The 72,089-nt window shown below is 46.4% G+C and overlaps 5 protein-coding genes and 1 pseudogene across 5 annotated transcripts; all 6 read left to right on the forward strand.

The window, feature by feature from the left end:
* Positions 1-8,554: 8,554 nt before the first annotated feature.
* On the forward strand, positions 8,555-17,636 carry LOC120943151 (annotated as a pseudogene).
* A 7,035-nt stretch (positions 17,637-24,671) lies between these two features.
* Positions 24,672-26,370, forward strand: LOC120943153 (E3 ubiquitin-protein ligase TRIM39-like). Its single transcript, XM_040356288.1, has one exon. It carries the CDS (start codon positions 24,779-24,781, stop codon positions 26,324-26,326), a length of 1,548 nt encoding a protein of 515 aa, XP_040212222.1. The 5' UTR covers positions 24,672-24,778; the 3' UTR covers positions 26,327-26,370.
* Positions 26,371-31,495: 5,125 nt separating this feature from the next.
* LOC120943152 (E3 ubiquitin-protein ligase TRIM39-like) lies at positions 31,496-34,254 on the forward strand. The gene has a single exon (XM_040356287.1). The coding sequence runs from the start codon at positions 32,261-32,263 to the stop codon at positions 33,809-33,811; it is 1,551 nt and encodes a 516-aa protein (XP_040212221.1). The 5' UTR covers positions 31,496-32,260; the 3' UTR covers positions 33,812-34,254.
* Positions 34,255-40,007: 5,753 nt separating this feature from the next.
* Positions 40,008-41,801, forward strand: LOC120942600 (E3 ubiquitin-protein ligase TRIM11-like). The gene has a single exon (XM_040355574.1). The coding sequence runs from the start codon at positions 40,200-40,202 to the stop codon at positions 41,787-41,789; it is 1,590 nt and encodes a 529-aa protein (XP_040211508.1). The 5' UTR covers positions 40,008-40,199; the 3' UTR covers positions 41,790-41,801.
* Positions 41,802-50,044: 8,243 nt separating this feature from the next.
* On the forward strand, positions 50,045-51,833 carry LOC120943154 (E3 ubiquitin-protein ligase TRIM39-like). The gene has a single exon (XM_040356290.1). It carries the CDS (start codon positions 50,179-50,181, stop codon positions 51,739-51,741), a length of 1,563 nt encoding a protein of 520 aa, XP_040212224.1. The 5' UTR covers positions 50,045-50,178; the 3' UTR covers positions 51,742-51,833.
* Positions 51,834-67,107: 15,274 nt separating this feature from the next.
* Positions 67,108-68,664, forward strand: LOC120944357 (E3 ubiquitin-protein ligase TRIM39-like). The gene has a single exon (XM_040358409.1). The coding sequence runs from the start codon at positions 67,108-67,110 to the stop codon at positions 68,662-68,664; it is 1,557 nt and encodes a 518-aa protein (XP_040214343.1).
* The last annotated feature ends 3,425 nt before the right edge of the window (positions 68,665-72,089 follow it).

Raw genomic sequence — 72,089 nt, forward strand, 5'->3', positions numbered from 1 at the left:
AATGCACTGTATTACAGTGTTGTGTGGTCTAGACTGTGTACGTTTCTGTGGTCTGTTTGTGGTGAATACCTTTGTTGTGGCGCTCAGCTGATCCCCCGCGCTCTCCTCCTCTTCTGCCAGCTGTCAGCGGAGAAACACGGGGCCAAATCCACAAAGAAATTGCGGATCTTAGTTTTAGGCAGAAAAGTTACACTGGCGCAATTTTAGTATTTTAGGTAGCGATCCACAGAGCACTTACCTCTAAAATTGCGCCAGTGTAGCTGATCTCCTTGCATCTTAAGCGATCCCTAATTAAAATGGGCGATTCCCATTTAAATTAGGGCGCGCTCCCGCGCCGGACGGACTGCGCATGCGTGTGACGTCATTTTTCCCGACGTGCATCGCGCATACGTAGTTTACGTCGGGCTTTGTGGATAGCGACGGGTTCGTAAAGTTGCGACGGGAAAAAAAAAAGTTACGCGACGGGAAAAAAAAATCAAATTTAAAAAAAAAACGCGGCGATCGAAAAAAAGGTATGGTTTTGCATGGTCTACTAAAGTTAGTCCATATAAAACCAACCTTAGTTTTGCGCAAGCAAATTCGTAACTTACGCAAATCACACAATGCCTAAAGCTTTGTGGATCTCCGTAAGTACTAATTTGCATACGCAAGGAGGGATTTCGACTCGAAATGCCCCCAGCGGCGGATGCGGTACTGCATCCTAAGATTCAACAGCGTAACTAAATTATGGATGTCTGATCTTCTGCCTAACTTGGGAAAAATCCTTTTGAGGATCGCTCCCAAAGTTAGGCACAGAGATACGCAGCGGAACAGCAGTTCCGCCTGCGTATCTCTTTTGTGGATTTGGCCCACGGTACCTTTGAACTACAGGCTCAGATTCCATTTCTGAACGAAAGGGGCCTAAGATGAAATCTGCCTATAGTTTTGAGTGGGCATATGATAGTTAAATCTTTAGCCTTTCAATCAACTATGTATTTCTTATAGGCAACCTCAATTTTGTAGCTAATTTACTATGCTTACCTACATGTATTAAAACCTGAAACAACTCACTGTAACAAGTTCAGCAATTTCATTTTTAAATGTTCTCACATATGTGTTAAAATAAAGCTTTGATATCTCATAACAAGAAGTCTCTGTTCCTGGTGATTGGGAAGGTCCAGATGTCAAGTCAGTACAATATACACTATGGGGTAGATTCAGGTAGGGGCGCGCACTGCTACGGCGGCGCAGCGTACCGTTTTTACGCTACGCCTCCATAAATTACTTGAGCTACGCTTCATTCACAAAGCATTTGCTCCGTAATTTGCGGCGGCGTTTCGTAAAAGGGGCCGGCATAAGCGCGCATAATTTAAATGATCCCGTAGGGGGCGTGGGTCATTTAAATTAGGCGCGTTCCCGCGCCGAACGTACTGCGCATGCTCCGTCGGGAAAATTTTCCGACGTGCATTGCGGTAAATGACGTCGCAAGGACGTCATTTGCTTCGACGTGGACGTAAATGGCGTCCAGCGCTATTCACGATCCACTTACGCAAACGACGTAAATTTCGAAAATCGCGACGCGGGAACGACGTCTATACTTACCATTGGCTGCGCCTCCTAATAGCAGGAGCAGCCTTACGACGAAAGCGACGAACGCAAACGACGTAAAACACGACCTGCCGGGCGCGCGTACGTTTGTGAATCGGCGTAAGTATGCAATTTGCATACTCTACGCTGACAACTACGGGAACGCTACCTAGCGGCCAGCGGCAGAATGCAGCCTAAGATACGACGGCATAAGAGCCTTATGCCAGTCGTATCTTAGGCTACAGTCGGCGTATCAAGCTTTCTGAATACAGAAATTTGATACGCCGGCGCTACTTAGCAATTACGCTGCGTATCTATGGATACGCAGGCGTAATTACTACCTGAATCTACCCCTATATTACCAAAAGTATTGGGACGCCTGCCTTTACACACACATGAACTTTAATGGCATACCAGTCTTAAAGCGGAGTCTTAAAGAAAATAATAATATTAAAAGCCAGCAGCTACAAATACTGCTGCTGCTGCTGCAGGGTCCCTGCGATGTCGGCAGCCGAAGCCGGGCGTGACTCCTGCGGTAGTTTATGCCTGGAAGTGCGTGCAAATACTTTACCTGTATTAATGTGAAACGTGGGCAATCTGCGCTTCCCCCACAGGTGAAAAAGGAAATAGTCGGTGCAAACCGTGCTAATTTATATGAAAAAAACACACATAAAAGTATATATATATATATATATATATATATGTTACCCAAAAATTACATATAACCCACCAAACAATAACTATGTACTATGTGAGGTGAGCATCTAGTACCACAAGAGGTGTGCGCACCAAAGTTTGCCTACTTTTACACTGGACTGTCTTTTGGGACGTCACTACTTTAAATATACTTTTTTTCACGCATTTTTGTTATACATTGTTTTTGTACACAGTTATTTTGGTTCACATCCGTGCACCTTCACTATTGTGTCTCTGGTTTATCCAGCCTGGTACATTCGTGCCACACCGGACTGTCTTCTGTAATGTCACTTTTTTAACCACTTGAGATCCGCGCTATAGACGAAATACGTCCGCAGCGCGGCTCTCAAGTGCCAAGTGGCCGTTTAAACACGGCCTTGTATGTGCATTACCCGCGCGCGCCACTGGGTGGCGCGCGGCGGGTAAAAACTGTCCCGGCGCATCGCCGAAGACCCGATGCGTGTACCTGGCGGCCGCGATGTCCGCCGGGTACACGCGATCGTCGGTGACACGGCAGGTGACAGCAGGGACGTGGAGCTCTGTGTGTAAACACAGAGCTCCACGTGCTGTCAGAGGAGAGGAGACCGATCTGTGTCTCTTGTACATAGAGACACAGCATCGGTCCCCTCCCCCAGTCACCCCCCTCCCCCCACACAGTTATAACACACCCAGGCTACACAGTTAACCCCTTCCTCACCCCCTAGTGTTAACCCCTTCACTGCCAGTCACATTTATACAGTAATTCGTGCATTTTTATAGCACTGATCGCTGTATAAATGTGAATGGCGCCAAATTTGTGTCAAAAGTGTCCGATACGTCCACCGCAATATCCCAGTCCCAATAAAAATCGCAGATCGCCGCCATTACTAGTAAAAAAAAAAATTATAAAAAAAATCATAATTCTGTTCCCCATTTTGTAGGCGCTATAACTTTTGCGCAAACCAGTCGCTTATTGCGATTTTTTTTTTTTTTTTACAAAAATACGTCGAAAAATACGTATCGGCCTTAACTGAGAAAAAAAATAGTTTTTTTAAAAAAAAATTGGGATATTTATTATAGCAACAAGTAAAAAAAATATATATTTTTTTTAAATTGTTGCTCTATTTTTGTTTATAGCGCAAAAAATAAAAACCGCAGAGGTGATCAAATACCACCAAAAGAAAGCTCTATTTGTGGGGAAAAAAGGACGCCAATTTTGTTTGGGAGCCACGTCGCACGACCGCGCAATTGTCAGTTAAAGCGACGCAGTGCCGGACGCTGAGATTTCGCCTGGGAACGAAGGGGGTTTATGTGCCCAGTAAGCAAGTGGTTAAACAGACCATTTTTCACGTATTTCTGTTATACACTGTTTCTGTACACAGTTGTTTTAGTTTGTGTAAGCTACTATTTGGTACACATCCGTGCACCTTTACCACTGTGTTTCTGGTTCATCCAGCCTGGTACATTCGTGTCACTTTATGTTCACATTATATGTTGTTTATTCACCTTTATTTCCCTGTAATAGTCACCTAGTATCTATTTATTTATTTATTTATTTATTTATGTATTTCACTTTAGGATTACCTACTTGTTAGGTATTGAGATCCCCTTCTATTATTAGTTCACAGCGCTTCACCATCACTTTCCATACTGATACAATGTATATTTCCCTGCACAGCGGAAGGAAAAAAAAAAAGGAAATAAATAAAAAAAGTGACTGGTGCTGCAAAAATACAAAATAGCTGGAATAGACAGCTATAAATACATGTCAAAAATAGGTACCAAAATGCGCAACCAAAAAGAGCAAACAAACAAAGTGTACTAGTGTAAAAATATAAAAATATTGACCCAGTTAATGAATAAATAAATAAATAAAACTGGTGTCAAAAACAACAACAAATTGGTGTCCAAATCGAAAAGCAACTGAATCACGGAGAAAAAGGCAAAACTTCATCCAATATTTCAGCCGTTGGAACACATTTAAACAGAGGGGCCGCTTACCAGATCAGATGGACCTCTATTACGGAGATCTTAGAAGCTCAGCAAACCAGGGGTCACTCGAGGGAATCCACGGTAGCCACACACTCATCCAGTAGTGTATCCGTTTTTTTCTCCAGACTTCCAAGGGCTGCAGCTAATCCTATTGCAGGCAGCATCCACTCCCAATGGGATAGCGTGATGTGCAGAGATATTAAAGGAAGAGCAAAAAAGGCTTCATGGTGAAGTGAGATTTAAACAATCAAAGCCCCTTTATTGACAAAGCGGGTTACTGACATCAGATAAAAACTTTTTCGGCAGAATAGTTTAACCACTTCCATACCGGGCACTTACGCACCTTCCTACCCAGGCCAATTTTCAGCTTTCAGCGCTGTCGCACTTTGAATGACAATTGCGCGGTCATGCTACATGCTACACTGTACCCAAATGAAATTTGTATCATTTTGTTCCCACAAATAGAGCTTTCTTTTGGTGGTATTTGATCACCTGATGGGGACTCATGGGCGGCACTTATAAGTGGCACTTATGGGTGGCACAGATGGGCACTGATAGGTGGGCACTGGGCATAGATGGGCACTAAGAGGTGGCACTGATTAACACTGGGTGGCACTGATGGACACTGAGGGGTGGCACTGATGGCATTGCTAGGCATCATTTCAGTCAGTGCCCATGTTGCCAGTCAGTGCTCATTCAGTGCCCATTGTGTTCAATTTTTATTTTTTTGCCAATTTTTTTTTGTTTGGCTACCGGGGGGCACTCCCTGGTGGTCCAGTGTTGGCATCCGAGGGGGGGCTGCGCTGATAAACAATCAGCGCGAACCCCCCCCCCTGTCAGGAGAGCCGCCGATCGGCTCTCCTTTACTCAAGTCTGTCAGACGCGAGTGAGGAAGAGCCGATCAACGGCTCTTCCTGTTTACATTGTGATCAGCCGTGATTGGACACGGCTGATCACGTGGTAAAGAGGTAAAGAGCCTCCGCCGGAGGTTCTTTACCGAGATCGGAGATGCAGGGTGCCGGACTGACACCCTGCATCACCGATCGCCGCGCTGCGCGCTCCCCACGGGCGCGCGCCGGCATTTAATCCTGCAGGACGTCGATAGATATCCAGTCAGGATTACAGAACCACTTCCCGGACGTCAATTGACTATTGACCGGGCGGGAAGTGGTTAAAAAGCAGGTAAACTATCCAGCAGCGGCTCGGGCCGATCAGCTGGGGCGTGGTGACGTCAGGTATTATTGCTCCGAGCTCGACTAAAAAATTGGTCTGGGCAGGAAGGGGGTGAAGTTTTGTTGCGTAGTTTTGTATAGAACCCCTGACATGTTTTTATTGCTGTCTGTATCCCCACTGTCCCTGAAAGGGGTTGTAAAGCTTCACATTATCGGCCCCAGCCGCTGCTGGATGTTTTACCCGCTTTTTAAACCATTCTGCCGAAAGAGTTTTCATCTGATGTCAGTAAACCGCTTTGTCAATAAAGCGGCTTTGATTGTTTAAATCTCACTGCACCAGTGAGATTTACGTTTCACGTTTTTTCACCTTAACGCATCCTATGCATTAAGGTGAAAAAACATCTGATGCTTACAAGCCCCCCAGCCCCCCGTCTTACTTACCTGAGCCCTCGAAAGCCCCTGCGTCGTGAACACGCTGGCTTCTCGCCCCGGTCTTCTCGGCTGTTCTCGGCTCTTCATTGGAGATTGATAGCAGCCATTGGCTCCCGCTGCTGTCAATCTAATTAATGACGCGGTGTGCCAGGGGGCGGGGCCGAGTGATACACTTAGCGGCTATGGTCGCCACTGTATCACACGGGAGCGCGCCCGCAAGCTAACCCCAGAACAGGGGTAAGCTCTTGCAGGGAGGAGCCGAGAGAGCCGCCGAGGGAACCCCAGAAGACGAGGATCGGGGCTGCACAGTGGACGCAAGTATGACATGTTTGTTATATAACCACTTCAATACCGGGCATTTTCACCCCCTTCCTGCCCAGACCAATTTTTAGTTTTCAGCGCCGTCGCACTTTTTGAATGACAATTGCGCGGTCGTGCGTCGTGGCTCCCAAATAAAATTGGCCTTCTTTTTTTTAACCACAAATAGAGATTTCTTTTGGTGGTATTTGATCACCTCTGCGGTTTTGAATTCTTGCGCTATAAACAAAAGAAGAGCTACAATTTTGAAAAAAAAAAAAAACACAATATTCTTTACTTTTTGATTTAATAAATATCGCATTTTTTTTTTATTTTCTCAGTTTAGGCCGATACGTATTTTGCTACATATTTTTGGCAAAAAAAAAATCGCAATAAGCGTATATTGATTGATTTGCGCAAATGTTATAGCGTCTACAAAATAGGGGATAGATTTATTGCATTTTTTTTCCTACTAGCAATCGAGGCGATCTGCGATTTTTATTATCACCGACATTGCGACGAACATATCAGACACTTTTGACACATTTTTGGGACCATTCACATACAGGCTATAGCCGCAGGCTGTAGTATCACAAGAGCGCGCCTGCAAGCTAACCCCCTTGGGATAGAGCTTCCTATGAAGGTGATGCGGGGAGGATGTTCGGGGCCGCTCTGTGCAAAACGAGCTACACAGTGGAGGTAAGTATAACATGTTTGTTATTTAACCACTTCCCGCCCGGTCAATAGTCAATTGACATCCGGGAAGTGGTTGTGAAATCCTGACTGGATGTCTATTGACGTCCTGCAGGATTACATTCCGGCTCTTTACCACGTGATCAGCCGTGTCCAATCACGGCTGATCACAATGTAAACAGGAAGAGCCGTTGATCGGCTCTTCCTCCCTCGCGTCTGACAGACGCGAGTAGAGGAGAGCCGATCGGCGGCTCTCCTGACAGGGGGGGGTTCGCGCTGATTGTTTATTAGCGCAGCCTCCCCTCGGATGCCAACACTGGACCACCAGGGAGTGCCCCCCAGTGATCAATAGAGCAAAAATAGGCACAGAAAAACAAAACAAAAAAAAAATTGAACACAATCGATGCCAATCAGTGCCCACAAATGGGCACTGACTGGCAACATGAGCACTGACTGAAATGATGCCCAGCAATGCCATCAGTGCCACCCATCAGTGTCCATCATTGCCACCATTAGTGTCCATCTATGCCCAGTGCCCAGGCCCGGATTTACTCCCTTTGCCACCCCAAGGCCGGGTCCGTCAATGCCGCCCCTGCAGTACAGGGGGGACATTATCCTCCGGGGGACATTTTTGGCAGGACACTGAGAAGTGGGGGGGGGGGTGCTGACATTGAGAGGCTGGGGGGGAGGGCTTGCTGCTGCTGAAAATTGCATTGAGAAGCGGGGGGTGTTCACCTCCTCTTCCCTCAGTTTTCTCTCCTCTCACCATCCGTGACTTGACAGGGGGGAGCTCCCGAAATGAAAGTGAAAGTGGTGAAAGTGTCCTCTCCTCTCAGCCACAGTGCCGCCCCTGCACCCACTGCCGCCCCGAGGCCTGGCCTTGTCTGGAATCCGGCCCTGCCAGTGCCCACCTATCAGTGCCCACCTGTGCCACCCATAAGTACCCATCAGTGCCACCCATAAGTGCCGTCAATGAGTGCCCATCAGTGCCGCCTCATCGGTGCCCATCAGTGCCACCATATCAGTGCCCATAATTGAAGAAGAAAACTTACTTTTTTTAAAAAAAACATTAACAGAAAAAAATTTAGTTGTTGCGCAAAAAAATAAAAATCGCAGAGGTGATCAAATACCACCAAAAGAAAGCTCTATTTGTGGGAACAAAATGATAAACATTTAATTTGGGTACAGTAGCACGACCGCGCAATTGTCATTCAAAGTGCGACAGCGATGAAAGCTGAAAATTGGCTTGGGCAGGAAGGTGTGGAAGTGGTTAAAAAAAAAAAAAAAAGAACCTTTATAACCCTTTGAAGCTAAAAGTGAGGAGAAACACTAAATTGTGATTTGTCACCAGAAAAAGAATAGAGGGGATACCTTGAATGGTGACAACTGCCTGAGAGGGGATTTCCCTCACATTGGCAGGGGCGGCCATCAGGTGGGTGCTTGGGTGTGCTGAAGGCTGAAGCTCCCCCAAAAAGCCTTCAAGCACCCTCATAGCACCCCCAAAATTTCCACCGAGGTATTGCACTACAGTCACACGATTAAAAAAATAAAAATCCTGCCTGCAGGTTGGGGACTCTTTTCTGAAGTGGAGGGATACAGTCGAATACGCTTCTTAGACCCGGCAGGGGCTGGGTGTGGTGAGCCTGCGTCAGTGGCGGATTGATCCAGTGCTGGTGCTATCTATTAAAAGCACTGGTGGTGACACGTGATGCCTCCTGCATTTGCCGCCAAAAAGACAGCCCAGCGCACTGCGCAAGTGCCCTAGGAGCCTGAAGGAAACCGACTGAGGTATGCTGAGGAGAGAGAGCAGATGCGTTTCCTTATGTGGTGGGAGATTGAGGAGGAGGAGGGGGGAACGGCTGCATTGTAGTCTGCAGGGCTGACTGAGCCTGTCAGTGTGTGTGTGTGAGGGGATTTTGTGCCGTGCCTGTGCCGTGTTCCGAGGAGGAAGGCTGAGGAGGAGGAGCCAGGGTGATTCCTCTTTGTTCTGTTCTCAATGGAGCTTCTGAGCCTGGAGGGGGAGGGGCTTTCGAGTCCTTTGATCTGATCTATGGCAGCATGCTGCGGTACACAGGCACCAAGGGGCATGCCTGACTTGCTCTGGGCATGGAGTCACTGACCTGCTCTGGGCGCTGTGTATGGGGGGGGGGAGTCACTGACCTGCTCTGGGCGCTGTGTATGGGGGGGGAGTCACTGACCTGCTCTGGGCGCTGTGTATGGGGGGGGAGTCACTGACCTGCTCTGGGCGCTGTGTATGGGGGGGGAGTCACTGACCTGCTCTGGGCGCTGTGTATGGGGGGGGGGGTCACTGACCTGCTCTGGGCGCTGTGTATGGGGGGGGGGGGGGTCACTGACCTGCTCTGGGCGCTGTGTATGGGGGGGGAGTCACTGACCTGCTCTGGGCGCTGTGTATGGGGGGGGGTCACTGACCTGCTCTGGGTGCTGTGTATGGGGGGGGTCACTGACCTGCTCTGGGCGCTGTGTATGGGGGGGGGTCACTGACCTGCTCTGGGTGCTGTGTATGGGGGGGGTCACTGACCTGCTCTGGGTGCTGTGTATGGGGGGGGGGGGAGTCACTGACCTGCTCTGGGTGCTGTGTATGGGGGGGGGGGTCACTGACCTGCTCTGGGCGCTGTGTATGGGGGGGGAGTCACTGACCTGCTCTGGGCGCTGTGTATGGGGGGGGGGGGAATCACTGACCTGCTCTGGGCGCTGTGTATGGGGGGGGAGTCACTGACCTGCTCTGGGCGCTGTGTATGGGGGGGGGAGTCACTGACCTGCTCTGGGTGCTGTGTATGGGGGGGGAGTCACTGACCTGCTCTGGGCGCTGTGTATGGGGGGGGAGTCACTGACCTGCTCTGGGTGCTGTGTATGGGGGGGGGTCACTGACCTGCTCTGGGTGCTGTGTATGGGGGGGGGGAGTCACTGACCTGCTCTGGGCGCTGTGTATGGGGGGGGAGTCACTGACCTGCTCTGGGTGCTGTGTATGGGGGGGGGGTCACTGACCTGCTCTGGGCGCTGTGTATGGGGGGGGGGAGTCACTGACCTGCTCTGGGCGCTGTGTATGGGGGGGGGGGAGTCACTGACCTGCTCTGGGCGCTGTGTATGGGGGGGGGGAATCACTGACCTGCTCTGGGCGCTGTGTATGGGGGGGGAGTCACTGACCTGCTCTGGGCGCTGTGTATGGGGGGGGGGGAGTCACTGACCTGCTCTGGGCGCTGTGTATGGGGGGGGGGAGTCACTGACCTGCTCTGGGCGCTGTGTATGGGGGGGGGAGTCACTGACCTGCTCTGTGTATGGGGGGGAGTCACTGACCTGCTCTGGGCGCTGTGTATGGGGGGGGAGTCACTGACCTGCTCTGGGCGCTGTGTATGGGGGGGGAGTCACTGACCTGCTCTGGGCGCTGTGTATGGGGGGGGAGTCACTGACCTGCTCTGGGTGCTGTGTATGGGGGGGGAGTCACTGACCTGCTCTGGGCGCTGTGTATGGGGGGGGGAGTCACTGACCTGCTCTGTGTATGGGGGGGAGTCACTGACCTGCTCTGGGCGCTGTGTATGGGGGGGGAGTCACTGACCTGCTCTGGGCGCTGTGTATGGGGGGGGAGTCACTGACCTGCTCTGGGCGCTGTGTATGGGGGGGGGGGGGAATCACTGACCTGCTCTGGGCGCTGTGTATGGGGGGGGAGTCACTGACCTGCTCTGGGCGCTGTGTATGGGGGGGGAGTCACTGACCTGCTCTGGGTGCTGTGTATGGGGGGGGAGTCACTGACCTGCTCTGGGCGCTGTGTATGGGGGGGGAGTCACTGACCTGCTCTGGGCGCTGTGTATGGGGGGGGGAATCACTGACCTGCTCTGGGCGCTGTGTATGGGGGGGGGAGTCACTGACCTGCTCTGGGTGCTGTGTATGGGGGGGGGGGGTCACTGACCTGCTCTGGGTGCTGTGTATGGGGGGGGGGAGTCACTGACCTGCTCTGGGCGCTGTGTATGGGGGGGGGGGCACTGACCTGCTCTGGGTGCTGTGTATGGGGGGGGAGTCACTGACCTGCTCTGGGCGCTGTGTATGGGGGGGGAGTCACTGACCTGCTCTGGGTGCTGTGTATGGGGGGGGGGAATCACTGACCTGCTCTGGGTGCTGTGTATGGGGGGGGGGAATCACTGACCTGCTCTGGGCGCTGTGTATGGGGGGAGGGGTCACTGACCTGCTCTGGGCGCTGTGTATGGGGGGGGGGTCACTGACCTGCTCTGGGTGCTGTGTATGGGGGGGGAGTCACTGACCTGCTCTGGGTGCTGTGTATGGGGGGGGGTCACTGACCTGCTCTGGGCGCTGTGTATGGGGGGGGGGTCACTGACCTGCTCTGGGCGCTGTATATGGGGGGGGGTCACTGACCTGCTCTGGGTGCTGTGTATGGGGGGGGGGAGTCACTGACCTGCTCTGGGCGCTGTGTATGGGAGTCACTGACCTGCTCTGGGCGCTGTGTATGGGGGGGGTCACTGACCTGCTCTGGGCGCTGTGTATGGGGGGGGGAGTCACTGACCTGCTCTGGGCGCTGTGTATGGGGGGGGGGGGGGAGTCACTGACCTGCTCTGGGCGCTGTGTATGGGGGGGGTCACTGACCTGCTCTGGGCGTTAATAATGCAATTATTTTAGTAAATATAAAGTGCTAAATACCTTTTTTCTCATCAGCAGCATATAGAGCAGTCTAGTGAGTTCTATCAGTGTCTGGTTAAAGCTTGTAGGCGGAGTTTTCATTCTCCCACGATTGTCCTATGAGAATGCAGGACCCCTTACCTTCTGTCTGGACAGTGCTGATAGGCCTGTGCTGATCACATGCACTTTCCCAAGAAAAAAAAAAACTCTAGTAATACACACACCGAACTGAGCATGTGCAGACTGTCCTCTGGCTCTGTAAAAATCAGGAGATATATTGGAGACAGTGGAAGCAGGAGAGGATCAGAGAAGACAGGATCAAACAGCCTTTATACACAATGCAGATGATTAACCCCTTAGGTTCCACAGTGAGTATAACAAGAATGCTTTTACTGCATATACAGACTGATTTTACTGTTGTGAGTTTAGTAAATCTTTAACTTTCTGCGCAAGAGCATGTCTGTGCACTGTGCGACATACAGACATGCCCAGGACTAAAGTTCTAAGATCCATATGTTCACTATATACCAATCACAGGAGTGGTAGGTGCAAGTTCATGCAAATACAAGTCGTTCAAAATACGGCGGCGTCACTTGTGACGGGGAAAAAACCTGGGAATCAATCTCTCCCTCCCTAAGATCCCTTCACTGGTTGCCAGTAAAAGACAGAATTACCTTTAAGGCACTTTGTCTGACGTATAAGTGTGTTCAAGGAAGTGCCCCCCAATATCTATGCGAAAAATGTAAATGCCACAACCCCCATCGCGTCGCGTCCCGTTCCACCAACCAAAAACTACTCCAGATACCCAAGGCCAGATACAAGTACATCTATTCTGAAGGCAAAATACACTAGGGAATGGATATCAAGCGCCCTGAGGCGATTCAGTTCGCATGTGCTGCGCTATATACGTTTCTCATATAACAAAAAAGGGGTACCCCCTTAGATGGGACTTTATAAGCCAAGCACAGTAGGGGCAGATCCTCAAAGAAATTACGCCGGCGTATCTGTTGATACGCCGGCGTAATTTCAAATTTTGCGCGTCGTATCTTTGTTTTGGTATCCACCAAACAAGATGCGACGGCATCTGTGTTAGATCCGACAGGCTTACGCCTTAGTACGCCGTCGGATCTAAGATGCAATTTTCCGGAGGCCGCTGGGTGGCGTTCACATCGTAATCCACGTCGAGTATGCAAATTAGCTTTTTCAGACGATCCACGAACGTACGAGCGGCCGTCGCATTCTTTTACGTCGTTTCTGTTCGGCTTTTTCCGGCGTATAGTTAAAGCTGCTATCTGGTAGCGTACTCAATGTTAAGTATGGCCGTCGTTCCCGCGTATAATTTTTGAAAATGTTACGTCGTTTGCGTAAGTCGTCCGTGAATAGGGCTGGACGCCATTTACGTTCACGACGAAAACAATGACGTCCTTGCGACGTCATTTGGAGCAATGCACCATGGGAGTTTTGACGGACGGGGGCATGCGCAGTTCGTTCGGCGCGGGGACACACTTCATTTAAATGAAACACGCCCCCTACTCGCCGCATTTGAATTCCGCGCCTTTACCCCGCGAGAAATACACTACGCCGCCGTAACTTACGGCGCAAATTCTTTCTGGATTCAAACCAAAGCCAGGTAAGTTACGGCGGCGTAGCGTATCTCAGATACTCTGCGCCGGTGCAGATCTTTGAGGATCTGCCCCAGTAGAGTATAAAAAAGGTTTTTATTTGGACAAGGTATGCATGTTGGCACTTAGTACAAGCGCACTGTGTGCACCTAAGTGCATAAAAACAATAAAGTGCAAAAGAACAGCAGAAAAACACCAAAAAAATTGTGTGCCAATGAAGGCAGAAAATTAACAAAACAACAAACAGAACATAAAAGCACTCTCCAATGAGCGAAGTAGGGTAGCCTGACGAGTTTCTGGTTTTATCCAAAACCGTCATCAGGGGCTACAGGAGCAGATAAGTGCCAGGCACCCATCCACACTGGGATAACGCCACAACAGGCTTCCAGACCCACCCGGTCTATTGAGACCAACGAGGGGAACTGCCTTAAGAAAAGCTCTGGGAATTTGGGCAGGACACTACTCAACTGGACAAATACCAGCAGGTCCTGAGCCTACTTAATTTCCACTTCCCGGGCAGTAAGGGCTGGGTTGGATGCTATAGTTTCACCCCCCCCCCCGATATCTCATTTTGGACTAAGCCTGAACGACCTTGGGTGAGATCCACTCCCAGTCCACCTGCAACCTGCACTAATCTGCTCCTGTGGCCCCTGATGAGGGTTTTGAATAAAACCAGAAATGCGTCAGGCTACCCTACTTCGCCCATTGGAGAGTGCTTTTATGTTCTGTTCGTTTTGTTTTGTTAATTTTCTGTCTTCATTGGCACACAGAGTGGGCCAGATTCACGTAGATCAGCGGATCTATAGATCCGCTCGATCTACGTGAATTAAGATCCGCTCCCGCAAGTTTTGGAGGCAAGTGGCTAATTCACAAACCACTTACCTCCAAACTTGCGACAGGCGGATCCTAAATCCCACCGCGGAATTCAAATTCCGCGGCTAGGGGAGTGTCATATTTAAATCAGGCGCGTTCCCGCGCCGATTTAAATGCGCAGGCGCCGTCCGCGAAATTTCCCGGCGTGCATTGCTCCCACTGACGTCGCTAGGACGTCGGTGGTTGCGAAGCTTACGTAAATGACGTCCGTCCGTATTCGAGAACGACTTATGCAAACGACGTTAAAAATTTTTAATTCGACGCGGGAATGTCGGCTATACTTAACATTGGCTGCGCCTGATAAAAGAAAGGGTAAGTATACGACGGAAAACCGCTACGGAAACGACGTAAGAACACTGCGACGGGTCCGCGTACGTTCGTGAATTTGCGTATCTCGCTGATTTACATATTATTTATCGTAAATCAGCGGGAACGCCCCCGGCGCCATTTTTAAATTGAAAAAAAGATCCGACAGTGTAACACAGTGTAACACTGTCGGATCTAGCCCTATCTATGCGTAACTGATTCTATGAATCAGGCGCATAGATAGGACCAGTTTACGTCAGAGATACGATGGTGTATCTGTAGATATCTGTAGATACACCGTCGTATCTCTTTGTGAATCTGGCCCATTGTTTTTGGTGGTTTTCTGCTGTTCATTTGCACTTTGTTGTTTTTATGCACTTAGGTGCACACTGTGCGCTTGTTCTAAGTGCTAACCTGCTTACCTTGTCCAAATAAAAACCTATTTTATACTCTACTGTGTTTGGCTTATAAAGTACCATCTAAGGGGGTACCCCTTTTTTGTTATGTTACCCAGGGATGTGGCCGACATCACAGATTTTGGTTTGATGAGCACCTCCCCTTATACCTAATATAAGTTTCTCACTCACAAGATAGCAGCTTGACGGATAGGCGCACCTTGCATCGGCACTTAATATTATAGTCCACAAGGGGAGCATATAGCGTCGGGGCACTGCGTGCAGACTAGGGCTGCAACTAACGATTATTTTCATAATCTATTAGTTGGCCGATTATTGTTTCGATTAATCGGAAAATAGCCTAAAAAAATTATAATTGCATTTTTCATTTTTTTGGGGCCAATTTGCAGCAAAAACACATTACATGCTTTTCTGCAGCTTCTCCATTGAAGTATATTAAACTAAAAAAAAACAAAATCGCACCGTTTTGCGTTAAACTCCTTGCCCTTTACAAATACGCAGCAGCTGAAAAAAAATCATGGATGTGAATGTGTCCCATAGGAAAACATGTAAATGAACTGTAGTGTGTTTCTGCAAAAAGCACCAAAAAAACAGAGGTGTGACCCCAGGCCTGAGATGTTTAGTAACATAAGGGGGTTAAAAAAACAAAAATAAGTACAAAGAGCAAATAATCGCTACTGTAAGGGGTTATTTTTTTTACTGTGGGACAGTGAAAGTAATATTTACAGTAGCGATTTGCTTTTTTGTACTGTAAAGGGCCAATTTTAGTTTTTTTAACCCCATTATGTTACTGGATGATTAATCGATTATGAAAATTGTAATCGATTAATTTCATAATCGATTAGTTGTTTCGGCCCTAGTGCAGACCATAAAAGGCAGTGTTGTCACCCAATCACAGGAAATGGATGGGACCAAGTGTTTACAATCTAACCTGCACAGGAATAAGAAACCACATATACTGATGTATACTGTACTTAGGTTAAGTTACACTTTAATATAGGAGACGTCCTCAACCAATATTATGTAGAGTCGCTGAATCAGACTAGAGGAAATAAAGGGTTAAGTTTACAGGGAGGATCTCATTTTATATGACTCTCACTTCCTGATAAGCATTCCCAGCAATACTTTCACTTTCACCTCTGTGTACAGGACAGATCAGCCGCTCCCAGCTTCTCTTCTGTAGCTTAATTTTTATTTTATTTTTTTCTCCAGAATGGCGACTTCTAGTCTGAGAGACGAGCTGAGCTGCTCCATCTGCCTGAGTCTTTATAAGGAGCCGGTATCACTGAAATGTGGACACAACTTCTGCCGGGACTGTATAGTGACTGTGCTGGATACACAGGAGGGGTCTACCAATTATTCCTGTCCGGAGTGCAGAGAGCAGTATACAGAGCGCCCCCCTGCTGGAGAACAACAGGAAGTTGTGTAACATTGTGGATAATTTCCGATCTGCTCACCTGGAGGACACAGAGGTCTCCTGTACGTATTGTGATCATCCTGTACCAGCTACTAAATCATGTCTACACTGTGAGGCTTCATTCTGCAATAAACACCTAAGAAATCACAGCAAGTCAGCAGATCACATATTATCTGATCCCACCACATCATTTGATGACAGAAAATGTTCCATACACAAAGAGATCCTGAAATATTACTGCTCAGAGGACAGCGCCTGTATCTGTATGTCCTGCTGGGTGGCCGGAGACCACAGAGGACATCAAGTGGACCTTCTGAATGAGGCCTCTGAGAAGAAGAAAGAAAAACTGAAAGATGTCACTGAAAAACTGACCAATGAGAGGCAAGAGACTGAGAAGAGAATCCAGAATCTGGGAAATCACAGGACGGGAGAGAAAAGAAAAGCAGCCGATGTCACCAAGAGAGTCACTGAGCTGTTTAGAGACATCAGGAGACATCTGGATGATGAAGAGAAGAGAGTCCTGACCGAGGTCTCCAGACAGGAGGAGAAGATCTCCCAGTCAGTCTGTGATATGATCCAGAAGCTGGAGACACAGAAGGAGGAGCTGTCCAGGAAGATTAATGAAATGGAGGCCGCGTGTGACATCACAGATCCATTAACTGTGCTAAAGAAAGAAATGAGCAGTGATGACATCATTCTTAGGAGTGGTGATGTAAGAGATGCCGGATGTCTGGATGAAGGAATGATCTCACAGATGCTCCACAGAGGACTTCTCCACTTTACAGACAGTCTGAAAGATATGAACATAAAGATACAATTCACAGTGATGGAGAAATCAGACATATTATTGGATATCAAAACAGCCCATAATTTCATTATTATATCACAGGATCTGAAATCGGCTACTTACACCACTAAACCAGAGAACAGACCGGATGTTCCTGAGAGGTTTAAATCCAGACAAGTAATAAGTACAAAGAGCTTCTCATCAGGGAGACATTACTGGGAGGTGGATGTGAGCGGAGCGAAGCAATGGCTGATCGGGGTGGCCGCTCACAGTATAGAGAGGAAGATAGCAGGAAATGAATCATTTATAGGTTACAATGACAAATCCTGGGGTCTGAGCCAAAATGGAAGTCTCTTTACAATACACAACAACTCGGGTATAACCATAGCCTCCAAATCTTCTCTAAAGACAGTCGGGATTTGTCTGGAATATGATGAGGGACGTCTTTCCTTCTACCAGCTGTGTGACCCCATCAGACACCTCCACACTTTCACCACCACCTTCACCGAGCCCCTCCATGCTGCTTTCTGTATGTTTGACGATTCCACCATAAGAATAATATAGTAACAATGTATCACCTTAGTGCTGAGATCTCCAGTGTCCGATCACCTATTCAGTTTACCAGAGGGGCAATGCTTAAAGTGACACCAAACAATATCTGTATTTTTCAAAAATAATCCATGCACATCAACTACTTAAAGAGGAAGTAAACCCCCCCCCCCCCCCCCAAAAAAAAAAAAGTGGGGGAAAAAACCTGCAAGAGAAAGGCATAATGAGCTAGTATGCATAGCATACTAGCTCATTATGTGGCACTTACCTGATATCGAAGCCCCCAAAGTCCTCGTTTCCCGCCGCCATGTCCCCTCGCAGATACTTCCTGTTTTCGCCGCTCCGGCGCTGTGATTGGCCGGAGCAGCGATGACGTCACTCACGTGTATCAGGTACCCGCGCATGCGCGGAAATACGGCATTAACCCTGGTTATGCCATTAAGAAAAACTGACCTTTTATTGCGCCTGCGCCGTAGACAATCTAGGCTTACCTGTAGGTACCTATAGGTGCAAGATGTGTGGTTGGGTTTACAACCACTTTAACCTACTTCCGGACCGCCTGCCGCAGTTTTACGTCCCCTGTTTGAAGAGGAATATCGTTGTTATGGTAGCAGCAAGCTACCATAACCCCGGTATCCTCTTCTTCAGCGGGCGGTCCTCTACAACAGGGATATGCAATTAGCGGATCTCCAGCTGTTGCACAACTACAAGTCTCATGAGGCACAGCAAGACTCTGACAGCTACAAGCATGACACCCAGAGGCATGATGGGATTTGTAACAGCTGGAGGTCCGCTAATTGCATATCCCTGCTCTACAAGATAAAAGTGGTCCCTGCGGCAGATACACCTCAAGATCACTTTTATCGGCGGCAGAAGAGGGATCCTGCTGTTCTCCGGTACCCTCTGCCACTTACCGGAGCCGTCGACAGCAGCGGAGGCGATCCGGTCCTCTCCCTTGCTGTGTATGGAGACGAGTGAGGGGAAGATGGCCCCCACCGGTCTCCATATCACTGCAGGGCGGAAGAAGCTTCAAAACGTCGCTTCCACCCATATGTCTTTTTTTGTTATTTTTTCAAATGACAACATTTTTTTTTTTTTATTATTATTGCATTTACGTCCAAATATGAGATTTGAGGTGTTTTTAACCCCAGAGCTCATATTTAAGAGGACCTGTCATGCTTTTTTTTTTTCTATTACAAGGGAGGTTTATATTCCTTGTAATAGGAATAAAAGTGACCCAATTAAAAATAAAAAAAAATAAAACAGTTTTAAAATCAATAAAGTAAAATAAATAAGAAAAAAATATTTTTTTTTAAAGCGTCCCAACGAGCTCACGCACAGAAGCGAACACATACGTGAGCAGCGCCCACATATATGAAAATGGTGTTTAAACCACATGTGAGGTATCACCGCAATCGTTAGAGCGAGAGCAATAATTCTAGCTCTAGACCTCCTCTGTAACTCAAAACATGCAACCTGTAGAATTTTTTTTAAACGTCGCCTATGGAGATTTTTAGGGGTAAAAGTTTGACGCCATTCCACAAGCTTTTTTTTCCACTAGTTTTTAAACACCGAGTCTGAAAAACAGGCTCGGCCCTAAAAGCGGGAGTTCACCCAATTCTTTTTTTTTTTTCTCTTCTCCCCTTAGATTCCTGCTCGTTTTGTCTAGGGCAGGGGTACTCAAACTATGGCCCTCCAGTTGTTCAGGAACTACAATTCCCATCATGCCTAGTCATTTCAGTGAATGTCAGAGTCTTGCAATGCCTCATGGGATGTGTAGTTCCGCAACAGCTGGAGGGCCGTAGTTTGAAGATCCCTGGTCTAGGGGAATCGGCTATTTGTTTTAAAATATGATCCGTACTTACCCGTTTTCGAGATGCATCTTCTTCCGTCGCTTCCGGGTATGGGTCTTCGGGAGCGGGCGTTCCTTCTTGATTGACAGTCTTCCGAGAGGCTTCCGACGGTCGCATCCATCGCGTCGCTCGTAGCCGAAAGAAGCCGAACGTCGGTGCGGCTCTATACTGCGCCTGCGCACCGACGTTCGGCTTCTTTCGGAAAATCGTGACGCGATGGATGCGACCGTCGGAAGCCTCTCGGAAGACTGTCAATCAAAATAGGAACGCCCAGTCCCGCAGCCCATACCCGGAAGCGACGGAGAAGATGCATCTCGTAAACGGTAAGTACTGCTCATATTTTAAAACAAATTGCCGATTCCCCTAGACAAAACGAGCAGGAATCTAAGGGGAAAAAGTGTTGGCTGTGGGTGAACCTCCGCTTTAAGTGGTAAAAGAGGAGCTCCAGGCTCCCCCCGAAAAAATACTGTAGCTGCTGACTTTTAATATAAGGACACTTACCTGTCCAGGGATCCAGCGATGCCCTCCCCTGAACCGATTCTTCAACCAGCTTTGGGTGCAGGCCCCGGCATAGCAAGTAAGGGAAACAGAAGGTAAAGCCTTGCGGCTTCAAAGCTGGTTTCCTACTGCGCATGCACGAGCCATGCTGTGTCTTGTGAATGGTCCCGTAGTCTTCTGTGACGTGTCCCAGAAGACTGCGGGGGAAAGAGGGGGTGTAAACTTCCAGGTTCTGATCGCTGCAGCAATTTGAGTCAAAAGTGGGAGCGGGTACCTGTTAAAACCAGGTACCCCCCAAATGTGGTGGGGGGGGGGAAGCAAACAAGCGAAACTTCCCTTTTTTGGTGGAGCTCCACTTTATTGGGCCTGTAATCTGTTTTTCATGGTGTTTTTTTTTTTTTTTTTACGGTGTGTTTTTTGCTTTTCTGTCTGTGAGCTCCTTTCCACCTTCACTCCTGTTTGCTTGGAACAAGCAGTGCACGTAAGTTGTGGTCATGTACACTGCTCTATGTACATAACACATACCATAGTACAATGCAAGTGTAAGAGAAAGATGGTGGTTATGCTTTTACTTATTTTGGGACCATTGAGAATAAATGTAGTCCTCTAACAAGAAGTCATATTACAAAATATTGGCAAAAAAGGATTTGGAGGAGCCAGAAAGCAATAGAAAGTACCTTTTAAGTTAATACATTCTTAAAGCAGAGTTCCACCCAAATACTTCCACTTTTAAGCACTCCTCGCCCCCTTTACATGCTACATTTGGCATTTCATTTTGTTGGGGGAGGAGAGGGTACCTAGTTTTGACAGGTACCCAGCTCCCACTTTCGCTCTCGCCACCTAGGTGACGCCTCCTCTCCCTGCGACACGTCACAGGTCCCAGAAGATTACCCGGCCGGGTGTCCACACTTGCAATGTTCCTAGAGGGGGGAGGAGAGCAGCTCTGCATGTTGTGTGAAGTCTCGGGAACAAGCAGAGAGCCCAGAGCTGATGTCAATCACAGAGAGGAGAAGGAAGGGGGGCGGATCCAGACTTCCCTATTGTTGGTATGACGCTTCAAGAAAGTCTGTAGTCCCTCCCACAGGTAATTAACTCTATTTAAAGCGGAAGTAAACCCATCGATTTAACAGTTTCAAAAAGCAGTTACATTTCCGGCATGCCGGGATTGCTAACTGTCACATTGGTTGTGCTCTCAACCAAACTGTCAAACCATCCAATGGCTGGTGTCATAACTGATCACATGTGCAGCATCATGGCAGTTGAAGATTAAACACAGGCCAATATGGCGGCTTCCTTGCCTGAAAATGATAGGTGGGTTTACTTACACTTTAACCAGAAACGGGACTCGCAGCTCATAAGGATTGGGATTACGCCAAAAAAAAAAAGGAATCCCATATTTCTCTTTAAGTTGATTTTTTATTATAATTTGTATTTTGTTCTCACACAACTGTTAAAATAAAGCTTTCATATCTGATAACAAGAAGTCTCTGTCCCTGGTGCAAAATGAAGGAAAAAACGTATAAAAATAAATAGCTTTTATTGTAAAATCAAAATGCATGCTGACACGTTTCACACCAAACTTTAGTGCTTATTCATAGCTCTGTTCCTGGTGACTGGGAAGGTCCAGATGTCCAGCCAGTACAATACGTGTGTTTACCATGAAGAAATTGCAAGCTTGTAAATGAAATCTGGGAGTTGCTGTGTAAATAGAGCAGATCTAGCTGTCACAGGTGAAATACACAGATACAAAGTAACATTGCAACTCTCTACTTACTCGGTTTTATTGAAGCGATATTAAAGCTTTGATTTGATACAGGTTTTAAAAAAAATAAATAAAAAAATTGTGCAGGTATACAACCGCTTTAAACCTTTTTGCCCAGACCAATTTTCAGCTTTCCGCGCTCTCACTTTTGCGCAGTCATACAACACTGTACCCAAATTAAATTTCTATAAATTATTTCACACCTATAGACAGGGCTTTTTTTCAGGGGGAACTTGGGGGAACTCAGTTCCACCACCTTTGGCTCAGACCCTTTGGTGCCCGCTCACCACAATCATTTGTAAACACAGAAGTCTGGTTTCTGTGTTTACAAGTGACAGCTCTGCACTCTGTGTGTAACCCCCTGAACTCTGCACTGTGTATGTAATGCAATTCTGGTATTTAATGCCCCTTTAAGACCCTTCTACTGTGAAATCTGAACGGGTCGTGGTGGAGTTCCTGCACCTATTTTCTGAGAAAAAAAGCTCTGCCTATAGAGCTTTCTTTTGGTGGTATTTAACCACTTAAGGACCGGACCAATATGCTGCTAAATGACCCAAGGGGTTTTTACAATTCGGCACTGCGTCACTTTAACAGACAATTGCGCGGTCGTGCGACGTGGCTCCCAAACAAAATTGGCGTCCTTTTTCCACCCACAAATAGAGCTTTCTTTTGGTGGTATTTGATCACCTCTGCGGTTTTTATTTTTTGCGCTATAAACAAAAATAGAGCGACAATTTTGAAAAAAATTCAATATTTTTTTAACTTTTTGCTATAATAAATATCCCCAAAAACATATCTAAAAAAATGTTTCCCTCAGTTTAGGCCGATACGTATTCGTCTACCTATTTTTGGTAAAATAAGCGTTTATCGATTGGTTTGCGCAAAATTTATAGCGTTTACAAAATAGGGGATAGTTTTATTATTATTTTTTTTACTACTATTGGCGGCGATCAGGGATTTTTTTCGTGACTGTGACATTATGGCGGACACTTTGGACAATTTTGACGCATTTTTGGGACCATTGTCATTTTCACAGCAAAAAATGCATTTAAATTGCATTGTTTATTGTGAAAATGACAGTTGCAGTTCAGGAGTTAACCACAGGGGGCGCTGTAGGAGTTAGGCTTCACCTAGTGTGTGTTTACAACTGATGGGGGGTGTGGCTGTAGGTCTGAAGTCATTGATCGAGTCTCCCTATAAAAGGGATCACTCGATCGATGCGCCGCCACAGTGAAGCACGGGGAAGCCGTGTCTACATACGGCTCTCCCCGTTCTTCAGCTCCGGGGAGCGATCGCGAGGGGCGGCTATAAACGAATAGCCGCGCCGTCGTCCCGGATCGCTCCTCAAGCCACGGGGACCGCCGCAAGTACCGGGGGGGGGGGTCCCGATCGGACCCCCGACCCACGTCTAGGCAGGCACGTACGTACAGGTACGTTGATGTGCCTGTCCGTGCCATTCTGCCAACGTAAATGTACATGCGGTGGTCGGGAAGTGGTTAATCGCTGCTGTTTCCCCCCCCCCCCCAAAAAAAATTAAATTATAAACGAAAATTTAAATAAACGGTTTCATAGTTTGTTATAAAATTTTGAAAACGGTTAAATTTTCTCCTTTTTTGATGTGCGCTGATGAGGCTGCACTGATGGGCACTGGGAAGGTGGCACTGATGATCACTGATGGGTGGCGGTGGGTGGCACTGGGCATTGATAGGTGGTGCTGTTTGGCACTGATGGGCATAGATGAGGCAGCCACGGCTCTCTGTGTGAGGGACCGATGTTCTTCTGACAGAAGCCGGTGATCGTTCTTTCTCCCCCCCTCCCCTCACGCTGAGAGTGAGGGGGGAAAAAAAAGATTACCGATCTTCTGTTTACATCACGTGATTGGCTGGCAGCTGATCACGTAGAAAGGGTCTGGGATCGGCCCCTTACTCTGATTTGTGAGTAGGGCCAGAGACTGGTGTCAGCAGTTTTTGTTTTAATTTTATTTTTTTACAATTTTTTTTTAATTTTTTTGTTTTACAATTTTTTTTAAGGAACCCTATTAGGGGTCTAAACAGGGGGAATCTGCACCACACAGGGAGATTAGGGTGTGCCCAGGCACCCCCTGTGCGCACGCCTATGGGGGAAGTTTAGCAGAAGATCTTTTTCTGATGATTGTAACAGAGAAGAGTGCCCTCTTGTTAAACCTTACAATCCAAAGTGTTCTGTTTTGTGTTTTTTTTTTTTTGTTGGTGCTTTTTGTTTGTCTTTGGCAGACTGTAAGGTCCATGATGGCTCCATATTAAGGGTTAAATTCTGCAGGGATTGATTGTGACCCCTCCCCTACTAAAAGGTGGATTTGGCTGGACTCATCTATGTCGAGGCCAATTTTCCCTTCAGCGACACCACAGACGCAGGGACCTTTTTCCTTCCAGTCACCCCACAGACGCAGGGACCTTTTTCCTTCCAGTCACCCCACAGACGCAGGGACCTTTTTCCTTCCAGTCACCCCACAGACGCAGGGACCTTTTTCCTTCCAGTCACCCCACAGACGCAGGGACCTTTTTCCTTCCAGTCACCCCACAGACGCAGGGACCTTTTTCCTTCCAGTCACCCCACAGACGCAGGGACCTTTTTCCTTCCAGTCACCCCACAGACGCAGGGACCTTTTTCCTTCCAGTCACACCACAGACGCAGGGACCCTTTTGCTTCCAGTCACCCCACAGACGCAGGGACCCTTTTGCTTCCAGTCACCCCACAGACGCAGGGACCTTTTTCCTTCCAGTCACCCCACAGACGCAGGGACCTTTTTCCTTCCAGTCACCCCACAGACGCAGGGACCTTTTTGCTTCCAGTCACCCCACAGACGCAGGGACCTTTTTGCTTCCAGTCACACCACAGACAGGGACATTTTTCCTTCACGTCACTAAAGCGCTGATTACTTTCACGGGTTAGTTTCAATATTCTGGTTTAACTGCTTCCAGTCCAGGATGTGTACGCTGGATGGGAAGCCTGTAATATAGGAGACCTCCTCAACCATTATCATGTAGAGTCGCTGTGTCAAACCAGAGCACATAAAGGGTTAAGTGAACTGGGAGGATCCCCTTTCACATGACGCTCACTTCCTGAGGAGCATTCCCAGAATTGCTTTCACATTCATTTCCGTGTCCTGTACGGGAGAGATCAGACGCTCCCAGCTTTTCTTCTGTTCCAAGTTGTAGCAAAAGTTCTATTGTTTCCCTAGAATGGCGACTTCTAGTCTGAGAGAGGAGCTGAGCTGCTCCATCTGCCTGAGCCTTTATAAGGAGCCCGTATCACTGAAATGTGGACACAACTTCTGCCGGGATTGTATAGTGACTGTGCTGGATACACAGGAGAGGAAATCTACCAGTTATTCCTGTCCAGAGTGCAGAGAGCAGTATACAGAGCGCCCTCCGCTGGAGAAGAACAGGAAGTTGTGTAACATTGTGGATAATATAAGATCTTCTCACCCGGAGGTCTTCTGTACGTATTGTAATCCTCCTGTACCAGCTACTAAAACATGTCTACATTGTGAGGCCTCATTTTGTGATATGCACTTAAACAATCACAGCAAGTCAGTGCATCACGTTTTAACTGATCCCACCACATCATTTGATGGCAGAAAATGCTCAATACACCAAGAAATCCTGAAATATTACTGCACAGAGGACAGCGCCTGTATCTGTATGTCCTGCTGGGTGGCTGGAGAACATCGAGGACACCAGGTGGACCTTCTGAATGAGGCCTCTGAGAAGAAGAAAGAGAAATTGAAAGATGTTATTGAGAAACTGAACACTGAGAAACAAGAAACCGAAAAGAGAATCCAGAATCTGGGAAATCACAGGACGGGAGAGAAAGGAAAAGCAGCCGATGTCACCAAGAGAGTCACTGAGCTGTTTAGAGACATCAGGAGACATCTGGATGATGTAGAGAAGAGAGTCCTGATTGAGGTCTCCAGACAGAAGGAGGAGATTTCTCAGTCAGTCTGTGGTCTGTTCCAGAAGTTGGAGACAATGAAGAATGAGTTGTCCAGAAAAATTAATGAAGTTGAGGACTTGCGTAAGATTTCAGATCCATTAACTGTGCTCAAAAAAGAAGTGATCAGTGATGACATCATTCCTAGGAGTGGTGATGTAAGAGATGCCGGATGTCTGGATGAAGGAATGATCTCACAGATGCTCCACAGAGGACTTCTCCACTTTACCGACAGTCTGATGGATCTGAAGACAAAGAGGCAATTCACAATAATGGAGACCTCAGACATCCTACTGGATAAAAAAACAGCCAGCAATCGCACTTTTATATCGAAAAATCTCAAATCAGCTGCTGGTAGCAATAAACCAGAAAACAAACCGGATGATCCCGAGAGGTTTACAGTTCGACAGGTATTGAGTACAGAAAGCTTCTCATTGGGTAGACACTACTGGGAGGTGGATGTGAGCGGAGCAACAGAATGGCTGGTTGGAGTGGCCACTCAGAGCATAGAGAGGAAGACGGAGGGAGTTGAATCTTTCATAGGTTACAATGATAAATCATGGGGTCTGACCCAAAGAACTGGTCTCCAAGCCCGGCACAAAGACTCTGTTAAAAAATTGGACTCCAACTCTTCTTTAAAGACAGTTGGGATCTATCTGGATTATGATGAGGGACGTCTTTCCTTCTACCAGCTGTGTGACCCCATCAGACACCTCCACACCTTCACCACCACCTTCACCGAACCCCTCTATGCTGCTTTCTTTGTGTTTGAAAATTCCATCATTAGAATAATGTAATAAGAATGTATAACGCCGCGTACACACGGTCGGACTTTCCAACGGAAAAATAGAAAACCTGCTCTCTATCCAAGTCCATCGGAAATTCCGACAGAAATTCCGACCGTGTGTACCTGCCATAACGCTTGTTCTGGGCTCTCCAGAGCTAGATCACCTATTCAATTTACAAGAGGGACCTTTTTTATATCAATTAGATAGATATTTGCTCCTGAAATCTCAGTATCGGGGAACAAATGCATTTTAATTTTGTTTATAATGCACTGATGAGGTAAAATCAGTTTCAAATATATAAAATCTTGAAACTATGACCATACTCAAGGCTGTTTTTCTCAGGGTCCCAGAGAATAATTCCCCAAACCCCACAGTACAGAGGGCGCCCACAAAAACAGTACATGAGCCTACCCACATGGTACATAGCCCTCCACCACAGTACAGAGCCCCCACACATCACAAGAGCCCACCCACATGGTACACAGCCCCCCACGCAAAGTACATAGCCACCACACCGTACAGGCTCCTACTCACATGGTACACAGCCCCCCCACCACAGTACAGAGCCCACACACACACAGTACAGGAGCCAACCCACATGGTACATAGCCCACCACAGTACAGGAGCCCATCCACATAGTAAATAGCCCCCATCACAATACAGAGCCCACAAACAGTTAGAGTCTACCCACATAGTACATAGCCCCACCACAGTACAGAGCCCCCACACAGAACAGGAGCCCACCCACATGGTACACAGCCCCCCACCACAGTACAGGGGCCTACCTACATAGTACATAGCTCCCACCACAGTAAAGGAGCCCACCACATAACAGAGCCCGCGAACAGTACAGGAGCCCACCCACATAGTACATAGCCCCCCCCCCCCCACCACCATAATACAGAGCCCACAAACAGTACAGGAACCCATCCACATGGTACATAGCCCCCACCACAGTACAGAGCTCCCACACAGAACAGGAGCCCACCCACACAGTACAAAGCCCCCCACCACAGTACAGAGCCCACAAATAGTACAGGAACCCATCCACATAGTACATAGCCCCCCACCACAATACAGAGCCCACAAACAGTACAGGAACCAACCCACATGGTTCATAGCCCCCCACCACAGGAACCCATCCATATGGTTCATAGTCCCCACCACAGTATAGGAGCCCACCTACATGGTACATAGCCTCCACCACAGTATGGAACTCCCACAGTACAGAGCTTCTCCACAAAGTACAGAGCTCCACCCCAGTACAGGAGCCCCCCACACAACACATTGCCCCCCACAGGACAGGAGACCACAGAGTTGGTGAGGACTGGGCAGTACTGAAGGTTTTGGCTCGAAAATTTCAAGATTTATGTACTCTGGTGATTAGTTTTAGCAAAATGCTTTAAATAGTGAATCTTACATGTTTGATCATTTAAAGTGTATGTACAGCCTAACAATACATTTCTCTTACGTGTTATCTTTTGGACTGTTCGATATATTCTCAGATTTTCTTATATTTGTTAATTGCAAAAAAAGACTTCAGTAAGACGTCGCTTGAGTGGCCTCTTACTTGGGTATATCTACACTTTTGGATCAGTGAACAGATACCTGCTCCCATACTGTGAACCCCCGGCGGGGTAATTTTTATTCACCAGCTTTAAATGGTGCTACAAGCTCTATGTGACCACAATGCAAAACATACCTGCTGATAAGATTTGAAATTCATAGATGACCTGTGCATATTTCCTGTGTTATCTCAAGGAGCCTAATTATCCCTCCTACTTCTTTGCTTGAACTACAGAAATATTTGTGGACATCTATTGTGATGAAAGGAGTGGTTGAGAAAATTAGCAAAAGACACCTGGCAGGGCTGATACCACTCAAGCTACAAAAATGCTGTGAGCTGACAGCACACCTCTTTGTGTATGTGCAGCTATGGTGCGGGGGAATGAACTGAACACAGTTGATTGGGGAGGAATGACAGCTTCCTCCTGGGTTTGGTCCAGCCCAGGTTCAGACTAAATCACAGCTAATCCTTATAAAGGACTTAGCCAGACAGAAGAGTTATTTTTACATTTGTATGGTCCGAGTTAGCCAGAACTAGGATATATGGGCCAAATCCACAAAGATCCGGCGTAACTTATTTGTTTCCATTTAAGTTACACTGCTTTAAAATTTCTACCCAAGTGCCCGATCCACAAAGCACTTACCTAGAAATTTTGGGCTGTGTAACTTAAATTCCGCCGGCGCAAGGCGTTCCTATTTTCATGGGGGCGATTCCCATTTAAATTAGGCGCGCTCCCGCGCCGGCCGTACTGCGCATGCTCGTGACGTCATTTTCCCGACGTGCATAGCGCGAAATTACGTTACGCCGAGCTTTGTGGATTGCGACGGTTTAATAAAGTTGCGTCGGGGGAAAAAAAAAGATACGGCGGAAAAAAAAAAAAATTCTAAATTAAAAAAAAATCGCATCGCTGGACAGAAAGGTCTGCTTTTACATGGTGTACTAACTTTACACCTTGTAAAAGCAGCCCTAAGTTTGCGTATGCAAACTAAAACTTACAGAGAAAAAACAAAGCGTAAAAGCTTTGTGGAACTCCGTAAGTGCTAATTTGCATACCCGAGGCCGCATTTCGACACAAAATGCCCCCAGCGGCGGATGCGGTACTGCATCCTAAGATACGGCAGTGTAAGTCCCTTACACATGCCGGATCTTCTGCCTAACTATGGGAAACTGATTCTGTGGATCAGTTCCATAGTTAGGAACAGGGATACGACGGCGTATCCCTTTTGTGGATTTGGCCCACTATGTATAAGAGAGTTGTGTCTCTATAACAAATGTAGCACCCTCTGGTGTGTGCTAGAAATAGTGTTGGTTTGTGGGGGACAGTATAGACTCTCGCCATGCAGACCAGATTGTCCCACTTGTCTGAATATATTCTTTTAGGATAGAATTAATATTATTCATCCCAACTTCCATTGCATTGGAAGAGAGGCAAGGGAGGCAGGTTCCCAGGCTGCAACTGCAGACAGATATACCCCCTAAGCAGGGCTCAAGATTTCAAGTCCTGAGCTACTAGCCAGGCCTCAAGGGTTACTCGCCACTAGTTTCCCTGCCCAACCCCTACCCTGCTCCGCCCCTAAACACACTCTCGTAAATTATCTCATGAAATAACACTTAAAGGGTCACTAAAGGAAATTTTTTTTTTTAGCTAAATAGCTTCCTTTACCTTACTGCAATACTGGTTTCATGTCCTCATTGCTCGTTTTTGCTTTGATGTTGCTGTAAAACTGCTGTGATCTCCACACTTCCTGGTTGTCTGGCTCCTTATAACCACCATACTGGGAGCTTTTCACGATGGTCTCTAAGCTGTCATTACTGTGTGTCTAAAACAGAACCAATCAGATTAATTTTAAAAACAAAACACTGCCCTGGATTTGTTTGTTTTTGTTCTGTGTGTCTCTTTACTTCACATAAACATGAAACCAGTTTAAAAACGAAAGTGAAACTACAGGCACATTATATGATTGAATTTAATCATTTTTTAATCATTTTTAAAAGGAATCAGTTAACTTTTATGTCTCTATACCCTGTAAACAGTCATTTCAGCAAAAACATTTTTTTCCTTTAGTGATCCTTTAAATGTTGTATGCAGAATTAAGTAACATTAAATATTAACAACAACTTTGTCCACCAATGCAGCCTGGCCGTATCCCCCAGTGCAGCCTGTGTCCCCCCGTGCAGTCTGTGTCTGCCAGTGTCCCCCAGAGCAGCCTGTGTCCCCCAATGCAGCCTACCTGTGCATGGGAGGAGAGCCGCCACCTGGTTGATTAGAGCTACGGGGACATAACGGCTTTCATTTCAATAGCTAGGTGTTCCCCGCCGCGCGCTGTCATATACAGCCCCTCCCCCTTGTCCGGGGAACATTGATAGACAGATCACCTGTCCATTCCTGGGACAGGTGATCTGTCTATCAAAGTTCCCTGAACAAGGGGGAGGGGCTTAAAGGACAGTGCACGGCGGGGAACATAGAGCTATTCGCTCTAATCAACCAGGTGGCGGCTCTCCTCTCTCTTCCCCTACGATCGCTGGGAGAAAGGCTCCCATACAATCCAGGCTGTCGGCGGTGTTCGCCCCTCCGCTCCCAGGCAGCCCACACTTGCAAGCCCTCAAAATCCACTCGCAAAATGCGACCAGGTGAGTGGATTTTTTGACTGGTTTAGAGGTTATTAGTTTAACCACTTCAGCTCTGGGTCAATTCTCACGCCCAAGGGGGAGTGTCTATGCGCGGCTATTCAAACGAAAGCTGTCTGTAATGTTCCCCGCGCCGCGGTGATTAACCTTGTGGGGGGGGGGGGGAAGTATTCTATTCTAGTATCGGCGGTATTAGCGGGAGTACGAGTACTCCCGATACTGGTATCGGTATCGGGACAACCCTAGAGAGGAGCCAGAGAGGGGAGAAGACATCAGCGGAGGAGGGAGAAGAACCAGAGAGGGGAGAAGACATCAGCGGAGGAGGGAGAAGAACCAGAGAGGGGAGAAGACATCGGTGGAGGAGGGAGAAGAACCAGAGAGGGGAGAAGACATCGGCAGAGGAGGGAGAAGAACCAGAGAGAGAAGACATCAGCGGAGGAGGGAGAAGAACCAGAGAGGGGAGAAGACATCAGCAGAGAGAAGAGAAGAACCAGAGAGGGGAGAAGACTTTACTGGAGAGGGGAGAATATACGTCGGAGCTGCTTTAATAAAAAACAGTGTACTGTGTATCAAGGTCCCAGGCCTCCTTCAATCTAATGAGAACCTCCAGGACCAGAGATAGCGGACATCCTTCTGTATATAGTGGGTTCTGTATATACTTCTTGTATCTAGTACCACCAAAGTATCCGGCCACCTAGTGGTAGAAGAGAAGGCCAAACTTTGGGAAAAATTAATAGATCTCTAACAATCAACCAAGGTAATTATTTCTGGCAAGTAAATTTGTGAGGCGCAACCCTGTCTAAACTCCAGGGTGCTAGAACTGATTTTATTTTTGACACTTTTTTTCGGGTGAATGGGTAGGGGTGCAATGTACCCCTTAGTCATTCACATAGGGTGGAGGGGCCAGGATCTGGGGGCCCCCTTGTTAAAGTGGGCTTCCAGATTCCGATAAGCCCCCCCCGCCCGCAGACCCTGACAACCAATGGCCAGGAATGTCGGGAAGAGGCCCTTGTCACATCACAAAGTACCCACCTCCCCATGTCGAGGGCACATGGCCTGGCGCCGCCCCCCCTTTCCTGACCCATGGGCTGCATGCTCCGATAAGGGTCTGGTATCGTCTTTGGGGGGGAATTCCGCGCAATTTTATTTTTTTCATTTTGGTGAGGGGTTCCCCTTCAAGATCCTCAGCGCACAAGCCGCACCACAAATGGGATCGTCACGATCCAACTTCTGGTGCAACTTCTGTACAAATCAATGGGCTCTCATAGGAAACCATTGGTTTTGACATGTCAAAAAATAAACGCTTGACGAGGCTGAACGCGGCTGTCTCCAGCTTCAAGCCGCGTTTAGCAGCTTTTACTAGCGTCAAACATTTTTACAGCTCTAACGCCGGTCCTCAGAACGCACTGACCCTGTTTTTTTAGCAGCTTGAAAACACCTATGTCATTTACAGCTCCTAAAAGCCTGTGTGTACATGGACACATAGAATAACGCCCCGTGTGCACGAGGCCTTTAGCAAATAATATAAGATTCCTCCTCAACCAATACCATGTAGAGTTGCCGAATCAAACTAGAAGAAATATAGGGTTAAGTGAACAGGGAGGATCTTGTTTTGTATGATGCTCACTTCCTTATAAGCGTTCACAGAAATACTTTCACATTCACCTCCGTGTACGGGACAGATCAGCCGCTCCCAGCTTCTCTTCTGAACCAAGTTGTAGAAGAAGAAGATTATTTTTTCACCAGAATGGCGACTTCTAGCCTGAGAGAGGAGCTGAGCTGCTCCATCTGCCTGAGCCTTTATAAGGAGCCGGTATCACTGAAATGTGGACACAACTTCTGCCGGGATTGTATAGGGACCGCGCTGGATACGCAGAAGTCTGCTATTTATTCCTGTCCAGAGTGCAGAGAGCAGTATACAGAGCGCCCTCCGCTGGAGAAGAACAGGAAGTTGTGTAACATTGTGGATAATTTCAGATCTGCTCACCCGGAGGACACAGAGGTCTTCTGTACATACTGTAATACTTCTGTACCAGCGACGAAATCATGTCTGCTATGTGAGGCCTCATTTTGTGATATGCACCTAAGAAATCACAGCAAGTCAGTGGATCACATATTATCTGATCCCACCACATCATTTGATGACAGAAAATGCTCCATACACAAAGAGATCCTGAAATATTACTGCACAGAGGCCAATGCCTGTATCTGTATGTCCTGCTGGGTGGCCGGAGACCACAAAGGACACCAAGTGGAGCTTCTGAATGAGGCCTCTGAGAAGAAGAAAGAAAAACTGAAAGATGTCACGGAGAAACTGACCAATGAGAGACAAGAGACTGAGAAGAGAATCCAGAATCTGGAAAATCACAGGACGGGAGAGAAAAGAAAAGCAAATTATGTCCCCGGGAGAGTCACTGAGCTTTTTAGAGACATCAGGAGACATCTGGATGATGAAGAGAAGAAAGTCCTGACTGAGGTCTCCAGACAGGAGGAGAAGATCTCCCAGTCAGTCTGTGATATGATCCAGAAGCTGGAGACACAGAAGGAGGAGCTGTCCAGGAAAATTAATGAAATGGAGGCTGTATGTGACATCACAGATCCATTAACTGTGCTAAAGAAAGACATTATCAGTGATGACATCATTCCTAGGAGTGGTGATGTCAGAGATGCCGGATGTCTGGATGAAGGAATGATCTCAGAAATGCTCCACAGAGGACTTCTCCACTTTACTGACAGTCTGAAAGATATGAAGATAAAGATACAATTCACAATGATGGAGAAATCAGACATCTTATTGGATATAAAAACAGCCAATAATCGCATTATTATATCACAGGATCTGAAATCGGCTACTTTCACCAATAAACCAGAGAATAGACTGGATGTTCCTGAGAGGTTTACATCCAGACAAGTAATAAGTACAAAGAGCTTCTCATCAGGGAGACATTACTGGGAGGTGGATGTGAGCGGAGCGAAGAAATGGCTGGTTGGGGTGGCCAATCACAGTATAGAGAGGAAGATAGATGGAAATGAATCTTATATAGGTTATAATGACAAATCCTGGGGTCTGACCCAAAGAGACACTCTCTTTACAAAGCACAACAACTCAGGTATAACAATAGTCTCCAAATCTTCTCTAAAGACAGTCGGGATTTGTCTGGATTATGATGAGGGACGTCTTTCCTTCTACCAGTTGTGTGACCCCATCAGACACCTCCACACCTTCACCACCACCTTCACTGAACCCCTCCATGCTGCTTTCTTTGTGTTTAAAGATTCCACCATAAGAATAATATAGTAACAATGTATCACCTTAGTGCTGAGCTCTCCAGTGTCATATCACCTATTCAGTTTACCAGAGGGGCAAAGCTTAAAGTGACACTAAACAATATCTGTATTTTTTCAAACAATAATCCATATAGGTCTATTACTCAAGGGCCCAGCAATCTATTTTTCATGAAATTATTTCTTGCTGTGTTTTTCTGCCTCTCTGTAACATCCTACGTGAGCTCCCAACCCTCTCCTTTTCCCCCCACACTTCTGTTTGTTTGGAATGAGCAGTGTATGTTAGTTTCGGTCATATACACTGCACATCCCATAGTCCAGGCATGTCCAAAGTCCGTCCCGGGGGCCAATTGCGGCACGCGTTTCGGTTCAATGCGGTCCCACTGGTAATTTGGATATACATCTCTTTTGTAGCTCCCAACGAATCCCTGAGCGCCACACATTCAGAGGCTGCATTCATGTCAATGGTGAGGCTGCATTCATGGTACTTGTGAGGCTGCATTCATGGTACTTGTGAGGCAAAAACTGTCAGCTCCAGTCGGAGCCACTGTACTAACGATCTGATGTCAGTGCAGCGATCTCCCCCACTGAGCAATTGTGTTCTGATGGGGGGCCCCCCGGCCAGGGCTCTCAGCCATTGTCTGGGAGGGTTGATCAGAAGCCAGTCGGCTGCTGGTTTTCCAGCATGCTTGTCCATCAGTAGCCGGCCCAACGCTCAGCTTCTGTCAGACCGGCTGCCATACACACACATGGGCTGAATATCAGCTGTTTTTTATTGAACTGACCGATATCGGCCAACATCTGGCGCGTGTGTACAGGGCTTTAAAGTGAACCTGTCACAAGAATTGACATTTCAAGTTAAGCAAATTTAAAAAATATATACAAGTACTCTATATGTCAAGTATGTATAACGTTTGACATAGTATGTTTTCTACTAACCTTGCTAATCACTGAGCTTATTCTCAATTGTATACTCTTTTTTTGCTCATAGATATATTTTAAGTTGATTATTAGTCATATAATCTTGTGAGTGTTACTTTTAGTGCAATTGTTAGCCGTAGAATATAGTAAGATTTCTGCTAACCTTGCTAAGTTACTTTAGTTGCTTCCTTTTAACTCAAAACTGAATTGTATAATCATTGTTAAAAATGTTGATCTTTGCAAGTAATCTCAAAATGAACCACAAGAGTCCAAAAGATCGGACATGTCAAGTCAAGCAAATTCTCCTCTATACTAACTCCTGAACTTTCCTGTTGGTTAAAAATACAAGCAAACTTGACAATAACCTATTGATTTTCAGGGTTGTGGTGGTTCAAACCATTTGAACCAATAATATAAAACCCGGTGTCACCCCGAGTCCCCTAAAGACGGACTATTCTAAATTCAATATCAAAGTGTTTTTCTCATTGCGGCATACACACGATCGGAAAATCCGACAAGAAAAGTCCGATGTGAGCTTTTGGTCGAAAATTCCAACCGTGTGTATACTCCATCGGACTTTTGCTGTCGGAATTTCCGCCAACAAAAGATTGAGAGCAGGTTCTATATTTTTCCAACGGAAAAGGTTCTTGTCGGAAATTTCGATCGTCTGTATGCAATTTCCGATGCACAAAAAAAAAACTTGATTGCTCAGAATCAAGTAGAAGAGCAGAACTGCCTATTGAACTTCATTGATCTCGGCTCGTCGTAAATGTTGTACGTCACCGCGTTCTTGGCGCTCGGGATTTTCTACAAGATTTGTGTGACCGTGTGTATGCAAGACAAGTTTGAGCCAAAATTCCGTTGGGAAAAAAAACACGGTTTTCTTGTCGGAATTTCCGCTCGTGTGTACAGGACATAATGATATATTCTGGATGACCAAATTAGTGAATTTGTTCTACAATCTTAATGATGCAACAAAAAAAAAATCTTCTTTATTAATCAATATAGAAACACAGAAAAAAAGGATTTTACCAATTACAATCAAGGTAATGACTAAAATCTTTTAAAATGTTCTCTTTGTATAATATTAAGATTGTTGAATGATTTCACTCATTGTGTCATATAGAATTTATCCTTAGTGTCGGGGCAAGGAAAGACAGTTTATTGTTTTTTGTCCATGTACTTTTTGACATTAATGATTACTGTATATTTGTATTTATATATGTAAGCAAATAAACAAATTTTAAACCAAATATTTCTCCAGGCATGTTCTTTTATTACACTCCATCCTCCCTCTGTTACTGCACTGCTTGTACAAATAAGAAAACTGTCCTACCTTTCTCTAGAATCCTATAGCACACCTTAAAGGGATTGTAAAGGTACATTTTTTCCCCCTAAATACCTCCTCCTTCACTTACCTCATCCTTCCATTACATTCCTTGGACTACAGGAAAGTCAGGACGCCCACTAACACACAGCTCCTTTCTCTATCTGCAACGTAGAGAGCGTCATGACTCTCCTGTAGTCCAAGGGAGGGGGCGAGCACGACAGTCCACACCAGGGAGAAAGCCTTGCATTACTGTGTGGAGTTACAGACAGAAGAACAGGAAGTGAGGATTTCTCAGGAGAAATAAGGACATTTAAAAGCAAAATGGAAGGATGAGGTAAGTGAAGGAGGACTGCACTAAGGGAAAGGAAGCTATCTGGGGAAAAAAAAAAGTGGAACACCCAAGACCTGGTCAGATGGATAAAACTGCCACCGTTTACATTGTAGAAGAGAATTGCACCGCAGCTACAAAAATGAAAATGGTTTTAATGTCATTCGGTGAACATATCTAAATGTAAAACTCAAATAAGAATGTTTTTTTTTTGGGACTTTGAGTGAGGCACAAGACACGTGGCGGGAGAAATTGTAAATTTGTTTAATTGGCATATAAACAAAGCATACCTCATAAACATGTTTCTGCACCTCATTTAAAGTACCAAACCCCCCCCCCCCCCCTGCTTTCTAAATGTGAAACTAATTTCACCAGTTTCGAGATTGTCAGCTGATTTCTTACAACATAGTTCTATCTGTTTCTTGTAAAAGGCAAGGAATGAGTTTCATGTTCAAACAGCATAGAGAGAGAGAGAGAGAAAAGAGACAGGGGAGAGTGGAGAGAGAGAGACAGGAGAGAGACAGGAGAGAGAAGAGAGAGAGAGAGAAGAAAGACAATAGAGACAGGAGAGAGAAGAGAGAGACAGGAGAGACTGATAAGAGAGAGACAGGAGAGACTGATAAGAGAGAGACAAGAGAGAGAGGAGAGAGAGAGAGGAAAGAGAAGAAAGACGTGAGAGACAGGAGAGCGAGACGAGAGAGACAGGAAAGAGAAGAGAGAGGAGAAAGAGGAGAGAGAAGAGAGAGACAGGAAAGAGAAGAGAGAGAGAGAAGAAAGATGAGGGAGACAGGAGAGAGAGAGAAGAGAGACACTGGACAGAAGAGAGGGAGGAGAGAGAGAGACAGGAAAGAGAAGAGAGACGGGAGAGAGGGAAGAGAGAGGCAGGAGAGAGACAGGAGAGAGAGGGAAGAGAGAGCGAGAGGAGAGAGAGAGAGAGCGAGAGAAGAGAGAGGCAGGAGAGAGAGAGAAGAAAGATGAGAGAGACAGGAGAGAAGAGAGAGACAGGAGAGAAGAGAGAGACATGAGGGAGAAGAGAGAGACGGGAGAGAGAAGAGAGAGTACTCTGGTCTACATTGGTAGACCAGTATTTATGTAGTGAGATAAATAATATATTTGTTCATATCTTGTTAAGTTAGTTTAGTGAAGTCTCAGTCATATCAATATGTATTAGTATATAGTTACTTTATTGTAGTTGAAGTTAATATGTGTGACATTACATGATCAGCACATTACTTTAAGTATGGAGTGTTACATGTGGGCTTGTCAATCAACCTCCATATGACTCTCTGAGCTAGTATCTTATTTTGGATAACATATTGCTGAAGTTAGCAGAAATTAATGTGTGCCATACAAGGTTCTAAGTTTGTATGAGATAATGACATTCATATGTAACATATATATATATATATATATATACATATGCGCACACGCGCAGTAGAAGGCATCGTTCAGGGAAATTGCAAATATCTCCTAGATGGTGTAGGTCTAGGAGATATTTCAAGCACCTACAGGTAAGCCTTAATCTAGACTTACCTGTAGGTTAAAGTGGTTGTGAAGGGTTTACAACCACTTTAAAGCGGGAGTTCACCCAATTAGTTTTTTTTTTCTCTTTTCCCCTTAGCTTCATGCTCGTTTTGTCTAGGGGAATCGGCTATTTGTTTTAAAATATGAGCCGTACTTACCGTTTTCGCGATGCATCTTCTCCGTCGGCTTCCGGGTATGGGTCTTCGGGAGCGGGCGTTCCTTCTTGATTGACAGTCTTCCGAGAGGCTTCCGACGGTCGCATCCATCGCGTCACTAGTAGCCGAAAGAAGCCGAACGTCGGTGCGGCTCTATACTGAGCCTGCGCACCGACGTTCGGCTTCTTTTGGAAAATCGTGACGCGATGGATGCGACCGTCGGAAGCCTCTCGGAAGACTGTCAATCAAGAAGGAACGCCCAGTCCCGCAGCCCATACCCGGAAGCGGCGGAGAAGATGCATCTCGTAAACGGTAAGTACAGGTCATATTTTAAAACAACTAGCCGATTCCCCTAGACAAAACGAGCATGAAGCTAAGGGGAAAATGTGTTCTCTATGGGTGAACCCCCGCTTTAAGAAAAAGGTAAAACACATCTCAACTATATGTTTTTACTCTTTCTTCCGCCCCCAACTATAAGTCCTCAAGATCCTTTGGAACCTCACTCAGCTGTTTGGAGAAGCTCATAGATGTTGGGAGTAGGCACAAAACCAGATAAACCTGACAAAAACTAGAAAAACTTTTCTGAGCAGGGACTGCCCAAATATTGGCATTTGACTGTATGTATTAAAGGGGTTGTAAAGGTTCATTTTTAATTTTCTAAATAGGTTCCTTTAAGCTAGTGCATTGTTGATTCACTTACCTTTTCCGTTCGATTTCCCTTCTAGACAGACAGATCTTGACAATGCTCTCCCTTCTCGAAATGATCAGTATTTTCTAACCCATAATACATGAGATGCTACAATATGTGTGGTATTAATACATTATAATGACCATTCCCTATTTCCATATAAAAAAGTAAAGGTTAAAGGAGTTGTAAAGGTTCTTTTATTAATTTTTTAAATGGGTTCCTTTAAAGCGGGGGTTCACCCTAAAATCCACTTTCTGACATCTGCAGTATGCTGGATTTTTTTTTGTACTTATCGTTTTATCCGTATGTCTGCTCCGGCTCCGAGCGGCGTATCCTTCCGGGTATAGGCGTTCCTAAGTAAAGCGCAGTTGATTGACGGGCTTGGATAGCGCGTCACACCTTCCGGAAATAGCCGACGTGACTCTCGGCAATTTACGGCGCCTGCGCAGTCAGCTCTACACGGCAGGCGCCGTATAGCGCCGTAAGCAGCCGAGAGTCACGTCGGCTATTTCCGGAAGGTGTGACGTGCTATCCAAGCCCGTCAATCAACTGCGCTTTACTTAGGAACGCCTATACCCGGAAGGATACGCCGCTCGGGCCGGAGCAGACATACGGATAAAACGATAAGTACAAAAAAAAAGAAAAAAAAATCCAGCATACTGCAGATGTCAGCAGTATGCTGGATCTAGTGACAGAAAGTGGATTTTAGGGTGAACCACCGCTTTAAGCTAGTGCATTGTTGGTTCACTTACCTTTTCCTTCCATTTCCCTTCCATTTCCCTTCTAAATGTTTTTTTTCTTTGTCTGAATTTCTCACTTCCTGTTCCTCCTCAGTAAGCTGTTCTGGCTGACTAACCCCCAGCCAGAACGGCTTGGATGATGGTGTTAAGCTTACTGAGGAGAAACAGAAAGTGAGAAATTCAGACAAAGAAAAAAAACATTTAGAAGGGAAATGGAAGGAAAAGGTAAGTGAACCAACAATGCACTAGCTTAAAGGAACCTATTTAAAAAATGTAATAACAAACCTTTACAACCCCTTTAACCTTTACTTTTTTTTTATGGAAATAGGGAATAGTCCTTATAATGCATTAATACCACACATATTGTAGCATCTCATGTACTATGTGTTGGAAAATCCTGATCATTTCGAGAAGGGAGAGCATTATCAAGATCTGTCTGTCTATTTCAGACTAATATAGGCCATCTATGTTTTAAGAAGAATTTAAAAATAAGTCGATCATGCCGTTTTGATTCAGGTCCATATTTGGGATTGATTCTTTCATTTCCCATAAGTGGGGAATGAAGTATGTGTCTGAAGCCAAACAGTTAAGTTAATTTCCTGCCAAGTATTTCTATAAATACTTTTCTTTTCAGCTCTGTCTGTGAGACTTATCGGCCGTTCACTGTTTTTCCTCTGTACCGGGCATCTTCTGAAGTTAGATTTCTTTCCCAGGAATGGAGTTTGCTGACCTCCGAGAGGAACTGAAATGTTCCATCTGCCTGAACCTCTATACGGAGCCCGTATCGCTGAAATGTGGGCACGTCTTCTGCCAGCTCTGTATTGCAAGTGCTCTGGGAAATCAAGAAGAGGTTGGCGTTTATTCGTGTCCGGAGTGCAGAAAGCAGTATGAGGAGCGCCCTGTGCTGGAGAAGAACAGAAAGCTGTGTAACGTTGTTGAGATTTTCCGATCTATCCAACTCAAGCAAGAAAAGCAAGGGATCTTCTGTACTTACTGCATTGAGTCTTCTGTACCAGCATTCAAAACATGTGTGCCATGCGAGACCTCCATGTGCGACGCACATCTCCTGGCCCATGTCAAATCCAAGTCGGTTGATCACATTTTATCTGAACCCACTGCTTTGTCTGCGGACAGAAAATGTTCTGTACATAAAAAAATCTTGGAATATTATTGTACGGTGGATGGTATCTGTATGTCCTGCTGGGTGGCTGGAGACCACATGGGACATCAAGTGGAGCTTCCATTGGAGGCTTCTGAGAAGAAAAAAAAGATTCTGAGGAATAAAGCTGAGAGACTGAACTCCGGGAGAGAAGAAACTAAGAGGAGAATCCAGAATCTACAAATTCACATGGCAGAAGAAAAAAGAAAAGCAGCTCTTGTCACCGAGAGATTCCATGAATTGTTTGGAGTCATTGGAAGAAAGTTTGATGACGTAAAGTCTGGAGTCCTTACGGAGATCTCCAGACAGGTGGAGCAGATCTCGCAGTCAGTGGATAGTCCAATTCTACAAATGGAGACACAGAAGGATGGACTGTCCAGAAGGATCACTCAATTAAAGGACCTGTGTGACATCCAAGACCCAATACTTGTCCTTAGAAAAGACCCAGGGAGTGATCGCACCCTACAGAACAGCGGTGATGTCACCAGTGATATCAAAGAAGTTGGGAGGTTGGATGAATCGATTATCTCATTGTTGTTACACAGAGGACTTCTTCACATAACTAAAAGTGTCATGGAACCCGAGCTACAGAGGACATTCCCAGTGATGGAAAAGTCCGATGTCTTTCTTGACATTAATACAGCTAATAATTTTCTTATTATCTCTCAGGATCTCAAGTCGGTCACTCATACTGATGTCTCTCAAAACAGACCAGATTGTCCGGAAAGGTTCGCAGAGACACTTCAGGTGCTAAGTACACGCAGTTTCACATCGGGGAAACATTACTGGGAGGTGAACTTGAGCGGAAGGAAAGATTGGCTGGTGGGGGTGGTTGGTCAAAGTATAGAGAGGAAAGAAGAAGAGACGGCATCTGGCGTTTGTTGTAGCAACAAGTTTTGGTCTCTATATTTAGAAGATAAACTTTCAGTAGCACATAAAAATATACAGAAAGATCTAACTTCACTTTCCCCGGTGAGGATTGTTGGGATCTATTTGGATTATGATTCTGGTCATCTGTCCTTCTATCAGCTAAGTGACTCCATTAGACACTTGCACACCTTCACCACCACCTTCACTGAGCCCCTGTATGCCACGTTTTCTGTACAAAACAATTCCTCTCTCAGAATTATAAACGGAAACCCATAATAACATACAAGCTGGCCATACCCTACTAGAACTTCATACAAATGTTCCAACAAAGATTCTCATCAGAATATTCTTTGAACATTCTTTCTTGCCATCAATGGGTCAACTGATTTAAATACTTCCATACCGGGCACTTATACACCTTCCCGCCCAGACCAATTTTCAGCTTTCAGCGCTGTTGCATTTTAAATCACAATTGCGCGGTCATGCTACACTGTACCCAAACTCATTTTTTATCATTTTGTTTCCACAAATAGAGCTTTCTTTTGGTGGTATTTTATCACCTCTGGGATTTTTATTTTCTACAAAAAAAAAAAAAAAAGACAGAAAATTTGGAAAAACAAATGCTTTTTTTTTGTTTCCGTTACAAAATTTTGTAAAATAAGTACGTTTTCTCCTTCACTGATGGGGCTGCACGGATGGACACTGATAAGGCGGCACAGATGTACTGTAATATATTGTACTGATGGATGCCAATAAGTGCCAAACAATGCCTGTCAATCAGTAATGTCCATTGTGGGCACTGATTGGCATCCATTGTGGGCACTGATTGGCATTCCTGGTGGTCTAGGGTGGCATACCTGGTGGTCTAGTGTGTGCATCCTTGGGGGTGGCTGCGCTAATAATCGATCAGCACAAACCCCCCTGTCAGAGGAACAGCCGATCGGCTCTCCTCTACTCGCGTCTGAGGCCCCGTACACACGACCGAGTTTCTCGGCAGAATTCAGCCAGAAACTCGATTGGAGCTGGATTCTGCCGAGAAACTCGGTCGTGTGTACACTTTTCACCGAGGAAGCCGACGAGGAACTCGTCGGGCCGAAAAGAGAACATGTTCTCTATTTCCTCGTTGTTCAATGAGGAAAGTCGGCCCGCCGAGATCTCGGCGGCTTCCACACTGAACTCGACGAGGAACTCGATGTGTTTGGCTCGTCGAGTTTCTCGGACGTGTGTACGGGGCCTGACAGACGTGAGTGAGGAAAAGCCGATCACGGCTCTTCTTGTTTACATCGTGATCAGCCGTGATTGGACACGGCTGATCACGTGGTAAAGAGTCTCCGTCAGAGACTCTTTACCTAGATCGGTGTTGCGGGGTGTTAGACTGTGTCTGTGTCCCGAATCCCGAATGGATAGAAGCAAGCAAACATTCATTGATGGCCACTAGTAGGCTGAATTTATTGGGCCCTGGTGAGACTGCATTGATGGGCGCTTCAATAAAAAGGTGGGGTATACATGGGTAGGGCAAAGGAGGTGGAGTCAAGGGGGTGCAGCAAAATTAGGTTTCGCCTAAGGGGGGCAAAATTCCTTGCACCAGCCCTGGCTGACGCCTTAAGAGTTCCCTTCACTGGAACTAAGGGGCCAAGCCCAATCCCTAAAAAACAACCCCCACACCATAATCCTCCCTTCACCAAATGATTCGGACCAGTTCACTACAAGGTCCATAAAGACATGGATGAGCGAGTTTGGGGTGGAGGAACTTGACTGGCTTCAACCCAATAGAACATTTTTGGGATGAATTAAAGTGGAGACTGTAAACCAGACCTTCTCATCCAACATCAGTGCCTGACCTCACAAATGCACTTCTGGAAGAATGGTCAAACATTCCCATAGACACACTCCTAAACCTTGTGGACGGCCTTCCCAGATGAGTTGAAGCCGTTATAGCTAGGTTTGACAAATTTTCTTGGAATCTAGGAGCCAGCTAAAAAAGTTAGGAGCCAGAAAACGCACCCCGTCCCGACGAGTAACTGTAACTCAAACATGCAACCTGTAGATTTTTTTAAAGGTCGCCTATGAAGATTTTAAAGGGTAAAAGTTTGTCGGCATTCCACGAGCGGACGCAATTTTGAAGCATGACATGTTGGGTATGAATTTACTCGCCGTAACATTATCTTTCATAATATTAAAAAAAATGGGGATAACTTTACTGTTGTCTTATTTTTTTAATTAAAAAAAGTGTAATTTTTTCCCAAAAAAGTGCGCTTGTAAGACCGCTGCGCAAATACGGCGTGACAGAAAGTATTGCAACGGTCGCCATTTTATTCTCTAGGGTGTTAGGATAAAAAAAATATATAATGTTTGGGGGTTCTAATTAGAGGGAAGAAGATGGCAGTGAAAAATAGTGAAAAATTACATTGGAATTGCTGTTTAACTTGTAATGCTTAACTTGTAATACCAACGGCCACCACCAGATGGCGCCAGCTCACACATCTGGTGGTAATAACTTGTAATACCAACGGCTCGACACCAGATGGCACCAGCTCACAAAAAAATACTTTTTTTTATTTATTTTTTTCCACCTTCCAAGCCAAGTCGCTAGGACACCATTTCTAGTCGCCATGGCGACCTGGCGCCCGGGATTTGTCGAGCCCTGATTAAAGTTCATGTGTGTGTGTAAATGCAGGTGTCCCAATACTTTTGGTAATATAGTGTATGTATGAAATTAATCAGCGCTTAGAATAAACAACCTCCAGAACTGCTTATACTGTATTTTAGGTTGAATATATTTTTATTCATGTATTTTCAAAGGGGTGCATGAAATGGAAAGAAAAAAGTTGTAAAAAGGGGTAACAAATATCAATGTAACAAAGAGTGGCATCACAAATGCCAAATTTGACAACATAACATGTCGGTACAACCGCTGGTAAGTAAAATAAAATAGAAAGGGAAAGTAAAAGCACAAGGGAGAAGAAATAAAGTAGAATGAAAGAAGAAGGTAGATACAGCATCCTTTATAACAGTATAATAGAGTTTGTAATGGTCGTATTAAAGTGGTAGTAAAGCGCTGAAGACAAAAAATAAAAACTTGCAAGACAATGGCATAACTAGCACATTATGAAATACTTTCCTTAGAACTAAGCCACTGAGGGGGCTGACATGTTCCCAGTGGCGTTGCTATGGGGGTGCAGATGGGCGGTGACACCGGGGCTGCCGCCCACCATTACACACTGTACTTCTGCTTGCAGAGCTGCAGCGGAGCGGTGTGAGCAGGGCACCAAGCCGTGCGGGTGAGGCAGCCGGAGTTGGTGGGCGGAGCTGGGGTGTGGCTGCCTCCTCCACTCCTCCCACAGATGCCTTCACTTTGGCTGATCCCACAGCTGAAGGAGAAAGAGGCGAGGACACAGCGGCCAGAGTTTGTTCATCTCCAGGCATGCTGTACATGTCACTACATAGAGTCCTAATCTGGCACCATACCACTGCAGCCTGCCCTATGCCCCCCCTGCCTGCCCGATGCCATCACAACCTGCCCTATGCCCCCCTGCCTGCCCGATGCCATCGCATCCTGCCCTATGCCACCCCAGCTTGCCCTAGGCCATCGCAACCTGCCCAATGCCACCGCAAACAGCCCTATGCCACCACAACCTGCCCTATGCCACAGCAACATGCCCTATACCACCGCAAGCTGCCGTATACCACCCCAGCCTGCCCTATACCACCACAATCTGCCAAATTCCACCGCAACCTGCCCTATGCCATCACAACCTGCCCTATACCACCCCAGCCTGCCCTATGCCATCGCAACCTGCCCAATGCCACCGCAAACAGCCCTATGCCACCACAACCTGCCCTATGCCACAGCAACATGCCCTATACCACCGCAACCTGCCGTATACCACCCCAGCCTGCCCTATACCACCACAATCTGCCCTATTCCACCGCAACCTGCCCTATGCCATCACAACCTGCCCTATGCCATCACAACCTGCCCTATACCACCCCAGCCTGCCCTATGCCATCGCAACCTGCCCTATGCCACCGCAACCTGCCCTATGCCACTGCAACCTGACCTAAACCACCGCAACCTGCCCTATACCACCCCAGCCTGCCCTATACCACCCCAGCCTGCCCTATACCACCCTAACCTGTTCTATACTACCCCAGCCTGCTCTATACCACCGCAAACTGTCCTATACCACCCCAGCCTGTCCTATGCCACCCCAGCTTGCCCTATACAACCCCAACCTGCCCTATACCACCCCAACCTGCCCTATATGGCCCCAGCCTGCCCAATACGACTTACGACTTGGAAACCCAGCGCAGATTTGGCAGCACTGGCTTTGTGAATCCAGTGCTTGCCTCTCTGCGCTGCGTCGGCGTAGCGTAAAGAAGATACGCTACGGCGGCATAAATATGCGCCGATGTATGTGAATCCGGGCCTATCTCTTTATCTTCAGATCTATCACCACCCTATACTTTAATTTACAGGGGCCATCAGAGGGTGCACCTCGTGGACGTGCACTGCCTGCAGGGCGCTGGGCAGGATAGACAGGTGGGGGGTGACACCATGTTTTGCCGCACCAGGTGACACCAACCCTAGTGACGCCACTGCATGTTACCCCGACAATTCTTCTGGGTTTGCGGGCATTCATTATAAAGCTGTCTGATTTAAAAAAGAAAGTTGGAGAAGGTGTGTAATGTAAAATCTGTGAGCTCAAGTCACTGAGTCTTGAGCATCAAATGGATTACGTGAACTTAGCGTACTTCCTGATCACAAAAATGTCACTTTCATCTCCATCTTCCTGTATCTGTCCAGATCAGCCGATCCCAGCAAAACAATCATATCAGAATAATCATTTTTTTTCTCCAGAATGGTGACTTCTAGTCTGAGAGAGGAGCTGAGCTGCTCCATCTGCCTGGGTGCAAAAAGCAGTATAAAGAGCGCCCCCTGCTGGAGAAGAATAGGAAGTTGTTTAACTTTGTGGATAATTTCAGATCTGCTCACCCCGAAGGACACAGAGGTCTCCTGTATGTAATGTGATCATCCTGTACCAGCTACTAAAACATGTGAGGCCTCGTTCTGCAATAAGCACCTCAGAAATCACAGCAAGTCAACAGATCACATATTAACCACTTAAGCCCCGGACCAATATGCTGGCTAAAGACCCAAGGGGTTTTTACAGTTCGGGACTGCGTCGCTTTAACAGACAATTGCGCGGTCGTGCGACGTGGCTCCCAAACAAAATTGGCGTCCTTTTTTCCCCACAAATAGAGCTTTATTTTGGTGGTATTTGATCACCTCTGCGGTTTTTATTTTTTGCGCTATAAACAAAAATAGAGCGTCAATTTTGAAAAAAATGCAATATTTTTTACTTTTTGCTATAATAAATATCCCCCAAAACCATATATAAAAAAAAAAAATTTCCTCAGTTTAGGCCGATACGTATTCTTCTACCTATTTTTGGTAAAAAAAATCTCAATAATCGTTTATAGGTTGGTTTGCGCAAAATTTATAGCGTTTACAAAATTGGGGATAGTTTTTTTGCATTTTTATTTTTTTTATTTTTTTTACTAGTAATGGCGGCGATCAGCGATTTTTTTCGTGACTGCGACATTATGGCGGACACTTCGGACAATTTTGACACATTTTTGGGACCATTGTCATTTTAACAGCAAAAAATGCATTTAAATTGCATTGTTTATTGTGAAAATGACAGTTGCAGTTTGGGAGTTAAACACAGGGGGCGCTGTAACATTTAGGGATCACTGTGTATGTGTTTACTAGTGTAGGGGGGTGTGGCTGTAGGAATGACATCATAGATCGAGTCTCCCCTATAAAGGGGATCACCCGATCGATGCGCCGCCACAGTGAAGCACGGGGAAGCCGTGTTTACACACGGCTCTCCCCGTTCTTCAGCTCCGAGGAGCGATCGCGACCCCACCCACGTCTAGGCAGGCACGTACAGGTACGTGATTGTGCCTGTCCGTGCCATTCTGCCGACGTAAATGTACATGAGGAGGTCGGGAAGTGGTTAACTGATCCCACCACATCATTTGAAGACAGAAAATGTTCCATACATAAAGAGATCCTGAAATATTACTGCACAGAGGACAGCGCCTGTATCTGTATGTCCTGCTGGGTGGCTGGATAGGATTGCCACCTTTTCTTTTCAAATCAAACCCAAACACTTTAGCCGCGCACTGCAATTTTTTTTTTTTTAATAGTACAAAATAAACATGTATTTTGCTATTAAATAACATTTCTAACTATATGAAGTTAATAACAAGAGTCCCCCTTTACATCTGAGTCCGCAGAGTTCCCCTTCTACATCTGAACTCGCAGAGTTCCCTTTCACTGTAAGGCCCCTTTCACACTGGGGCGGGAGCCGCGGTGGCGGTATAGCGCCGCTAAAAATAGCAGCGCTATACCGCCGGAATTGCTGCGGGAATCGGCCGCTAGCGGTGCGGTGTTAACCCCCGCTAGCGGCCGCTAAAGGGTTAATACCGCCCGCAATGCGCCTCTGCAATGCGTTTCTCATGCAATTACGTTTCTCATGCGATTACGTTTCTCATGTGTTTACTGACAGACTGATAGATCTGAAGATAAAGAGATGGGCCCGGATTCACATACATTGGCGCATATTTATTTAATCGCTGTGTAAATGTGAATGGTCCCAAAAATGTGTCAAAAGTGTCCGATATGTCCGCCGCAATGTCACGGTCACAATAAAAATCGCAGATCGCCGCCATTACTAGTAAAACAATAAAAAATATATAAAAATGCAATAATTCTATTCCCTATTTTGTAGACGCTAGAACTTTTGCGCAAACCGATCAAATACGCTTATTGCGTTTTTTTTACCAAAAATATGTAGAAGAATACATATCGGTCTAAACTGAATTTTTTTTAAATCATGATATTTATTAAATCAAAAAGTAAACGATATTGGGGCAGATCCACATACATCCGCTGCGCCCGGCGCAGATGTAAGATACGCTACGCCGCTGTAACTTACTTGGCTTTGGTTTGAATCCTCAACGAATTAGCCCCATAAGTTACGGCGGCGTATTGTATCTACGGCCGGTAGGGGGCGTGTTTCATTTAAATGAAGCGCGTCCCCGCGTCGAACGAACTGCGCATGCGCCGTCCGTAAAAACTCCCAGGGTGCATTGCTCCAAATGACGTCGCAAGGACGTCATTGTTTTCAACGTGAACGTAAATGGCGTCCAGCCCCATTCACGGACGACTTACGCAAATGACGTAAAATTTTCAAAATTAGACGCGGGAACGACGGCCATACTTAACATTGAGTACGCCACCATATAGCAGCTTTAACTATACGCCGAACGAAAACGATGTAAAAAATGCGACGGCCGGTCGTACGTTCGTGGATCGTCGGAAATAGCTAATTTGCATACTCAACGCGGATTACGTCGGGAACGCCACCTAGCAGACGCCGAAAAATTGCATCTAAGATCCGACGGCGTACGCCTGTCGGATCTAACACAGATGCTGTCGTATCTAGTTTTGTGGATACCAAAACAAAGATATGACGCGCAAAATTAGAAATTACGCAGCGCATCAAGAGATACGTCGCATAATTTCTTTGAGGATCTGCCCCATTGTGTTTTTTTCAAAACTGTCGCTCTTCTTTTGTTTATAGCGCAAAAAATTAAAAAACGCAGAGGTAATCAATACCACCAAAAGAAAGCTCTATTGGTGGGAAAAAAAGGGTGTCAATTTTGTTTGGGAGCGACGTCGCACGCCCGCGCAATTGTCATTCAAAGTGCGACAGCACTGAAAACTAAAAATTGGAGTGGGAAGGAAGGGGATGAAAATGCCCTGTATGGAAGTGGTTAAATACACTTAATTGATAAAAAAGGGGGGAAGGCAGTTTCTAGTCCCCCTTTTCCTCATGGGAGAGCGGCGGGAATGGCAGTTTCAAGTCCCCCCTGAAGAACCTAATGCTCTCAGGGGGAACACAGTAGTGCTCACGTGGCTTGGGAGAGGGGTGGAAAATATATATATATAATCTGAATTTATTTGAATGAATTTATTTATAAACTTTGAAACCGATAATAAACAACCGCGGCCTTTATATCCAACAACTTGACTGCTGTCTATTTTTTAGGGGTTATTTCCCGCCTGCTGTCCCATGTATTTTTTTCCCTGAAAATATAGATTTTATAAACAGTTGCCACAAATATTGTGCAACATTAAAAAATTTTAACTACCATATTTTTTATTCTTCAGGGCCTCTGCTTTCAGAAAATATGTTATGTTCTAGGGGGGGGTAGGTAGTTTTATAGCTAACAATGCAGATTTTACCAGAGCTTTTGTTCCCTCATGCCCAAGGCACTGAAGGATTGTACAAACAAATGTATACAAGGAAAAAGCAACTCCCTGCTGTGAAGAATAGGTGCAGTGTGCAAGGAAAAGCTGGAGAAGGCGCTGTAATGTAAATCCTGTGTGCTCGAGTCGTTGTGTATTAGGCAGAGAAAGGGTTACGTAAACAGGGTGGATCCCATTTCACGTGACACGGCTTACTTCCTGCTCACAGAATCCTTTTCGCATTGGCCTCAGTCTCTTTGTCTCTGCCTGAAAGACGGATCAGCTAGCTCCTAGCAGCTCCTCTATAGACATTCGTATCAGAATTTGAATTTATTCTCCAGAATGGCGACTGCGAGCCTGAGAGACGAGCTGAACTGCTCCATCTGCCTGAGCATTTATACGGAGCCCGTATCGCTGAAATGTGGACACATCTACTGCCGGGACTGTATCGTTGCCGTGCTGAATACACAGGAGGCGTCCGGTGTTTATATCTGTCCGGAGTGCAGAGAGGAGTATACAAAGCGCCCTACACTGAAGAAGAACAGGAAGTTGTGTAACATTGTGGATAATTTCCGATCGGCTCACCCGGAGGACACAGAGGTCTGCTGTACGTATTGTGATCATCCTGTACCGGCTACCAAAACATGTCTGCACTGCGAAGCCTCGTTTTGCAATAAGCACCTCAAAAACCACAGCAAGTCGGCGGAACACGTTTTAACTGATCCCACCAAATCATTCGAAGACCGAAAATGTTCCATACACAAAGAGATCCTGAAATATTACTGCTCAGAAGACAACACATGTATCTGTATGTCCTGCTGGGTGGCCGGAGACCACAAAGGACACCAGGTTGACCTTCTGAATGATGCCTCCGAGAAGACCAAAGAGAAACTGGAAGAATCTACGAAAACATTGGACTCTGAGAAACAGGAGATCCAGAAGAGAATCCAGAATCTGGAAAATCACAGGAAAAAAGAGAAGGAAAAAGCAGCCAATGTCACCGGGAGAGTCTCTGAGCTGTTTAGAGACATCCGGAGACATCTGGATGATGTAGAGAAGAAAGTCCTGACCGAGGTCTCCAGACAGGAGGGGCAGATCTCCCAATCCGTCGCTAAGCTGATCCAGCAGCTGGAACAACAAAAAGACGAGCTGTCCAGAAAGATTAGGGAGATGAAAGAACTATGGAAGATCCAAGATCCATTAACGATCCTAAAAAAGGCACCTAACAGAGATAACATTATTCCTGGGATCAATGATGCAATCAACAACGTTGGACACCTGGATGAAGGAATTATCTCACAGATGCTCCACAGAAGTCTTCTCCACTTTACCGACATTTTGATAGATCTGAAGATCAATAGACAATTCTCAGGGATGGAAAAATCTGATATTTTACTGGATATAAACACTGCTCATAAGAATTTTATTCTATCCGAGGATCTGAGGACAGTCACTTGCAGCAACACCTGTCAGAACAGGCCGGACGGTCCAGAGAGGTTTGAATCCAAACAGATACTAAGTACAAACAGCTTCACATCGGGAAAACATTACTGGGAGGTGGATTTGAGTGGAGCCGAGAAATGGCTGGTTGGGGTGGTTGGTCACAGCATAGAGAGGAAGATAGAAGGAAATGAATCCTATATCGGTTATAATAACAAATCCTGGGGACTTGCTATTGTCACGCGCTTTGTAGCGACACACATTAATAAACAGGTTGCCTTAAGCGCAGATGCTCCTTTGAAATTAATCGGAATATATCTGGACTACGATGCGGGACGTCTGTCCTTCTACCAGCTGTGCGGCCCCGTCAGACACCTCTACACCTTCACCGCCACCTTCACCGAACCCCTCCATGCTGCTTTCTATGTGTTTGACAAATGTTCCATTAGAATTAAAAATAAATAGCAATGGCAGAGATTGGAATAAATACTATTTTTAATGTACATCTAAAGCTAAAATTGTTTTTCAGTTTTGAATAGATGAAGAAAGAGTTAAAACCGTTGTAGTGTATTGTGCTTTGTGTCCATACTGGAGAGATTGTGCTTGTCTTGGTAACCAAAGAAATTTTTACATTTTAACCACTTAAAGCGGGAGTTCACCCGAAATTTTTTTTTTAACCTTAGATTGATGCTCATTTTGTCAAGGGGAGTCGGGTAGTTTTTTTAAAATCGAAGCCGTATTTACCGTTTTAGAGAGCGATCTTCTCCGCCGCTTCCGGGTATGGGTCTTCGGGACTGGGCGTTCCTATTTGATTGACAGGCTTCCGACGGTCGCATACATCGCGTCACGAGTAGCCGAAAGAAGCCGAACGTCGGTGCGGCTCTATACGGCGCCTGCGCACAGACTACTTTCGGAAAATCGTGACGCGATAGATGCGACCGTCAGAAGCCTGTCAATCAAATAGGAACGCCCAGTCCCGCAGCCCATACCCGGAAGCGGCGGAGAAGATGTATCTCTAAAACGGTAAGTACGGCTTCGATTTTAAAAATACTACCCGATTCCCCTAGACAAAATGAGCATCAATCTAATGTTAAAAATTTTCATTTCCGGGTGAACCTCCACTTTAAATTGTCACCAGGACACAACAAAAAATGAGTAGACATTATTCCAAACTGAAGCCCTGTACACACGGCCGGGAATCTCATCAGGAAACAAACGTTGTTTTTTCCTGACGAGATTCCTGGCAAGCTTTCTTGCTCGCCGAGTGTACACACGGGCCATTCAAAATAACCGCTGTTCTTTTGAATGGCAAGAACGCAGTGACGTCATCGATGAGCATGCGCTCGTCACATTCGATGCCGTCACCGCCTTCTTGCTACACCCTACACGCCATGGAAGCTACCGCACATGCGCCGAAGTCTCATCGAGCATGCGCGGGTTTCCATGGAGGCTGGTAAGTATACAGACGCTCGTGGTTCAGTGTTAGTAGCTCCGGAGGTTGTTTATTCCAAGAGTAGATTTATTTGTACATATATGTACTGAGCTTAGCGTTTACTGACACCAAAGCTGGGGGCTATTATTGCAAGCTCAGATATAAGGCTGGATTCACACATATGCAGTTTTAGTGCTTTTCTATTTAACATGGTTTCCTATGGAAAACATTCTGTAGTGCAAATCTGCAAACTGCACTAAAAATTCATAGATGTGAATCCAGCCTTAGCTGTTTTACTGCCGAGGTTCTCGGCAGGAAAACACTGCCGAGAATCACGATGAGAAAATAGAGAGCAGGTTCTCTATTTTTCTCGTCGAGATTCCAGGCAGTTTTCTCGATGAGAAACCATACACACGTACGCACGCTCTCCCAGCAGCTTTTTTTCCGAGAAAACCGTGCGTGTGTATGAGGCTTGAGAGGAAATCTCCTTAAAACGGAGCTACAAATACTGAAGCTGCTGACTTTTAATATATGGACACTTACCTGTCCAGGGCGTCCACGATGTCGGCAGCTGAAGCCGATCTGCCGTCGCCATCCTCGGTAAGGAAATTAGGAAGTGAGGCCTTGCAGGTTCACTTCCCGATTCCCTACTGCGCATGCGCGAGTCGTGCTGCGCGTCCTTACGGGTCCCTGCTGTCTTCTGGGACCTGTGTGTCTCCCAGAAGACAGCGGGGAGAACAGAGTAGACACTGGAAGTGGCATAGGTCACCTCGATCACCGAGGTAATCTATGCCTGGAAGTGGGAGCAAATACCTGTATTACATAGGTATCTGCTCCCTCCCCCCCCTGAAAGGTGCCAAATGTGACACCGGAGGGGGGGAGGATTCCAAAAAGTGGAAGTTCCATTTTTGGGTGGAACTCCACTTTAAGCTGGCCATAGATGAGTATAATCAGGGGCGGACTGACAACTCATGGGGCCCCTGGGCAATAGAAGGTCATGGGGCCCCTTGTGTCATCGCCCACTCAAGCCACCTGCACAGAGAGACACGGGGGTGAAGTACACAGGGGGACACTGGGGGAGGGAGAGCACAATGGGGGACACTGGGGAGGGAGAGCACGATGGGGGATACTGGGGGAGGGAGAGCACAATGGGGGACACTGGGGGGAGGGGAGAGCACACAGGGGGACACTGGGGGAGCACAAAGGGGGACACTGGAGGGAGCACACAGGGGGACACTGGGGGAGGGAGAACACACAGGGGGAGGGAGAGCACACTGGGGGAGGGAGAGCACACAGGGGGACACTGGGGGAGCACAAAGGGGGACACTGGAGGGAGCACACAGGGGGACACTGGGGGAGGGAGAGCACACAGGGGGAGGGAGAGCACACTGGGGGAGGGAGAGCACACAGGGGGACACTGTGGGGATGGGGGGACCAGGAGAGTATCATGGACCTTCCTGCGGTCATGTTGGGGCCCAAGCCCCATACATCTGTACTCGCCCCCCTCCCTCCGATGACAGCCCTGGTGTCTCTATACTACAGTAAAAAACAAGCTTTACTCACCCGATGCCTGTATTAATACCGGTAACGGCGTGCTGTTTCCCGCTGGCCTATCCTCTCTTCTTGTCCGTCCCAGGTGATATAACGGCGCGTACAGTACAAGCACCTGCGGTGGACGGGAAGGAAGGAGGGGCCGGGGGAGCAGCGTGCCGTTTGCAGTATTATTGTCGTATTATTACATAATAATTATTATTATTCAAGTGGCCTCTCATGGGGCCGGGCCCGAGTGCCCGATGGGTCAGTCCGCCCCTGGGTAGAATTTTTAAACACAAATTCTTAGAAAAAACTTGCTCTGAGAAAGTATTTTTTTTTTCTAATCATTAGTGGGGCTAATCAATGGTTGTTTTTGACCGCAGTGGTTAGAAAAATTTAAGAAGCAGGATGGAAATGTTTTTACGACATTCTAACAGTGTATGTGGTTTTTGTTCGGTAAAGTCCAGTCATTCCAAAATCAAATGGTAAAGGCAAATGCAATCCTTCGAATGACATTGGAATGTTCTAAGAATTTTCATACGAATTTTCCTAGGGGTGTGGTTAAATAGAGTTTCAGGTGACTTACACAGATGATGTTAAATAGGAGACGTACAGCGTGGAGTGTGTGGCAGTATGTGCGGAGTGTATAGTTCTGGGGCATGGTCACATTCAGGAAGGGGGCAGGGGGACAGGAGGTGGCCAGTGTCACAGAAGGTGGCCAGAGTCACAGGGGGCAGTGTCACAGGAGGTGAGCAGCAGGACAGGAGGTGGGCAATGTCAATAGAGGGGGGGGCAGTGGGACAGGAGGAGGGGACAGCATCACAGGAGGTGGGCAGCAGGACAGGAGGTGGGCAGTGTCACAAGAGGGGGGGGCAGTGGGACAGGAGGAGGGGACAGCATCACAGGAGGTGGGCAGCAGGCCAGGAGGTGGGCAGTGTCACAGGAGGTGTCACAGGAGGGGGGCAGCAAGACAGGAGGTGGGCAGTGTCACAGGAGGGGGGCTGCAGGACAGGAGGGGGGCAGCATCACAGGAGGTGGCCAGTGTTACAGGAGGGGGCAGTATCACAGGAGGTGAGCAGCAGGACAGGAGGTGGGCAGTGTCACAAGAGGGGGGGCAGCAGAACAGAAGGGGAGGTAGCCTCACAGGAGGTGGGCAGGACAGGAGGGGAGGCAGCATCACAGGAGGTGGTCAGTGTCACAGGAGGTGGGCAGCAGGACAGAAGGTGGTCAGTGTCACAGGAGGTGGGCAGCAGGACAGGAGGTGAACAGTGTCACAGGAGGGGGACAGCAGGAAAGGAGGGGAGCCTGGTCACAGAATACACTGATCAGCACTTGCAGCCATTAACTGCATGTGCTGATCGAATGCTGGTCTTTCAGCAAAACCATTCGGCAGAAGCTGCTGCTAGAGCGCCTTCTGCTGAACAGACAGTGGTACACATGTATTAATGGGCATAAATCCAGGAAGAAGGATTGTCCTCTGCCAAGGAAGATGTAAAAAGACCCTGGACTGATCTGCCTGCTAGAAAAAGTAAAAAATACTGGGGAGGGTCTTATGCCGCGTACACACGATCATTTTTCGGCATGAAAAAAACGCTGTTTTTCAGCATGTAGAAAACTTCAACTTCATCATTAAAACGACGTCGCCCACACACCGTCGTTTTTAAAAAATGCTCTAGCAAAGCACGGTGACGTACAACACGTATGACGGCACTATAAAGGGGAAGTTCCATGTGGATGACGCCACCCTTGGGGCTGCTTTAGTAAAAGACGATTCGCGCTTTTCTGTCTGTTACAGCGTGATGAATGTGCTTACTCCATTACGAACGGTAGTTTTACCAGAACGAGCGCTCCCGTCTCATAACTTGCTTCTGAGCATGAGCAGGTTTTTAACGTCGTTTTAGCCCACACACAATCATTTTTTACAACCTGAAAAACGACATAGTTTAAAAGGTCGTTAAAAAATGCAGCATGTTCGAAAAAATGTTTTTATTGTTTTTTAGAACCCGAAAAATTATGTGAATCCCACACCATCATTTTAAATGACATTTTTTAAAAACAACGTTTTTTTCATGCCGAAAAATGATCGTTTGTACGCGGCATAAGAGTGAGAAAAGGTTGGAGTTGGGCTTTAAGTTTCGTTGCTTCTACAGAACATGTAACCTATGGCTGTCAGAAAGCTTAACCACTTAAGGACCGCCTCCTACACATATAAGTCGGCAGAATGGCACGACTGGGCACATGCACGTACAGGTACGTGCTGTGCTATTGTCCTGTCGTGGGCGCGCGCCCGCGACTGGAGTCCCGCGAACGGTCCCCGGAGCTGAAGAACGGGGACAGCTGTGTGTAAACACACCTTCCCCGTTCTTCACTGTGGCGCTGTCATCCATCGTGTGATCCCTTTTATAGGGAGACACAATCGATGACGTCACACCTACAGCCACACCCCCCTACAGTTGTAATCACACATGAGTGGCTGCTCACTATAGTAGAATGGTGGCACTGGCAATATACCTTCATGCCCGAGGGTAGCATGCAGAAAATTTTATGGCACAGGTCAGGTTTCCTTTGACCTCTGGAAACTTTCATATGCTTGGATATCTCCATGCGGGGTCCATGTGCATGTAAGGAATTCAAGCTTATACTATCGTTTTTACACTACAGCAATGAAGATTGCAAAAGGCCATAAAAAAACTGATCTCACTTCGCTCATTACTTACAGCACAAGCCTTGCTTGGCTAGTAATTAGTTGATTTTTAACCACCTCAATTCCCGGGGCACCCCCCCCCCACCCCCCTTCCTGCACAGGCCAATTTTCATCTTTCAGAGCTGTCACACTTTGAATGACAATTACTCAGTTATGCAATGCTATACCCAAATGACATTTTTATCTTTTCTTTGAGACAGATAAAGTTTTCTTCTCGTGGTACTTTAAATTAAAAAGGACTGAACACTTTAAAAGAAATTTATTTTTCTTTGTTTCTGTTTCTTAAAATTGTTCAAATAAATAATCTTTCTTCTTAAATTTTGGACAAAATGTATTCTGCTACATTTCTTTGGTGAAAATTACCGAAATCAGTGTATATTATTTAGTCTTTAGAATAGTCCACCAACTATGACCTATACAGTGGGCCAGATTCTCGTACCTCCGCGCAATTTTGGGCAGGCGTAACGTATCTGATTTACAGCGGCGTAGCGTAAATCGGCCAGCGTAAGCCCGCCTAATTCAAATTTGGATCAGGGGGGCGTATTTTATGTTAAACTACTGTGACCCGACGTGATTGATGTTTTTCCGGAACGGCGCATGCGCCGTCCGTGGAATTTCCCAGTGTGCATTGCTCCAAAGTACGCCGCAAGGACGTCATTGGTTTCGACGTGAATGTAAATGACGTCCAGCCCATTCATGGACGACTTACACAAACAACGTAACTTTTTCAAATTTCGACGCGGGAACGACGGCCATACTTAACAGTGGTACGCCGCACTTATGCCTCATATAGCAGGGGCAACTATACGTCTAACGTAAACGTTGTAACTTTACTGCGTCGGCCGGGCGTACGTTCGGGAATTCGCGTATCTAGCTAATTTGCATACTCGATGCAGAATTCGACGGAAGCGCCACCTAGCGGTCAGAAAAAATATGCAGTTACGATCCGAGGGTGTAAGAGACTTACGCCTGTCGGATCTAATGGATATCTATGCGTAACTGATTCTATGAATCAGGCGCATAGATACGACGGCTCGGATTAGGACTTACGACGGCGTACATGGCGCTGCGCCGTCGTAAGTCTGCTGAGAATCCGGGCCAGTGTATTTAAAAATCATTCAATCCTGATGTACGGATGGCCATTTCTTGAGGCCCTAAAATGCCAGGACAGTACAAATACCCCCCAAATCACCCCTTTTTTGGAAAGTAGACAGTCCAAGATATTTAGTAAGAGGTATGAAGAGTTTTTTGAAGTTGTATTTTTTTTTGTCACTATTTTTTAGAAAAGTAAGACATTTTTAAATATTTTTTTTCATACTTTTTTATTTATTTTTTACATACTGTCACCAGTGCAGTACAGCGTCATCATATAACTAGTGTGGAAGAGATCCGGGACACTGACTGGTGACAGTATGTAAAAAAATAATAATAAAAAATGAAATGCCTTTAACTGTTTTTTGTTTGTTTTTTAAATGCTGTGACCAGAGCAGTACAGTGTTATCATGTACAGTTACCATTGTACTACTCTGGAGAAATTATTAGGATTTTTGATTTTATGTTTTTTTTTACATACTCTGATTGCTTATAACAGTGATAATAACTGTTATAAGCAATCCATTTTTATGAATAGCATCTACTCACCCATAGCTAGATTCAGTAAGAGTTAGGCCAGCTTATCAGTAGATAAGCCGACCTAACTCAGAATCTACGCCGACTTATGTTTAAGTGTATTCTCTAACAGAGATACGCTTAAACATATCTAAGATACGACGGCTTGCGCCGTCCTATCTTAGATTGCAATATTTCGGATGGCCGCTAGGTGGCGCTTCCATTGCGGTCGGCGTAGAATATGTAAATGAGTAGATACACCGATTCACAAACGTACGCCCGGCCGACGCAGTACTTTTATGCCATTTACGTAAGAGATAGGCCGCCTAAAGTTAGAGCTTAGCCCTACATGGAATAGTAATGTTAAGTATGGCCGCCGTTCCCGCGTCGAAATTCAAAATTTTTACGTTGTTTGCGTAAGACGTCCGTGAATCGGGATTTACGTAGTTTACGTTCATGTCAAAATCAATAGGCCCGTGCGGCGTACTTAGCCGCAATGCACACTGGGAAATGTATGCGCAGTTGGAAAAAAAAGTAAAAAACGTAAGGTCAAGCACTATTGACATAAAACATGCCCCCCTCAAACACATTTAAATTAGGCGCCCTTACGCCCGCCGCCGTAACTTAGCAGGCAAGTACATTGTGAATCATGTACTTGCCTCACTAACTTACGGCGGCGTAGCTTAAATTCCTTAAGCTACGCCGACGCAAAGTTGCGGCAATGTTACTGAATCTAGCTACCAGTGTGTACTATTGCAAAGCCGTGATTGGCAACAGCTATCACATGGTACAGAAGCACTGTGATTAGCTCTGTCTGTGCCATGTGATCGCTATCACGTGACCACTGTGATCAATCATAGAGATCAACACAACAGTACACAATGAATGGGTATGAATGAAAGCCATTCATTGTGTACAACTGTCATGTGATCTGCTGTGATTGGTCACAGTGATCACATGGTACCGTCAGCTGCCCAGTACACTGATTTTACATCCACTGTGTGCAGTGGACACAGCAGGTGATAAATCATGTCACAGCATGGCCAAGGGGGCGTGTATTAGGTGCAAACCTTGGAGGACATTATATAACATCCATCCAGAACGGCAGCACTCTCGCTTGGCTGTCATTGAACTGTATATCAAAACTCATGCCCATCACATTTCAGCTAAGATGTTGCATTACTAGAGGACAACTTCTTACTTTTATGAAATGTTCTCTTTATAGTATACAGGGGAGAACTGGGATATGCCAATCAGTGCCCAGGCAGCTGTCAATCAGTGGCAATTAAAAATGTCTGCCAGTGCCACCAGTGATGCCTATCAGTGCAGTCTTACAGTGCCAGCCATCAGTGCCGCCTTTCAGTGCCCATTGGTGCCACCCATAAGTACCCATCATTTCAGCCTTTCAGTGTCACCTATGAGTGCCCATCAGTGCTGCATATCAGTGTCACCCACCAGTCCCGCCTTTCAGTGCCATCTCATTGGTGCCACCTCATAGGTGCCACCTTATCAGTGCAGCTTATCAGTGCCCATTAGCAAAGGAGGAAACGTACTTATTTACAACATTTTATAACAGCAACAAAGAAAAACTTTTCTTTTTCAAAATTTTCGGTCTTTTTTTATTCATTTAGCAAAAAAGAAAAACCGCAGAGGTGATCAAATACCACCAAAACAAAGCTCTATTTGTGGGAACAAATAATAAAAGTTTGTGTACAGTGTAGCATGACCGCGCAATTGTCATTTAAAAAGTGACAGCGCTGAAAGCTGAAAATTGGCCTGGGCATCAAGGTAGGAAAGTGCCCGGTATTGAAGTGGTTAAAGCGGAGTTCCACCCAAAAATTGAACTTCCGCTTTAAGTGATGGTGCCCCCTGATATATGCCACGTTTTTTGTGGGGGGGGGAGCGGATACCCTCTTTTTAGAGGCATCAAGCTCCCACTTCCTCCCGGGGCTCCGCAGGGCCGGAAAGAAGTTCACCTCTCCCCCCTCCCTCTCGGCAATCATCTGGGACACATCACAGGTCCCAGATGACTGATCGGCCAGTCACGGTGGGCGGTGCGGCTCTGAAGGGAGACCCCCCATGAGAGAGGGCGAACTTAGCCAGAAGGACATGTCCACCCCCTCCCAAAACTCAGGCCTTGTACAGACGAGCAGACATGTCCGATGAAAACGGTCCGCGGACCGTTTCCATCGGACGTGTCTGCTGGGAGGTTTTGGTCTGATGTGTGTACACACCATCAAACCGAAATCCCCGCGGACAGAGAACGTCGGTGACGTAGACGACACCGACGTTCTCTGACACAGAAGGTCAATGCTTCCACGCATGCGTCGAATCAGTTTGACGCATGCGCGGGATTTCGGGCCAGCGGACATGTCCGATGAGTCGTACTAACCATCGGACATGTCCGACGGACAGGCTTCCAGCGGACATGTTTCTTAGCATGCTAAGAAACTTTTGTCCGCTGGAAACCTGTCCGCTGGGCCGGGAATCCGGTCCGCTAGGCCGTACACGCGGTCGGACATGTCCGCGGACCAGTTTCAGCAGACATGTTCGGTCGTGTGTACGAGGCCTCACAGGGCAGGCCTCAAGGACCTACACCCTACCAGTCACACGTGCAAAAAACGTGTACAAAATACAAAAATACTAGTGTTGCTCACGAATATTCGTATTGCGAATATTCGGCTCGAATATGGCATATTCGAGTATTCGCGAATATATCGAATTTCGCGGCCAATATTCGCTATTCCGAATATTCGCATTTTTTCAATTTTATTTTTAAAACAGATCACATCCTAGTGATCTCCATCGACGTCTAAAAGCATTGCTGGTATGATTAGAGACACTGGGCCGAGTAGCTGAAGCGATCATTTTATATTGCAGAAAATTTCGCAATGCGAATATTCGGCAATAGGAATATTGCGCGATTATTTTTTCCGCCTTTCTTTTGCATCAGAGTTCTCCTACCACAGTTGTTAAAATTTCGCTATTATTTTCGCAATCCGCATTAGCGCAATTTCGCAATATTGTTTCTTGGATAAAATGTCACGAATATTCGATTTCAGAATATTAGCGAATACTTTCTCCGCCCTTCTTTTGCATCGGAGCCAATCAGAGTTCTCCTACCACAGTTGTCGAAATTCCGCAATCATTTTCGCATTCGCATTTGCGAAAATTCGATAATATATCACGAATATTCGATTTCAGCATGAGCCAATCAGAGTTCTCCTACCGCACTTGTCGAAATTTCGCAATTATTTTCGCATTCGCAATAGCGAAATTTCGCAAAAATTTCATTTGGATAAAATATCACGAATATTCGATTTTAGCGAATATTTCTCGAATATTCGGCTATATATTCGTGATATATCGCGAAATCGAATATGGCGTATTCCGCTCAACACTAAAAAATACAAAAAGTGACACACAAAGGAATAAATAAAAAGAAAGTGGGGGAGAAGGAAGTGGAGAGGAGAGTGAAAGGCGGCCGTTGTGCAATACAATGGCCAGGAATAACAAATGATTTGCCACCCAAAAGGCCCGGCCCAGGAGGCAGATGAGTCCTTTGCTTACATACATTACATTATATACATTAAAAGATGTCCTCCTTTCCCATCTCGAAAAGCTGGAAGGTTTTATTATTTTAATTGACCAAGAAAGTTGTGAAATGTTGTGGACATCCTATTCTAAGAGGACATAATCCAATCAGGGCCGGGAAGACTGGGTCAGGTGTTGCTCTTTGAGCTCCATGGCCAAAGGTGGGAATTGTTAAATTATTGGGGAAAGATAACGAGACACCGTTGTTGGTTGTGTGATTACAATAAAAACACAAACAAATGGGTAACTATTGTGTTGTAAAACTTTTCTAAGGCAAAAGAGATTGTTTTAGAGCTGATTGGCATATGAGGGGTCCCAGACTCCAGGTAGGAGGAGGACTGATTAGCATCCAACCCGAGACAAAGACCTCGTCTGATCACCTCCCAGCTGGAGAATGATAGGTGTGGTCCTGCAGAAATAATGTTATTTAAGCAAAACAGATCGTGATGAAAAGGAGTTTCCCCTATGCTAGTAATACAAAAAAACAGTAAACATTTTCACCCTTTGTGCTTATGAAAATTTTATCAACTGTACAGCAGTTTCTAGAATTTTTTTTGTTTTTAAGTGTCAAGAAAAGGGACACTTTTTTTTTTAGTTTTGAAGTCTATTAGCTGGATTCAGAGACGCCGCCGCAACTTTAAGGCGGCGTAGCGTATCGTATTTACGCTACGCCGCCTTAAGTCAGAGAGGCAAGTACTGTGGGCCAGATCCACAACCACCGGGCTTAAAGCGGGAGTTCACCCATTTCTAAATTTTTTTTTTTTCTTCCCCTAGATTCCTGCTCGTTCGGTCTAGGGGAATCGGCTATTTGTATTAAAATAGGTGCAGTACTTACCCGTTTTCGAGCTGCATCTTCTTCCGTCGCTTCCGGGTATGGTCTTCGGGAGCGGGCGTTCCTTCTTGATTGACAGTCTTCCGAGAGGCTTCCGACGGTCGCATCCATCGCGTCACTCGTAGCCGAAAGAAGCCGAACGTCGGTGCGGCTCTATACTGCGCCTGCGCACCGACGTTCGGCTTCTTTCGGAAAATCGTGACGCGATGGATGCGACCGTCGGAAGCCTCTCGGAAACCTGTCAATCAAGAAGGAACGCCCATTCCCGAAGCCCATACCCGGAAGCGACGGAGAGGATGCGTCTCGTAAACGGGTAAGTACTGCACATGTTTTAAAATAAATAGCCGATTCCCCTAGTAATAACGAGCAGGAAGCGAAGGGGGAAAAGTGCCCTCTAAGGGTGAACCCCCGCTTTAATTAAATTTTTCCGATTTAAGTTACACCACCGCAAAATTTCTACCTAAGTGCCCGATACACAAAGCACTTACCTAGAAATTTGCAGCTGTGTAACTTAAATCCGTCCGGCGCAAGGCGGGCCCAATCTAATGGGGCGAGTCCCATTTAAATTAGGCGCGCTCCCGCGCCGGACGTACTGTGCATGCTCCAGACGCTATTTTCCCAACGTGCTTTGCGTTACGTTACGTTGCGCCAAGTTTTGTGAATCGCGACGGGTAAAAAAGAGATGCGGCGGGAAAAAAAAAATGTAAAAAAAAAATTTGACAGCGACGCGGGAAAGAAGGGTATACTTTTACATGGTGTACTAAGTTTACACTTTGTAAAAGCAGCCCTAATTTTGCGACGGCAAACTAACACTTACGGAGAATTAACGAAGGGAAAAACCTTTGTGGATCTCCGTAAGTGCTAATTTGCATACCCGACGCGGAATTTCGACGAGAAATGCCCCCAGCGGCGGCCGCGGTATTGCATCCTAAGATCCGACAGTGTAAAACTATTACACCTGCCGGATCTTAGGAATATCTGTGCGTAACTGATTCTATGAATCAGCCGCATAGATAGAAACAGGGATACGACGGCGTATCAGCAGATACGCCTGCGTATCCCTTTTGTGGATCTGGTCCTGTATTCACAAAGTACTTGCCTCCTAACTTACGGCAGCGTAGCGTAATTCAAATTAGGATGAGGGGACGTGTTTTATGTTAATGGGGGGGTGACCCGACGTGATTGACGTTTTTTACGAACGGCGCAATGCGCCGTCCGTGTACATATCCCAGTGTGCATTTCTTCAAAGTACGCCGCAAGGACGTATTGGTTTCGACGTGAACGTAAATTACGTCCAGCCCTATTCACGGACGACTTACGCAAACGACGTATATTTTTCAAATTTCGACGCGGGAACGACGGCCATACTTAACATTGACTAGTCCAGCTATTTGATGGAATAACTTTACGCCTGAAAACGCCTTACGTAAACGGCGTATCTTTACTGCGACGGGCGCACGTACGTTCGTGAATAGGCGTATCTAGTCATTTACATATTCTACGCCGAACTCAACGGAAGCGCCACCTAAATATTGCACCCTAAGATAGGACGGCGCAGGCTGTCGTATCTTAGATAGGTTTAAGTGTATCTCAGTTTGAGAATACACTTAAACTTAGGACGGCGCAGATTCCGAGTTAGATCGGCGTATCTACTGATACTCCGGCCTAACTCTCTCTGAATCTAGCTATATGTCATTTAGTAATACGTTAGTTGTTACCTTTGCGAAAACATTTATTCGCTGGTTGATAGCGCTCCATTGGAAAGCTTCAGTAGTTCCTTTAAAGGGGTTGTAAAGGTACAATTTATTTTCCTAAATAGCTTCCTTTACCTTAAGCCGCGTACACACGATCAGTCCATCCGATGAGAACGGTCTGAAGGACCGTTTATATCGGTTAACCGATGAAGCTGACTGATTGTCCGTCGCGCCCACACACCATCGGTTAAATAACCGATCGTGTCAGGACGCGGTGATGTAAAACACAACGACGTGCTGAAAAAAATGAAGTTCAATGCTTCCAAGCATGCGTCGACTTGATTCTGAGCATGCATGGATTTTTAACCGATGGTCGTGCCTACTAACGATCGGTTTTGACCTATCGGTTACCAATCCATCGGTTAAATTTAAAGCAAGTTGGCTTTTTTTAAACCGGTTACTGGTTAAATAACCTATGGGACCCACACACGATTGGTTTTGACCGATGAAAACGGTCCATCAGACCGTTGTCCTCTGGTTAACCAATCGTGTGTATGAGGCCTTAGTGCAGTCCTCCTTCACTTACCTCATCCTTCCATTTTGCTTTTAAATGTCCTTATTTCTTCTGAGAAATCCTCACTTCCTGTTCTTCTGTCTGTAACTCCACACAGTAATGCAAGGCTTTCTCCCTAGTGTGGAGAAAGTCTCCTGAGGGGGGAGGGGGCGAGCAGGAGTGTCAGGACGCCCACTAACACACAGCTCCTTTCTCTATCTGCAAAGTATCCAAAGGTTTTGTATTATTTTTCTTTTTTAAATCAGTCTTTTTTATTTTTTTTTTAACAAAAAATAAAAACCGCAGAGGTGATCAAATACCACCAAAAGAAGGCTCTTTTTGTGGAGAAAAAAATGATAAAAATGTCATCTGGGTACAGCGTTGTATGACCGCGCAATTGTCATTCAAAAAGTGAGAGCGCTGAAAGCTGAAAATTGGTCTGGGCAGGAGGGGGGTTTGAATGCCCAGTAAGCATAAGGCTTCATTCACACTTGGCGGACTCCGTCGCTAGGGAGTCCGCCTGCTCCCGTCGGCTCAGCGGGAGATCAGTCCGCAGATCTCCGCTGAGCCGACGGATGACAAGCTCCTCTCTGCTCACTGAGCGGGGAGGGGCTTGTCGGGCACCACTGTCCTCCTATGGAGCGATCTGATGAAAACGGACAGCATGTCCGTTTTCATCAGATCTTACCTGATCCGATCCGCATGGACGGATGGGGACGTGCCCCCATACGTCTGTTTTTAGCGGGTCGGATAGGGTCAGATGTCAGCGGACATGTCTCCGCTGACATCCGACGCTCCATAGCGATGCATGGAGCGGTCATTCAGGTCCGCCGACAGACGGACCCGAACGGCCAAGTGTGAATGAGGCCTTAAGCTCGAAGAATAGACCTAATGGCCCGGATTCAGATACATTGGTGCATATTTCTGCCGGCGTAGCGCATCTCATATGCGCTACGCCAACGTAACACATAGAGGCAAGCAGAGTATTCACAAAGCAATGTTGCGCCAGCGTAGCGTAAATTCTTCAGCGTAAGCCGGCCTAATTCAAAGTAGGTGGAAGTGGGCGTGATCCATTTAAATGAAGCGTGACCCCATGCAAATGATGGGCCGAACGAACGGCGCATGCACCGTCCCGTGGAAGCATCCCAGTGCGCATGCTCAGAATCACGTCGGAAATACTCCCTAAGATACGTTGAATCACTGCCTACGACGTGAACGTAACCTTACGCCCAGCCCTATTCACGTACTACTACGTAAACGACGTAAAATACGACGGCTGTTCCCTGGTCCATACCTTAACACCTGCTTTATGAGGCTTAACTTTACGCCGGACGTACGACTTACGTAAACCGCGTATATGAATGCGCCGGGCGCAAGTACGTTCGTGAATCGGTGTATCTCACTCATTTGCATATTTGCAATGAGGCGGCCAGCGTAAATATGCGCCCAAGATACGCCGGCGTAGGAAAGTTACGTCGGTCGGAGGAAGCCTATTTTCAGGCGTATCTAGTTCTATGGGCACGGCGCACATTTACACTTACGCGGCGTATCTGTAGATACGTCGGCGTAAGTGCTACGAGAATCCGGGCCAATGTGTCCCAAAAGCTTGCAACCTTAATAGCTTAAGTTAGCTAATCAAGGGCAAACTTAAACTTGTTTGCAATAATCATCAATAGCTAACATGGTACAAAACTGTCTTCAGCAGAGGAAGGGTTCCCGGGGGATGGTGGCTCTCACTTTACTAGGAGGGAAAACTTCACTTTACATAACAAAGTAAACCAAAGCAACTCTCATATCACCAGTGTATAAGACCAAAGCCCCAAAGTTGCATCACCAGACATTTGACCTTGTACCACCAGCAGTTATTTGTCCTTCTCCAAAATGGCATCTGCCTACCTGAGAGATGAGCTCAAGTGCCCCATCTGCCTGAACCTCTATGAAGAGCCTACAATACTGATGTGCGGACACAACTTCTGCTTGGATTGTATTGCGACTGCGCTGAGTACACAGGAGTTCCATGGAATCTATTCCTGTCCGGAGTGCCGAGAGCAGTATACGGAGCGCCCTATGCTGTTGAAGAACAGGAACCTACGTAAAATCGTGGCATGGTTCAGAACTTCTTACAAGGAGGAAATCTTGTGTACGTACTGCGATTATCCCGTACCAGCTTCTAAAACGTGCCTGTTATGCGAGGCTTCATTTTGCGCAAAGCACCTAAGTTACCACAGAAAATCAGCGGATCACATTTTATCCGAACCCACCACAACATACGGAGAGAGCAAATGCTCCACGCATAAAGAGGCTCTGAATTATTACTGCTGGGAGGACAGCGCCCGTATCTGTATGTCCTGCTGGGCGGCTGGAGAACATCGAGGACACCGAGTGGACCTTCTAATCGAGGCCTCTGAGAAAAAAAAAGAGGAACTGAGAAAATGTTCAAATGCTTTGGACTCGGAGAGACAGGAGATCCGGAGGAGAATCCAGAACCTGGATAATTACTGGAGAGAAGAGGACAAGAAAACCTTTGCCGTTACCCGGAGCTACATTGACCTGTCCATGGAAATTACGGAACAGCTGAGCGGTGTAGAGAAGGCATTCCTGCAAGAGATCCGCAGACAGAACAACCAGATCTCCGATTCCGTGTCCGATCTGAACAGGCAGCTGAACCTAAAGCAGAGCCAGCTGGCCAGGAAGATTAGGCATATGAAAAAATTGTGCGACATCCGAGACCCGTTAGCTGTCCTGAAAATGCCACCTAATGGAGATGACCTCAGTCTTGGGATAGGGGATACAATAATAAATCCTAAATGTCTAGATGAAGAAATGATCTCGGATAGACTACAGTGTGAGCTTGGCAACCTGACTCAGTGTCTGAAGGATGTGCTGAAAACGGGACAATTTTCGGTGATGGAGAAAGCCAACATTTCCCTGGATATAAACACAGCCCACCAACAGCTTATTATATCCAAGGATCTGAAGAGAGCCACTAATGCTGAAATCTGTATGGCCATTCCGGATAGTCCTCAGAGATTCATCTGCAGCCAGGTATTGAGTGTACAAGGATTCACATCCGGGACACATTACTGGGAGGTGGATGTGAGTGAAGCGGAGGAATGGTTGGTCGGGGTGGCCAATGAAAGCATCGAGAGGAAGATTTCGGGAAATGTGTCCTTTTTGGGTTATAATGAAAAATCCTGGAGTCTAATTCAAACCATGTCAAGGCTTCATGTCCGACACGCAAACTATCCTATTTATATAGACTGCAAATACTTAGTAAAGACAGTTGGGATTTATCTGGAGTATGAAGCCGGCCGTCTTTCCTTCTACCAGCTGTGTGACCCCATCAGACACCTCCACACCTTCACCGCCACCTTCACCGAACCCCTCCATGCCGCTTTCCATTTGTTTCCACAGTGCTCTATCAGAATCAAAACTTAAGAACTGTGACATGGGTAAAAAATCAAATGACATTTTTTATTGTATTTGTATATATTATAGAAAGTCCTGTCCTTTACTTTAAAATGTATATACAGTGGAACCTTGGTTTATGAGTAACGCGGTTATGTTTTATTCTGTATTTTTTTTTTTTATAAAATATTTTTTTTTTATAAAGTGTTGCTAATGATTTTAAATACTCTGTGTGCTATATTTCTCTAATAAACTTTTCTGCTTTTTGAAAGAGGTGTTTGTCCCATAATATGTACAATATTGGCTTTGTATATTCTCTAAGGCCCCGTACAGACGACCGAACATGTCTGCTGAAACTGGTCTGCGGACCAGTTTCAGCAGACATGTTCGGTCGTCTGTACAGCCGAGCGGACAGGATTCCAGCGTACATTTGCCCGCCGGGCCTTTTTCGAGCGGGCAAATATTTCTAAACATGTTTAGAAACATGCCCGCTGGAATCCTGTCCGTCGGACATGTTCGGTCGTCTGTACATGTCCGAGCAGCCGCCATCCCTCGCATGCGTCGAATGACTTCGGCGCATGCGTGGAAGCATTGAACTGCCAGGGCCGCGCACGTCGCCGCGTCATCGTCGCGGCGACGGCACGGCCTCTTCGCCGCGTATCGAGTACGCGCGGATTTCTGTATGATGGTGTGTACAGCCATCATACAGAAATCTCCGGGCAGACATGTACGCTGAAAACGGTCCGTCTGTACGAGGCCTAAGGCAGGCAATAGATGGTGCGATTTTTCTTTCCTGCAACCACGGGTTGCAGGAAAGAAAATCGCTTGATTCCCCCCATCAACACAGCTAGTATTAATAGGGGGGGATTATTTTCCATGGAGCTAATGGGCCAGATCCACAAAGCGTTTACGCTGGCGTATCTATTGATACGCCGCGTAACTTCTAGGTTGCTCCGGCGTATCTTTGTTTTGTATCCACAAAACAAGAAACGGCTGAAGCTGGGCTAGATCCGACAGGCGTACGTCTTAGTACGCCGTCGGATCTAAGGTGCATATTTACGCTGGCCGCTAGGTGGCGTTGCCGTCGATTTCCGCGTCGAGTATGCAAATTAGCTAGATACGTTGTTTCCGTAAGGCTTTTTTCGGCGTATAGTTACCCCTGCTATATGAGGTGTATCCTATGTTAAGTATAAAAGTCGTTCCCGCGTCGAATTTTTAAAATTTTACGTCGTTTGCGTAAGTCGTTCGCGAATAGGGCTTTGCGTAGAATGACGTTCACGTCGTAAGCATTGGCTTGTTGCAGGTTAATTTCGAGCATGCACACTGGGATACCCCCACGGACGGCGCATGCGTCGTTCAGAAAAAACGTCATTTACGTCGGGTCAAGACGTATTTACATAAAACACGCCCCCATTAGATCCATTTGAATTCCGCGCCCTTACGCCGCGAGAGATACGCTACGCCGCCATAACTTATGGCGCAGATTAGTTGAGGATTCAAACTAAAAAAGATAAGTTATGGCGGCGGGACAAGATGTATTACCATAAAACACTCCCCCATCTCATCCATTTGAATTGCGCGCCCTTACACCGACACAGTTACACTACTCCGCCATAACTTAAGGCGCAAATTCTTTGAGAATATGGGAAATACGCTGTAAGTTACGGCGGCGTAGTGTATCTGAGATACACTACGCCGGCCGTAAAGAAGCGCCACACTTCGTGGATCTGGCCCTATGTGTTCTCTTGGTGGGAGAACACAGTGGTCATTGCTAGCGTCCGTAGCCACTGGCAATAATCGTATGTAAAAAAATTACATGCTGGTTGTATCCAAGTCAATCGATCGATCAACTTTGGTACAATCAGCCTGCCCATATATGGATCGAATCTCAGCAACAAAGTTTGAAATATGACTATGCATTAGTATATGACTAATATTACTATTTTACTAAGGAATCTTGCTAAAGGTTAGGTCGACTAATGCCGCGTACACACGATCGGTCAAACCGACGAGAAACGGTCTGATGGACCGTTTTCATCAGACCAAACCGATCGTGTGTGGGCCCCATCGGTTATTTATCCATAGGTTAAAACAATTCAATCTTGTTTTAAATTTAACCGATGGATACCTAACCGATAGAAAAAAAACGATCGTTTGTAGGCACGTCCATCGGTTAAAAATCCACGCATGCTCAGAATCGACGCATGATTGGAAGCATTGAACTTTTGTTTTACGTCACCGCGTTCTGACACGATCGTTTCTTTTAACTGATGGTGTGTAGGCGCGACGGACCATCAGTCAGCTTCATCGGTTAACCGATGGAAAAATCCATCAGACCGTTTTCATCGGATGGACCGATCGTGTGTACGCGGCATTAAAGTTGGCATAAAAAGTAGTATCTTTTATGTATTATATAACCTCAGATATGGCTTTACTCAATTGGATTGCAATGAAAAGATGGCTGGTGCAAGGATGTTTGACACCCGGCCTAGACGAAGCATAATTTTGCTGCCCCACTTGGCTCCACCCGGCCCATGTCTACCCCACCTAATGACTGCTACCATTTTGGGGGTGGAGTCAGTCACTGGCCCGCTGCATGATATGCAAGGAGCCTGATGGTGGTGGCGGGCAGGGGTCAAGTCCTGGGAAAAAAAGTGTGGGAACTCCCACCCAAGATCCACTTCCCCACCAAAAAAAATAAAAATGATACGCTCATATGCATAATTACTAAACCACATGTTTGTCATTGTTCCCAGGAGACATTGCGGAGGTCTGCCGCGAGTTATCGCGGGATTTAGAAAGAATTTTAAGCAAGTTCTTTCTAAATCCCACGATAACTCGCGACAGACCTCCGCAATGTCTCCTGGGAACAATGACAAAAGCTCCCAGGAGACATCGGGCATCGAGGAAGTGACGGAATACCCGCACACTACCCAATGAACCCATATACAGGAAGCAGCCAGTAACATAAGGGTTTCCCAAGGTTCGCCTGCCCCTGACAGTGACTCGAGCTGGGCATCGCCGCTTAGTGAAGGATTGGCTCGGGCGGCTCGGCTGCTCTCGGCTGCTCTAGTCCTGCAAAGGGAACTGCGTTCCTGCTGTGAAAAAAGTGCAGGAACTCCGTTCCCACGCGTTCCCGCAGGACTTGAGCCCTGGTGGCGGGGCACCAGCGTGGCACCCCTGACTGATGTGAGCTTTAGGCCGACGCCTACCTTGCCTTTAGGTAGCGCCAGCCCTGTACAGGGGATATGTACACAGATAATCAAGGCACTGATCATCAGTGCTCATGGGCACCACTGAGTGCTACCTATTAGTGTCCATCTGTGTGGCTTACAGACCCCGGGAACTCGGCCCAGGGATGGTGGGAACCCCTCATAATGAGCACTGCAGGTGTACAGACCCGGGAACTCAGCACAGGGATGGTGGGAATCCCTCATAATGAGCACAGCAGGTGT

Source organism: Rana temporaria, chromosome 6, assembly GCF_905171775.1.
Source record: "Rana temporaria chromosome 6, aRanTem1.1, whole genome shotgun sequence".
NCBI lineage: Eukaryota > Metazoa > Chordata > Amphibia > Anura > Ranidae > Rana > Rana temporaria.

Coding starts and splice junctions, on each gene's coding strand:
- LOC120943153 (XM_040356288.1), top strand. CDS start 24,779: ATGGCGACTTCTAGTCTGAGAGAGGAGCTGAGCTGCTCCATCTGCCTG.
- LOC120943152 (XM_040356287.1), top strand. CDS start 32,261: ATGGCGACTTCTAGCCTGAGAGAGGAGCTGAGCTGCTCCATCTGCCTG.
- LOC120942600 (XM_040355574.1), top strand. CDS start 40,200: ATGGAGTTTGCTGACCTCCGAGAGGAACTGAAATGTTCCATCTGCCTG.
- LOC120943154 (XM_040356290.1), top strand. CDS start 50,179: ATGGCGACTGCGAGCCTGAGAGACGAGCTGAACTGCTCCATCTGCCTG.
- LOC120944357 (XM_040358409.1), top strand. CDS start 67,108: ATGGCATCTGCCTACCTGAGAGATGAGCTCAAGTGCCCCATCTGCCTG.